The sequence below is a fragment of the Chenopodium album genome, chromosome 1 (assembly GCF_948465745.1).
Source record: "Chenopodium album chromosome 1, dcCheAlbu1.1, whole genome shotgun sequence".
NCBI lineage: Eukaryota > Viridiplantae > Streptophyta > Magnoliopsida > Caryophyllales > Amaranthaceae > Chenopodium > Chenopodium album.
Window position 1 is genome coordinate 57,787,253 of NC_137834.1, and position 72,089 is coordinate 57,859,341.

A 72,089-nucleotide genomic window follows, 5' to 3' on the forward strand; every position below is an offset into this window, starting at 1 on the left:
ATGTTTTAAAAAGCTATACTAGCTAAGCCTGCTAGAACATATATTAGTAGATTTTTGGGGTTTGGTTGGGGTAAAAACTCACGGATGATTAGTCATAGACTATTTAAAATGTTTGAGACTTTCTCTTGCCATTTTCTAACATTACTACTCTGTTGAGAATGTGCTTCTTATTTAGTATTATATCTATGAAGTCCATAAACATTCTAAGCTTGCACCTTTGACATCAATGATGTTGGAGAAGTTTGAGAATTATTGGGTGAGATATTATTTAATTCTTTCGATTGTTGCTGTTCTTAACCCTTGTTATAAGAAGATTCAACATGTGAGGTATTGTACAACTTGTTATATGTTGGAGAGGCCATTGAAGTAAAGGGAAAAAAGGTAAAGGATGCGCTTACTGATATGTATTCTTTCTATTATATTATGCTCAACCTTCCACTTCTAGCTAAGGGAGTACACCTATAATGAATTTGATGATGGTGGTGACAACGAGGTTGGTTTCTTGCATTGTTAGCTGCATATAAGGTGAATATTTGTGTTAATTAGTTAATCAATGATTTTGCTTGTCTTATCTGTTACTTCCTCGATTTTTTTTAATTGCACCATTTTCCCTTTTGGGAAGTTGCATAATTGCATCATTTCCTTATTTGGTATGTTTTATTCACTCTTTGCTTGTGTTGACACACAAAATACCCCAATTACCATTGGTCACATGTTATAATAACAATTATTATCCCACCTTTTCAATCTCTTACTTGTTTTTAATTGGGCACATATGTCATTCTTTACAAATTTCCTTTAATCTCGTGCCCCATACCAATTGGTGCAATAAAAACAAATGGAGGAAGTATAAATTTATTAAAGTATGTGTTTTTACCCCCTTTTTTATTATTATTTTAGAAGTGTGGTGCCACTAATGATGACGATAATTATTCAATAAGGAGTCTAACTTGTGATCTTGAAGCTTACTTGGCTCTACCTCGAACAAAAGTATTAATGGGAAAAATTGATATTCTCCATTTTTGAAAAGTTATATCCTACATTATGTCGTGTTGCTAGAGATGTTTGGCCATCCCTATATCATCTGTTGCATCTAAATCTTCATTTAGCATGGGTGGTCATAATTTGATGAAATATAGGGGTGCTCTTCTTCTCAAAAATGTTGAGATGTTAGTAATAACCTAAAATTGGTGTCTTGGTTATGATACTTTGGTATTGATTAAGATGTTCTTGTAATTTGGCAATGAAGTGTTAACTGAAAGTGCAACATCAAATGTTGAGATGTTAGTAATAACCTAAAATTGAGGGGTGGGCAGTTGCATATCTAAACATTTCATAGATAAATGGATTAACTTTTTTATACTAGGTTTTTAATTTGTTTTTGGATAAACACATCTATTTTCACACTTGTCAATGCATGACTTCAACCATTAATAACTTTGATTATCATTTTATCAATTAGTAAAATTATAAATATCCTATATTTTAAAATGTACAGTGAGATTTATTTAACAAGACCTCACATGATTATGCTTTTCTTAAGTATAATTCACCTAAAATAAAGAGAGTAGCATATGAATAGCGTCAAAGATTCATCTTAAAAAAAAAAAAAAAAAAGAGGTAAGTATAACTTTTACAGTAATCTAGAATCCCCTCCCTCAAATGGTACCACCATCTGTACTTTGTTAGTTTGTTTCCTAAATATCAATATTTGGGGCAACATCTAGAAAGGTTGATGTATAGTGATTTGTCAGAAAACAGTTTTGATTGCTTTTTTTGTTGATAGCTGTTAAAATCTTGCTTTTACGTACTTTACAATGTACGGTATATCCAACTGGTCAGCAGAATGTTACAATAATGTGACTTGGAATTTCAGGGGTAGGTCAAAACAGGCTAATATTCTTGTTCTGTATGTTAAACTTTACACCATTCTTGTTGATGGTGGTTTACTGCTTGTTGAAGGTAAGGTGTAAGGGGAAATCAGAACTGGAAACATCCAAGCAACTCTGTTTTAGTCGAAGAGATGCGATGATTTGTTTGACCACTTTGTCAGCGAGTGGGATTGGACTATCATCATCACCTGAAATTGCTGAAGCACGCATTACAAAGAAAGAAAAGCGTCGGAAAATCAAAGAAAAGCTTGAAATGTTGAGAGAAAAGGCTGGCCTTTCAAAGCAAAAAGATAACAAGGAAACACCACCCTCCACAGAGGATATCCTTCCACTAGTTCCATCTCCTTTTCCACTCCCAAATCCTCCTATGGGATTGGATAAATCGCTAGTAGAAACAACTTTGCTATAATTACTATTTGAAATTGAATTGTAAAATTTCATTTCAAATATGCATGCCTTTTGCTAGTTTAGCAGGCTTCTTCAGCTGTTTACTAGAGTTTCTCTTTATGGGTACTGATGGTTACTTGGTTAGTTCCCTTCTGTAGTGACAATCTAAGTCGCTAAAATCTTTAGTTCTTTACATAAAAATCCCATTGCAAAATTAGGGAACTTTCTGTGTAAATATGGACCTTTAGAATGTCCCTTTATGGGAACTGATGGTTAGTTCCCTTCTGTAGTGACAGCTTTACTGTAACGGTGTAACCTCAATCGCTAAAATCTTTAGTTCTTTACATAAAAATGCCATTGCAAATTAGGGAACTTTCTGTGTAGGTATTAACTGTTAGGATGTGGGTGATATGCACGCTTTTGGTGATAGATTAGAAGTTGTATGCTGTTATGATTCATCCATTTTCATATCTTGGCTTCCGTAGCTTCTGTCGTGCTTTGAAAAATTGCTCTCTGTTGGCTTGCTCCAAAGCTGATCAATTTATCAAGGTATTTTGAGTTAAATTTTGCTAATCAGGTGTTGGCTATTCAGGTAAGCCTTTGTATCAGGCTATCAGCTTTGGTAAAGCATAGTGCGTGATTGTTCAGTTAGACGCAAATCGTTTCATTTAACATGGAGTTGTAATTCTGTCAATTATCGCCAGGTTGATTATCAATAGATGTTTTAGTTAGGAGGGCTTGTGTTTGCAGCATACTCCACTAAATGATAAATTTCCATGTACAAAGTTCTTATGATTTTGTCAATCAAACAACATTTAGTATACGTAGTTCATGTGAAGGCCTTAATTCAACTACTAGAATAATTATGTTATTGATTTGAATGTCGCAGTGTCATATATCTCATAAACAGAGTTAAGCTCACGGTGAGAACAATTGCGAACTCACCAGCATTTGAGGTCGTACTGTGCAGAGGATTCTGAATCTCTAATTCTGTATCGGTTTTTATCAAGAAGGATACTGTTAATCTGTAAGTTATACTTGTGAAAAATCATAACTCATTGCCCAATGTATCATATAAGATTATATAAACTACCTACTTAAAAGCAGCCATATGATAACAATGGAAAGAATTACAAACTCAGATGAAATTGACATACACTAGTTAAAATGTTAAATACAATATACATCTCTTCAAATTCACAACAAACTCCTTAAAACTGAATAAAAACAGCTAGTAAGTATTTATTAAAACACATAATCATTAAACTGGCCAATGATATGCCATCTGCACTGCCTCTTCTCTAGCCAAAGAAAGCAACCAAAGCAAGTGGCAAACCAATAATCAAAGGAGCCACACTTGAAAGCCCCGCGGCACCATTGCTACCAGCTGGGGTAGACGAAGATGGAGTAGTTGTTCCAGAGGGCGTAGGTGTTGATGATGGGGTAGTTGATCCTCCGGACGCTTTGGCGGTTACTTGTAGCTTCATGCCTCCAGAGCAATGTCCAGGGGTGCCACAAATAAAGTATGCTGGACCCTCCTTTAAAGTAATGGTGGTTTTTCCACCGGTGTGTGTTTCAAGGGCATTGCTAGAAGAACAACTGTCGTAGGCACTTTTGCTTACTTCCTCCACATTGTGTGTGCCATCGTAGGTAAAGGCTGGTATAATCACAACAAATTCGATTAAGCAATTGGTTACGTTGTTTATATGACTATATGAGTATGCAACTTATGCATGAATGTTTTAAGTAAATATGCAAAGCTATTAGTTTCAATGATCATGCCGATGTTTCATCAAAATTCTCGTCTAATCCTTTTTAATGACAAAAAGGTGATGCTAGTGAATAATCATTTGGTCTAGGTTAGTTGTTACATTGGCCTAATCTGCCGTCATTAATTCAAGGGTATACTGTAATAATATTGTAAAATAATACTTTGTAGCTTTATATACGACCCCATAATTATCCATCTATTTTTATTTTTATTATTGTAGACGGAAATACATGGAATGATTAGATCCGTATTCTCAAACATTAATTATAGATATGATTATTGAAGGAGTATTGCTCACTTTATTAAAACAGGCTAGGAGACACACACGTTGCGTGTGCAATATAAGAATCTAGATGACTCGATTTATTTAAATTTTTTTCCCCCTAAAATATTATTTACCTTATTTGGGTTTGAAAATTGATGAAATAGTAAGATATAACTTTCCTATTTTTTTTTAAAAAAAAGGGTTTTTTTTTTTTTTTTTGATAAAGTATAGGTAACTTTAAATTTTTGACTAAAAGGTGGTAGTTTTTTAATTTTGTTATTTTGTTTTGTGAAAGAAATTTTTTTATAATTTTCAAAAGATGGTAGGTTTTTTATTTTTATTTTTTATTTTTAAATTTTAGAAAGAAAATAAAAGATCAAAGGGGTATTTAGGAAAAGTAAAATTTATCACCCAAAATCCTCTCTCACTTTATATATTAGTATAGATAACTGAAACACTAGTTTTATTTTTTGTTGGACCACCATTATCTTCCATTATTAATGTTTGATACAAACAAAAAAGTATGATTATCTTTCATTTTCAGTAACAATAAGATTAGGACGACATGATAAATATAACTTAGAACTTACGACATAAAAAAAAGACAACTACTTTAAAGTCAACTAGCATATAATAGATTCAATGACCAGTGGGGTGATAATATTAATTAATAAGCTACATATTAGACTAATGAAAAATGACACGTCATCCCTTATCTTTATCTTGTCAAATGTCAATTAGTTCTATTAAACATACATCCGCTTAATTAAAAAAAAAATGAGCTAGTTGTAAATTAACACTTTTTTTTATTTTGAAGCAATTAAACATATACTCTATTTGATAATAATCACAATGATTTCCTCACTTCAGAATTCAGATTTATAACATTTGCAACACTTTCTAATTTGATAAAGACTCATTATTCCGTATTATTTTATTAATTTTCTATTTAACTAACCCATTTTTTTTTTACAAATATTTTATTACATCACTCTCTTACCATCACCAATCCATTTGAAGTACTTTTTATTTTTTAAATGCACCACTTGAATTTATACATTATTTACTGATACATAAATTTATCCATCAATATTTTTTATCAAATATTAGTAAATATTATAATATATTTAAATTATAAAAGTAGACATTTTAACTAATTTAACAACATATTATAGCTCTTGTCAAAAAAAAAAAAAAAAAAAAAAAAAAAAAAAAACCATATTATATGTTAGTTGAAAAATTAAGTCAAAAGTAATGTATAAAAAATAGTGTAAAATTTAGAGTGATGCATTTAATGAAAACCGAAGAAAGTATATCCTCTTTAAGTCTCCACCTTATAATTTTACTAATACTTTAACATACCCTATGTAGCGATAATTACCCAATGGAGGGTGTACTTTGAACCATTGCCTTTTGTCATGCTTCACAAATAATTGTATAGCTTTAATAAGTTTAGGTTTAACTAATACAGATGACAATATTGAACTGTTGATAATCATCTTTACCCCTTTAGTTGTGTAGTTATTTTGATTGAACCAATTAAATAGAACGGTTTGTCTAAAATGTATCCATATGCACATATAAAAAGTTGTGAGAGAATTGCATAATCACATGTCATAACTATTATATATATTTCACTATTATAAGGCTCAATTAATTCTATGTGTATCTCATGAGTAATTGTGTAGGAAATCTTGTAGATTTCTAATAATAAACCAAAAGGGAGAGAACACTTACTAAGCGTATCACCAGCATTTAGCGATTTGGTGGTCCATGACGAGTAGTCAGTGCCTAAGCTCCATGTAACGGGGTAGTCCGTGGCAAAGGCCGCTGGTGCGGCCATCAGGATCACAAGAAACACCGCTGCGAACGCCATCTCTCTTGCTATTGTTCTCGACTTAGATGATGCAAATGGTACAAGTCTAGAAGAGAAGCTATAAATAAGTGTACTATATGTTTTATCTTCAATGGGGCTGCATGTAACATTATATAGGAAAAGTGGTCTTAAAATGACAGCGAAAACAAGGATTTGAACATGATTATTTATTAGTTGGCTATAATGATGTTTATCCAACTAATACTATTAATTAATTACAACATCATTGTATAAACCAATTGAAACACGACTTTCACATAATTCTAAAGACATTCAACTTTTGGTTGGTAGCTGTTATTCCTTTACCTAATATGCACGTTTGAGTAATGATTCTAGACTCTACTAACTTTGTACCAACTACTATGCATATTAGTATAATTTACTAACTTCTCAAAATTTTAATCCTTTTGACTTAAAAATAGGTAACCTCCATGATGTAACAGGGTGTGCACGTCTAAACGTCTTAAGGCGTCGTCCTATGAAAAATTTTCAAAGTATTATTCAAAATATTTTTTTAACAACTATTATTCTATTATTCAAAGAATCAAAGTAGCTAGAGTTGCTAGACTCCTTTATTTTGTATTATAATTCTTACCAATTGTTCCTATTATATGATGATGTTATACGATAAGAATTTTCTTTGTAATTGCTTTTCAATTCATGGTATTCGAAATAAATCTTATAGCATTATTATCTTTATTTAAATATATCAAAAAGTATCTGTTTACTTCACTTTAAAAAAAATATTAAGTAAAAATAATTTCAATTCAGTAAAATTAATTTTAATTAGTTAAATCAAGTTCAGTTCATGAAAAATAATTTTAGTTCATTAAAAATAATTTCAATTCAGTATAAATCAATAAATTTAAAAAAGAAATATAATAGAAAATTTGTAAAAATAATTTCAGTTCAAAAAAAAAAAAAAATAATTCATTCAAATTAATTTCAGTTCAGTAAAAATAATTTAAGTTTAGCAAAAATAATTTAGCTTAGTAAAAATAATATCAGTTTAATAAAAATAATTTCAATTCACCAAAAATAAGGTGAAGTGAACAGGGCACAAGTATATATATATCTCTCCAACTCGCTTTTCTTAATTACTTTCTTTGCCCTAGAGTAATTGACATGTATGTCAATACACTAACTTTAAATACTACGTACTACCTCCGTTCTCGAAATTCGACTCACTTACTATTCAAGTGGTCAAAATAAAATAATTTTGACCACAATTCATGATTTATACAATCAAAATAGATTAACAAGTTTGATCTTATTAGATTCCCCTTAAGAGAAAGTTTCAATTATCAACTTTATAAAAATTTTATTTATACACAGCCGAAATTATTAATGGTCAAAGTTGTTTATTGGAGGCCGTGTAAATGCCAAGTAAGTCCAACTTTCAGGATCAGGGGGAGTATATAATTAAGAATCAATTAAAGAATTTATATTATGATTCTCTATGTTGATATCTATTTAACAACATATTTCATGATCATTTTTATTTTATTATGTTACCACGACGCACTCTATCCCTAATTAACATTTTTTTTTTTTTTGCAAGCCGGGAATAGTTAGGTTAGATAAATGACAAATAGAGTTCAGCAATACAAAGCAATTAGGGAGGTCTATCCTCCATAATTATAGTAGCTAAAAAGTCTGGATAGTTGTCCAAAATAATTAGATTACAATCAATGCTAGCATTCGTTCTACAATGCTTAGCCAAAAAATCTGTTGCCCTGTTGCTTCCTTCCTCTTGTTCATGGTGTTATGAAATAAAACCTTTTTTGGGACTTTGAATTTGATTGAGGAACAATGCAAAGCTAAATGAGAAAGCAATTAAAAATGAACAAAATAAAACACACAAGATTTATAGTGGTTCACTCAAAATGAGCTACATCCACTTTTGGGGAGATTGGAGCTTGTATTACTCTTCAATGGAGGAAGAATTACAATGGAGAAAGATGGTGTTCTTGGTGAGCTAATTTAAGGTCTAAGTCTCACTTGTGTTTCTCTCTCATACTCTCTACAATGAAAAACAAGAGTATATATAGTGCAAGATGAATCAACGGTTAAGATTACATCCCGAGCAAAATAAGAAGAAATCGCAGCGCTGGAACAGGGGCTCGAAGGTTCGACCGAACCTACCCATAGTTCGGTCGAACTTAGTGTGGTTCGGTCACACCACCATAGGTTCGACCGAACCTACTCTAGAAATGAAAAGAGCATCAATTCTGCCAAAAGGTTCGACCGAACCTATTAAATGGTTCGGTCGAACTCCACCTGCGCGGACAACACTTCTTTAAACAGTCATAACTCCCTCGATTCTTAACCAAATCAAGCTTATGACCAGTCGTTGGAAAGCTCTTTAGAATAGCTATCACCTCCAACTTGAATCATCTCAATATCACTTCTAGATCTTGAGATATGCTCATTTTAAGTCAGCCCTTTCCATGCTTCTTTGCTTAAAGCTCCAAACACCATAATACTAAAGCATATATCAACATGGAGCATTCGAGGCACACATATAACAATTCTCCACCTTGACTCGCAATCCTCCACACTTCCTCTTAACTAGTAATCATCAACAATGAAGCTCCATCCCCAAACAAGCCCTTTAAGGGCTTACATCGAACATAAAGAGAGACCAACTAAGTCCACGCACAAAGTGAACTTAGTTGTAGGCAAAGATTTTGTCAACATGTCCGCGGGATTCTCCTCGGTACCAATCTTTTTCAAGAGTAACTCTTTCTTTGCAATCACATCTCGAACGAAGTTGTACTTAACATCAATGTGCTTGGTTCGTTTATAAAATGTGTTTTGGTTCTTGGCTAAGTGAATTGCACTTTGGCTATCACCAAAAACGGACACCAAGCTTGAATATGAACTAAACTCACCCACTAGACCCTTAAGCCACTTTGCTTCCTTGAATGCCTCGGTAATGGCCATGAACTCGGCTTCCGTAGTTGAAAGAGCTACAACATCTTGTAGCGAAGATTGCCAACTCACGGCCGTACCACCCAAAGTAAAAACATAACCGGATGTAGATTTCCGATCATCCAAGTCTCCTCCATAATCCGAATCACAATAGCCAAAAAGTCCGTTTGCATCCCTTCCAAATTCAAGGCAAACGTTTGAGGTTCCTTTCAAGTACCTCAACAACCACTTCACGGCTTCCCAATGGACCTTTCCCGGTCTTGACATATACCGGCTCACCATGCTCACCGCATGAGCTATATCCGGTCTTGAACATACCATGGCATACATCACACTTCCAACCGCACTTGTGTACGGAATGTGAGCCATATCTTTCTCTTCTTCTTTGGATTGAGGACAAAGCTCTTTTGAGAGCTTAAAGTGAGAACCCCATGGAGTGGACACAGGTTTTGCATGCATCATGGAGAAACGCTCAAGCACCTTCTCTATGTATCTTCTTTGACTAAGATACAATACATCCGCACTCCTATCACGAATGATCTCCATACCAAGAATCTTCTTGGCTTCACCGAGATCTTTCATATCAAACTCACTACTCAACAACCTTTTCAAGTTGTTAACCTCAATCATATTCTTGCAAGCCACCAACATATCATCTACATATAAGAGTAAGTAGATAAAGGAACCACCTTCAAGTTCTTTGAAGTAAACACAACTATCAAATGAACTCCTTGTGAACTCATGTGCCAACATGAACGAATCAAATCGTTTGTACCATTGCCTTGGAGATTGCTTCAAACCATACAAGGACTTCACAAGACGGCATACATGATCTTCCTTTCCAACCACCTCAAACTCTTCCGGTTGTCTCATGTAGATCTCTTCCTCCAATTCACCATAGAGAAATGCGGTCTTCACATCAAGTTGGTGTAGCTCCAAGTCTTCAATAGCTACCAAGGCAAGCAACACCCTTATGGATGAGTGTTTCACAACTGGTGAGAAAACTTCATGAAAGTCAATGCCTTCAATTTGCGTGAAACCCTTTGCAACAACTCTTGCCTTGTAGATAGGACCGCCCGATTCCGGTGTACCTTCTTTCTTCTTATACACCCACTTGCACCCAACAATTCTCTTGCCTTTTGGTGCACAACATAGCTCCCAAGTATTGTTCTTACTCAAAGATTCCATCTCTTGCTTCATGGCTATTAACCACTTACCGGCATCGGATTGAGACATTGCTTCTTTAAAGGAGCATGGATCATCATTGTTGGTCTCAACTTGACTTGCAACGGTGAGAGCATATTGGACATAATCACACTCCTCGATGTATCTACTTGGAGGCTTGATTTGTCTTTTTGCTCTCTCTTCGGCAATGGACTTCTTTTGGGTTTGGGGTGTTGCTTCACGAGGTCTCCTTGGAGAGGGACCATCTTCATGATGTGGATGCTCATCATCAAGCTCCACCTCCTCCTCGGTATCATGGTGTGTACCTACATCATCATTACATATAGAAATCTCCTTTTCGGGAGCAATCATACATGTTTCATCAAAGACTACATCTCTAGAAGTTATAACTCTTCTAGATTGGGTACACCATACTCTATAACCCTTAACACCTAAACCATAGCCTATAAAAATACATTTTTTTAGCTCTAGGTTCAAGTTTACCATCATTTACATGAATAAAAGCCGGACAACCAAATACTTTCAAAGTAGAATAATCAACGGGTTTTCCGTACCATACCTCTTGTGGTGACTTGAAGTTAAGGGCCGAGTGAGGAGAGCGATTCACCAAGTAACAAGCCGTTGACACGGCTTCTGCCCAAAAAGATTTCCCCATATTTGCTTGTGAGAGCATACACCTTGCTCTCTCTAGGAGAGTTCTATTCATCCTCTCCGCAACCCCATTTTGTTGAGGTCTACCCACACAAGTTCGATGCCGCACAATGCCATTCTTGGAACAATACTTTGTGAACTTCTTTTCAACAAACTCTAGACCATTATCGGTCCTCAAGGTCTTGATTCTTTTCTTGGTCTTCTTCTCAATCATGGTCTTCCAATCAAGGAAAACATCAAATACATCATCTTTATGCTTGATGAAGAATGACCAAACTTTCCTAGAAAAATCATCAACCATAGTGAGCAAATAATTGCAACCACCAATAGAAGGGACTTTAGAAGGACCCCACAAATCCGAATGGATGTAGTCAAGAATCCCTTTGGTGTTGTGAATTGCGGGTTTGAAGCTAACCCGCTTATGTTTACCATACACACAATGCTCACAAAATCCAAGGTTCCCAAGCTTCAAGCTTCCAAAACGACCTTGCTTACAAAGCTCCGACATACCGTGTTCCCCCATATGGCCAAGTCTCGAATGCCATAACTTGGTCTCACTATCACTCATAGTACCCGTGGAAACATTTGCCGAGCCAACCATGGTGGATCCTTGTAATGTATACAAGCTACCCACTTTTGAACCTTTCATCAACACAAGAGCACCTTTGACAATCTTCAAAACTCCACCTTCCGCTATGTACTTGCACCCATTAGTGTCAAGGGTGCCAAGAGATATCAAATTCTTCTTGAGCTCCGGAACATGACGAACTTTAGTTAAGGTTCTCACAACACCGTCAAACATTTTGATGGCGACCGTCCCAATTCCAATCACTTTGCAAGTAGCATTGTTTCCCATTGTGACATTACCTCCATTATACTCCTCATAAGAGCTAAAGAGATCCTTGTTGGGGGTCATATGAAAAGAGAAACCCGAATCTAAAATCCATTCATCCTTTCCCTTGAATTTCCCATGAGTGGCAACCAATGCACCACTATCACTATCGGTGTCAACATAACTAGCCTCGGCGGTAGTTTGAGAGTCTTTGCCCTTTGTGTTCTTAGCATCACCATTTCCCAATTGTTTCTTTTGCCACTTCCAACATTCCGTTTTAATGTGGCCCTTAATGCGACAATAATTGCAAGTCTTGTTACGATTAGGATTCGGTTTCTTTGACTTAGACCGACCCTTATTCTTCCCCCCATTACCATTACTAGTAGAACCCTTTTCAAAGGTTCTACCTCTCACAAATAAACCATCATTGGAGTTATTAGATGATTTAGAAATTAATTGATTATCAATTAAGTCCCTTTGGGTCAAAGCATCTCTAACATCATCTATACTCAAGTCATCTCTACCATACAAGATAGTTTCACGAAAATGCTTGTAAGAAGGTGGTAATGAACATAACAAGTAAATTGCAAGATCTTCATCATCCAATGTCACATCAATATTTTGAAGATCCATGACAATCAAGAAAAATTCATCTAAATGAGACTTAAGTGAATTACCTTCCTCAAGGCGGAGATCATAGAGTCTACTCTTGAGTAGTAGACGGTTGGTGACACTCTTTGCCATGTAAAGAGACTCCAACTTTGTCCATAGCTCCTCCGCGGTAGTTTCATTGGCAACTTCCCTCAATACTTCGTTCGAGAGACAAAGTTGTATAGCCGACAAAGCCTTCAAGTCAATCTCTTCCCACTTTTCTTCCGTCATGGTTAACGGTTTTTCTTCTTTCCCATCAAGGGCCTTGTGCACACCATTTTGTATCAAAATAGCTTTCATCTTTAATTTCCAAAGGCCAAAATTAATTGACCTATCAAACTTCTCAATGTCTAGCTTCATTGTTGGCATGAGTACTCAATACTCAAAACAAGAAATCAAACAATCAACCCCAAAAACAACCTAAGCTCTTGATACCAATTGTTATGAAATAGAACCTTTTTTGGGACTTTGAATTTGATTGAGGAACAATGCAAAGCTAAATGAGAAAGCAATTAAAAATGAACAAAATAAAACACACAAGATTTATAGTGGTTCACTCAAAATGAGCTACATCCACTTTTGGGGAGATTGGAGCTTGTATTACTCTTCAATGGAGGAAGAATTACAATGGAGAAAGATGGTGTTCTTGGTGAGCTAATTTAAGGTCTAAGTCTCACTTGTGTTTCTCTCTCATACTCTCTACAATGAAAAACAAGAGTATATATAGTGCAAGATGAATCAACGGTTAAGATTACATCCCGAGCAAAATAAGAAGAAATCGCAGCGCTGGAACAGGGGCTCGAAGGTTCGACCGAACCTACCCATAGTTCGGTCGAACTTAGTGTGGTTCGGTCACACCACCATAGGTTCGACCAAACCTACTCTAGAAATGAAAAGAGCATCAGTTCTGCCAAAAGGTTCGACCGAACCTATTAAATGGTTCGGTCGAACTCCCCCTGCGCGGACAGCACTTCTTTAAACAGTCATAACTCCCTCGATTCTTAACCAAATCAAGCTTATGACCAGTCGTTGGAAAGCTCTTTAGAATAGCTATCACCTCCAACTTGAATCATCTCAATATCACTTCTAGATCTTGAGATATGCTCATTTTAATTCAGCCCTTTCCATGCTTCTTTGCTTAAAGCTCCAAACACCATAATACTAAAGCATATATCAACATGGAGCATTCGAGGCACACATATAACACATGGTTAAGCTCGACACTAGGCATCCTCTCTAAAAGGTCCTTGCATTGTTTTACAATAAGCATGTTATCATTTTTGTCCGGATCCTCTTGTTGCACTCTTTCAATTTACATTTTAAATCTGAACAAATCTGAGTATTTGACCATCCTTGCTTACCAATGATAGACAATCCTGTATGAATTGCCTTTAGTTCTCCCCAAATGACATAAGGAACTTGTATTTTATGTTTGAATCTAATGATCCAATCACTATTTATATCTTTGATAGTCCCTGCTATACCTGCTGCATTTAAAGGTGAATTGAAGAAAAAGAGACGTCACAATTGATGAGCTTCCACCAATGTTGTCTTGGTGGTGACCAGGAAGGAAGGGTGCAGCGGGAAGGTTGGTGGTTGAGGATGACAAGTTACTATCTCTTGAAATGTGAAATTCCTAGGCTAAAACTTGGGATTCAAGGATAATGTTGTGGTTTTTGGGAGCGAAAGAAAACTCCTTCAAATATGTGAAGCTTGAGCTTCAATATAATAAAGGAAAAGAGAGTTCGCCATGGGAGTGATATTAGACAATCATATATGGAGGGGGCATTTTGAGGTTCTTGGTAAGCCAAAGCTCAACGGGGTGAGAGAAGAATCCTGGGTATTAGGCCCGTATTATCACAAGACCCATTACATCTAGGGCATCAATCCAAGACCAATAAGTCAGCAAGAATATGCAAAACGGCTTGATTGAAGTAAACAAGGAAAGCAGCATCGTGCATATCAATCAAGGAGATACTTGCCAAAGATACACCTACAGAACAGGGAAGAAGATAAATCAAGAAGATCTTCCCCATTTCAAATATATTCTGAAGATATTTGTAAACCCTAGAGATCCCTAAGTATAAATAAGCATAATTAGACAATTTTAGCATTCATGTACACACGCATACACTTAAATATAACAAAATTACTCTACTTTAATTTTATCTACGGAACTGCGTCTCTACTGAACAAGGAGGCCTGTCCTTACTCAGTATTGTATCTCTAAACTCATCTTCTTTATATAATCGAATATTTACTGCCTACTTATTGATTACTTGTTGATTCATTATCGTTCCTAGTTATTTCATATGTTATTGGTAGAATGATTGTTATTACCCCTCAAACCTAGCAAATTCTTAAATGTCCTTATTGAGATTTGCCTAAACAATTTGGCGCCCACCGTGGGGCTGATAATCAATTAACCTACCAATCCGCCAAAAACCAAGACAAACACCATGACTGGACACCAAGTACCCTTTACCATGGCTGAAATCAATGAGGGAATGAATGCATTCCGTCAAACCCTAGACCAGCAAAAAAGCCAGATTGAAACACTGTTGGCCCAAAAGATTCAAACCGAAGCCAAACTCACCAGTCTCACCAAACAAAATGAAGCCCTTCGTAGCCAAATACAATCAGTTGCTTCTAAAACCGTTAACACCAGAAAGAACACTGAAAGTATAGCCATGCAGCTTGATATGTCAGGAACTTTTCACACCCCTAACGGGGAAAAAGGATCTAACACTCGGGAAACAGCCCTGGATCTAGACTCTTTGGATGCAGGAACTCACAGGAAGAGCAACCAGGAAGGACCCGAGGAAGGAAAGATAGAGAAGGTGGTCAAAGAGTACCTCAAACAATTGAGGCCAAGATCGCCAAGATTCCTAGAATGCCAAAGCCCATGGAGGAAGAGGCGTCAGATGGCTATATAGAGTCTCCTTTCTCAGAAGAGATCGCCATGGTAGAGGTGCCAAAAAGGTTCAGCACACCCAACATGGCTATGTACGATGGAACAACAGACCCAGATGAGCACGTGTCCCTCTACAAGCAGAAGATGATGACAAGCTCAATCCCTAGAGACATCAGAGAGGCTATCATGTGCAAAGGCTTTGGGGCCACATTATCAGGTCCAGCTCTAACTTGGTTCATTAATTTAGATAATGGGACAATCCGATCTTTTGCAGGAATGGTGAATCTATTCAAGATCCAGTTCGCCAGCAGCAGGAAAATAGAGAAGCAGTCTTCAGATCTATACCGTGTTGTGCAGAGACACGGTGAATCCTTGAGGGATTACCTCAACAGGTTCAACAGGGAAAAGATTGGGATACACAAGTGTGATGCTCCCACAACAATTGAAGCATTCAGAAGAGGGTTGCTAGACCATAGTGAGCTCTACAAGGAATTGACCAAGTATCCCTGTACAACCTTTGAAGATGTGTAAGCTAAGGCTATGGCTCAAGTCAGATTTGAGGAAGACGCGTATGCAAGAAAGACTCCAGAGCTCAGAAAGGATGAAGACCGTCAGCCAAGAAGGAGCAACAATTTTCCTAGAAAAGATCATCGATTCAAGCCGCATCAGCGTTCACGCTTCGATGAGGGATCAGTCAATGCTGTCGAAGGAGAATTTTCTGACTGGAGGGAAGATCCTGAACTCCCACCTAAGCTACATGAGTACTGCTTCAATGTTAATCCTGCAGGAGTAATAAGGACCCTGAATAAGATGGGAGATACTGTGCAATGGCCCAGAAGGAGTGATAGGCCTGGAGAGAAGAAAGATCCATCCAGATGGTGTGATTTCCATTCAGATATCGCTCACACTACTGATGAATGTGTCGCACTCAGAAAGGAAATCGCATACTTGCTGAAGAAAGGCTACCTCAAAGAGCTCCTGTCAGATAGATCTAAAGCTTCAGGGAAGGAGAGAGATTCTAAGCAAGGAGGTCCTCCTCCTCCGCCTCCAATTGTCAAAACCATCTGCTTCATATCAGGAGGGTCAGAAGTATGCGGTTTAACATATTCAGCAGCAAAGCGACATGCAAAGGAAAGTAACAAGGATCAACCAGACAAGAGGGAGAAATCCAAGATAGACATCCCCATCATGTTTGAAGAAAGCGATGCAGTAGAAGGCCATCATGACGGTCTGGTAATTTCACTCCCAGTGGGAAACTGCATGATCAAACGAATCCTAGTTGACAATGGAAGCTCTGCAAATATCATCATGCTTGACACCTTGAAACATATGAACATAGATGAGAAGAACATCGTCAACAAGTCAACAATGTTAGTGGGATTCAGTGGGGAAACCAAAAAGACAAGTGGAGAGATTACATTGGCAACATACGCAAAATGGATCAACCTACAGGTCAAGTTCCTAATGATTGATACTCTGTCTTCGTACAATATGATTTTAGGCAGACCTTGGATACATGAGATGAAAGCCATCCCTTCTACGTACCATCAAGTCATTAAGTTCCCTACTAGGTGGGGTATTCAAGAAATCAGAGGAGATCCTAGGGAAGCTAAAGAGTGTTACAAGATAGCACTGAAAGCAACGTCTGCAGAAAAGAGTTCAGCATAGCAATCAGAGGGTCAGCTGGGCCAAGAAAAGTTAAGCATAGCAGAAGAACAAGAAGCTACAGAAGTCCAGTTGAACCCCAAACATCCAGATCAAAAAGTCAGAATAGGATCGGAGTTGAAGGCAGAACTCAGACAACAAGTTTACGACTTTCTAGACAAAGAGAAAGACGTATTCGCTTGGACCCATGAAGACATGAAAGGCATCTCTGATCTCCAGACGTAATTACTCACAAGTTGAACGTGGATCCAATGCATACACCAGTAAAACAGAAGAGAAGGAAATTTGCGCCAGAAAGGAACAAGATTATCAATGAGGAAATTCAAAACCTACTGAAGACTGGGAAGATCAGAGAGGTAAAGTACCCAGAATGGCTCGCCAACGTAGTGGTAGTCAGGAAGAAGAACGGAAAATGGCGAATCTGCATAGACTTTACAGACATAACAAGGCGTGCCCAAAAGATCCGTTCCCTTTACCTCATATTGATGCCATGGTAGACGCCACAACAGGGCACAAGCTGCTATCCTTCATGGACGCCTACAGTGGTTACAACCAGATCCTCATGCACAAGGATGACCAGGAGAAAACCGCTTTCATTACCAGTCAAGGAATATACTGCTATAAGGTAATGCCTTTTGGATTGAAGAACGCAGGAGCAACATACCAGAGGTTGGTGAATGTTAATTGAGATGAACACTACAAGAGGGGGGGGGGTGAATTGTAGATGGGTTCCTAAATAATAATTTTGCAAATATAAAACAGAACAAAATAGGAACTTGCGATGCACACAGATTTTACGAGGAAACCTTCTAGTGCCCAACTAGAAGTAAAACCTCGACCCTACCTTAGGGATTTCAAACACAAATACTTCCACTATAATAGGGCAAACACCAAGTTACAACCTATTATAAATCATCCTCTACTCACAAGTTTCCACTCGAACTTGCTACAGAACAGATCACTGTTCTTCCCAGTTTGAGTCACACACTCAAACTCTCTCGTACTCCCTAAGTACAAATCTTCCCCCTTCTCACCAGAAGCTCTCTCTGTATGCAATGATAAAAATACTCTCACCCTAATAAACCCGAAACCAAATACAAGAATTAACACCTAGTATGATAGGTAAGCTATGCATGAAACTCGAAACTAATATGACAGTATGATAAGCTTGGCAAACTTACACAACTATAGCTCTGTAAATTCTTCACGCATAAAACTCACAAAAAACCTAGGCTCATGTTATTCTCTACTATTTATACGAGTATTACCTGTATAAACAGTAGGTTTACATAAAGATAAATAAGTAAAACTTAACTTATCTTAAAACACGGTATTTTTAATTAAATCCTTTGAAGAAAATCTTTTCAGAAAATAAGATAGAAATATTGAATTAAAAAGCATAATATCTTTTTAACAAACTGATTTTAAGAGATAAATATTTAAAGAAAATCTTTTTCCGATTTCTATCTTTTATCTTTCCCGATTTTAATTTAATTGCCAAGCTAACTGTCACGCTTCTAATAAGTTTCATGCATATCCTACTTAACATATTTAACAATGAATCTAGAAGATAAAATCTTAACTAAAACATTGCTGCGCTGTACTCTTGTTCTGGTAGGTTTACTTGGACTCCACGCTTACTAAGTTCCTCCAAAGATCTTAGTCAGCAATCTTCAAGTTCCTGTGAAGGAACGTTCCTGTGAGGGAACTCAGTTCCTGTTAGGGAACTCTTCTTTTATATTGAATAACTTTCTTGATAAAGAACTCCTTCAAGTCTTCTCAGCATTAGTTACTTCTTCCATCTCCAAGATCAATTTCACCTAGGCTGCACAAACACTTGAAAAGTCTTTATGAGATGAGTTTGCTGTAACTTAAGTTCCTCATCATCAAAACCTTTAAACATCAACAATTTCCCCCTTTTTGATGATGACAAACTTAAGCAAACTCTTGAGAAAGTTAAAACAAAATAAAAGGTCGTATTTTTGTATTTTTATTTTATTGACAGAAAATAAAAACACAACAGAAATAAAACAAAAACAAAAAGTAAGCTAAGTAAACTAAAAGTAAACTAAACTGAGAAAGTTATGATACTTTCTCAACTGGAACCCAGAACAACTTCAGCCTCCATGTTTGCTTCTTCTTTTCCCCCTTTTGGCATTATAAAAAAGTCCTGTATTTTCAAGGTTATGAAACATCCACCAACAGCCCCACAAGCAATTCATCGAGTGTGGGAAACTAAAGGCAGCGCTGCTAAACAACCTCAAGTAAGATCTACTCTTCAGCATAAGTGTTCGAAATATACACAACACACAAGTATAAGCAAGAGTTCCAACTTTTCATTAAAAATATTTAACATACAGATGAACAATTTTAAAAATTTACAATCAAAATCAATTGTTCAAATACTTAAAAACGAAAATTAAATATGTTCATAACTAAGACAGTGAAAGAAAAAGCTAGGCTGATTTGGAGATGGGGTAGGCTGATTTTGAGATGGGGTAGGCTAGGTTTCAAGAAACTCCAGAATCTTGTTGAAGTCCTCCTTTGTTTGCTTTGCAGAGGCCTCCAACTTTTTTTCAACCCCCTTGAGCTTCACTAGGAACTCCTCCTTCTGTTCCTGTAGAGCCTTGTGAAGTTCTTTCTCCTGGAACTCCTTCTGTTCTTGAAGGTCCTTGGTCTGTTTGAGCATCATTCTCTTGAGTTCCTTCAACTCCTTCCCCTGCTCCTGGACCAATTTTTCAAGTGTCAGCACATGAAGTTTTCCAGCAGAGTCCTTTATTTGACTCTCTACCCTCTCCATTCTGTCAGCCAACTCAGCAACTTGCCCTTCAAGGATATTCTCCTCGACATCCAATTCCAGTGGTTGTTCCATGCTAGTTTGAGGAACACCACTGGCAGAAATCCTCCTACTCTTCCTTACAGGCTGCTCTGACATAGCCTTTTCCTTCCTCTTCCCTGTCACTTTTTCTTTCTTTTTCTCTCCTTTTTCTAACTTCTGAATTTTTCCTTTTACAACGTCCAAACTTAACCCAGCAAGGGTTTCCTCATTGATCACATTTTCTGGCTTCTCATTCAAAGCCCCATATTTTCCTTTTAAAATCACTCCTGCATTTTCAAAAACAGTAGACAAAATGGCTCCATACCCCACTTTTGTCCTACTTGGAACACAATGAGCTAAATGCTGATACATCAAAGAAGGAAAGTTCACCTTAATCTTCTTTGAAATGCAGAAGATTACAGCCATATCCATTAAACATGCCTCCCCCTTCTTAGCAGTCCTAGGCAGAATAATCTTTTTCACCAAATTAAACAACAGCTTATTTAGAGGGCTTAGATCATTATGACTCATGACCTTGTTACCCCTCTGACCCCCTAATTCTTCAACTATATCCCCAGCCATGAAATTTCCTACATTGATACTACCTTTTCCCTTCAAGTAAGTATCATAACCTTCAGTAGGAGCTTTTAGAATTTTACCTAGGGTTTCTAGGTCCAATTCAATCTTTACATCATTTACAATGCTCGTTATTATTCCCAATTTTGCCTGAAAATTCTGGCAAAATTCATTCATAGCAGCAGGATACAAGTAATTTGATGAAACCCTAGTCAACAGAAATTCCCAACCTTGAAATTTAATTAGATCAAGAAACTCTAAAAATCTTGCTTTCCTACACCACACAGCGTCAAGACGATGACCTACTACATACCTTCCTGCCATTGATTCAAGTTCCTCTTGATCAGTTACCTCCTCTTCTTCATCTTCCTTTTCCAATTCTTCCTTTTCTGAGTTGTTCTCCTCTTCTTTTTCTTCCTCTTCTCCCTCGCTTATTTCTTCTTCTTCTCTATTCTCCTCTGTTGTCTCTTCCGGGTTTTTCTCTTTCTCAAATTCATCAACTTCCTCAATGTGCTCTTCCAGAGACTTTACACTTTGTTTTCTTTCCTCCCACTCCTTTAATTTTTGAAGAACATTCGAGACAGAGGAATCCCCTTGATCGATTTTACTCTCTACTTCTTTTGGTTTTGGAGGAGATTTCTTAGGGTTTTCAGAAGGTGTTTGAGAGGTAGAAGATGCTTTGTAGTTTACCATGGCTAAAGGAGATGGTTCTTCCTGAATTGAGTTTTCTGGACTTTGGGATTCTTCAGAGGAAACAAACTCAGCAATGATCACCATTGAAGCTTAAGGAAGGGTTTTAAAGGGGTTTTCAAAGTTTTACTGAGAGGGAGTAAATTCGATGTGAAAGTGAGGTGAAAGAAGTGGGTGAAAATTTGCTTTTATAATAAATGAAGCGGTGTGAGAGAATTTAGGAAGTTTTCACTGTTTAGTTATTAATTGAACAAATTCAATTAATTTTTCAAAATTTAAACACTGGATGAATCTTTTAAAAATTTTAAATTTCCAAATTCAATTAATCTTGAATGAAGTTTCTATAAAACACAATTGGAACACGCTTTCAACATGTATGCAATGTACAAATTTAATAACTTAAGCCGTTGAGCAATTTAATGAACTTACCTTTGGCAGTTAACAACGGTGACACTTTAGCTATGTTTATCACACCAAGTTTGTGGTAGAAATTCTTTTTGCTCTATTTACAATATTTTTGACTTTGCCATATCTTGGAACTTCAGAGGCTAGTACTTCAGCTTGATCATTCCAAGTTCCAGTCTCAATTTCTCAAATCTTTCTCTGTTCAAGGGCTTGGTTAGAATATCAGCAATTTGATTTTCAGTTTGGCAAAATTCTAACTTAATATTCCCTTGCTCCACATTATCTTTAAGAAAGTGATGCCTAATGTAGATATGTTTTACCTTTGAGTGTTGAACTGGATCTTTAGAAATACATATAGCACTTGTATTATCACAATAAATAGGCACACAATAAAAAATAATACCAAAATCTCTGACCTGTTGTTTTATCTATAAGACTTGTGAGCAACATGCTGCTGCAGCTACATACTCAGCTTCTGCTGTAGATAAAGCAACTGTGTTTTGCTTCTTGGAACCCCAAGAAACTAAACAAGGTCCTAAAAACTGTACCATACCTGAAGTGCTTTTCCTGTTTACCAAGTCACCTGCATAGTCAGCATTTGTAAAACTATTCAAATTAAACCACTTCTAGGATAGAAGAGACTCAAATCGTCAGTTCCTTTCAGGTATCTAAGGATTCTTTTTACTGCTGTCAAGTGAGACTCCTTTGGATTTGCTTGGAACCTGGCACACAGACCTACACTAAAAGATATGTCAGGTCTACTAGCTGTTAGATAAAGTAGTGAGCCTATCATACCTCGATACATAGATTAATCAATGCAAGTTCCAGATGGATCTTCATCCAATCTAGTAGCAATTCCCATAGGAGTATTGTTGGTTTTGGCATTTTCCAACTTGTATTTCTTGATCAGTTCCTTAATATATTTTTGCTGATGAATCATAATTCCCTCTTCAGTTTGCTTAATTTGCAAACTAAGAAAGAAATTTAATTCTCCAATCATGCTCATTTCAAATTCTCCACTCATAAGGTCAGCAAAATACTTGCACAGAGATTCGTTAGTTGCACCAAATAAAATATCATCAACATAAATTTGTACAACTAAGATATCAGTTCCATTTGACTTTAAAAACAATGTTTTATCAATTTTGCCACGTTTAAAACCATTAGCCAAAAGGAACTTAGATAATCTTTCATACCATGCTCTAGGAGCTTGCTTTAACCCATAAAGAGCCTTGTCAAGCTTATAGACATGGTTTGGGAACTCTGGATTTTCAAATCCAGGAGGCTGTTCCACATAGACTTCCTCATTTAAGTATCCATTTAAGAATGCACATTTGACATCCATCTGGTACAGCCTAAAACCCATATAAGCAGCAAAAGCAATAAGTAAACGAATAGCTTCTAACCTGGCTACAGGTGCAAATGTTTCTTCATAGTCAATTCCTTCTTGCTGGTTGAAACCTTGTACAACTAGTCTAGCTTTGTTCCTGACAATAATACCATGCTCATCTAGTTTATTTCTGAATACCCATTTTAGTCTAATGGACTTCTTGTCTTTAGGTCTAGGTTCCAGAAGCCAAACTTTATTTCTTTCAAATTCATTTAGTTCAGCTTGCATAGCATTAATCCAGTCTGCGTCAGTTAAAGCCTCAACATAATTTTTAGGTTCCATGGAAGAAAGGAATGCATTGAATGCACAAAAGTTCCTAAGCTGAGATCTGGTTTGAGTTCCTTTTGTGATGTCACTCATGATTGTGTCAACTGGATGAGATTTCTGATATTTCCAGGGCCTTGGAGTGAAATCTTTGATTGGATACATCCTCTCTTCATTATTGTTGACTAGTCCTTCTGTAGAAACTTGATTCTGGAACTCAGGTTGAACTTCTTCAGGAGTTTCCACATTTTGGCCTTCATTAAGATTTTCAGTCTGTTCTTGAAGTGGGGTTCCTGGTGCATTCTCCAACTCTGGTTCAGCATTTGTTTCATTATTCGTTACTTCTGCAACTACACCATGCTGCTTCTGCAGTGATGCTAGTTCCTCATCTGGATTTTGCTTACGCACAAGTCCAATTTCGAAATCATCATCACAATCCTGTACATCAACCAAATTTTCAGTCTCATCAAATATAATATGTACAGACTCCTCAACACACATTGTTCTTTTATTATAAACTCTATAAGATTTACTATTTGAGGCATATCCTAGGAAAACTGCCTCATCACTACGTTCATCAAACTTTCCCAAGTTCCTTTTACCATTATTATGAACAAAACATTTGCAACTAAAAGATCTAAAGTAAGAAATATTAGGTTTTCTTCCTTTCATAAGTTCATAAGGAGTTTTGTTGGTGATGTCCCTAACAGATACTCTGTTGAGTATATAACATGCAGTGTTCACTGCCTCAGCCCAGAAGTTCCTGGGCAGCTTGCTTGATATCAGCATTGGCCTTGCCATGTCTTCAAGACTCCTATTCTTGCGTTCCACTACTCCATTTTGTTGTGGAGTTCTTGGGGCAGAGAAATTGTGATCCATACCATACTCAGCACAAAATTCATCAAATTTTGAATTCTCAAATTCTGTTCCATGGTCAGATCTAAGATGTATCAACTGATTACCTGTTCTTCTCTGTTCTTTCTTAACAAAAGCCACAAACTCATCAAACGTTTCATCCTTGCTTACAAGAAAGAAAACCCAAGTGAACCTTGAAAAATCATCAACAATAACCATTACATATTTCTTACCACTTCTGCTTTGGATTCTCATTGGACCACAAAGATCCATATGAATGAGTTCCAAAGCTCTTTTGGTACTTACCATCTTTTTGGACTTGAAAGAAATTCGGGTCTGTTTACCTTTAGCACAAGCTTCACACACTTTATCATACAGGAACTTAATGCAAGGAAGTCCTTCCACTAAGTTCTTAGATCTTAGTTTATCAAGTAAAGAAAAGCTTGCATGGCCAAATATTTTGTGCCATAAAAGAGGATCATCCTCAATAACAATAAGACATGTTAAACTACTGTTAGGAACCACGTTAAGATCCACAACATATGTGTTCCCTTTTCGAGTTCCTTCTAAAATAATGTTCCCAGTGTCATTGTGGATGATTCTACACTTATTTGAAGTAAAGCTAACAGAGTTACCTTTGTCACAAAACTGAGAAATACTTAACAAATTGTGCTTGAGGCCCTCGACCAAAAATACATTATCAATAGCATGGGAACGTGACCTTCCTATCTTGCCAATAGCAATTATATCACCTTTCATATTATCACCAAAGGTCATAGTTCCACCATAGTAGGCATCCAGTGAGAGAAATCTAGTTTTATCTCCAGTCATGTGCTAATTAGAACAACCACTGTCGAGGTACTAAGTGTTGTTCCCCCTCACTGGAACCTGCGAGAAGAATTTAAACGTTAGAGTAAGGAACCCAGGTTTCCTTGGGTTCCTGTGTAACATGGGTTGATTCATTTTTCTTTACCCAGATTTGTTTTACATGTTTGATATTCTTCTGAGTGCTTTGTTCCTTCTTAGGGCACTTAGCTTGCTTATGCCCTGTATTGCCGCAGAAATAACAAACAATGCTACTGGGCAAGTTGACATACTTCTTTTCTTTCTGGAACTTCTTTTTAAAACCTAAACCTTCAGTATTCTTAGTTTGTGCCTTAGTAATCCAATCAGGAACTCTATACTCTATTGGTTGTTTACCTTTCCTAGCCCTCTCAAGTTCCCCCTCAAGACGTGCCTTATCCATTTTTAACTTTTCCAAATCATGTTTCAATTTTTCAAAATTCGGATAATCAGTCGGTGGAAGAACTTCAGAGTTAGGAGTATCAACACTCAGTTTTAACAGAGACAATTCCACATTCAAGAGTATGTTATCTTGTTTTAAGTTCTCTAGAGTCTCTTTTAGAATTTTATTGTCATCAAACAGACTGAAGAACCTGTATTGAATGTCAAACTTCATGTTATCAACCCATTCACTGTTCAATTTGTAAGTTATCAAAGCTTTATCACTTAGATGTTTGGATCTATGCAATTCTTTTAGATCTTCTTGAATTTCCAAAACAGTATCTATTAGATTCTCTTTAGACAGACTTTTTAATTGATTGTAAGAGAACCATACCTCAGACTCAAGCTCCTTTAGTTTGGCAGCTTCATCAGTTTTTGCCATTAGACATAAATGAGCAGTTTCTTCTGATGGTTGATCCTCCTCTTCTTCTTCTGAATCTGTATCTCCCCAAGCAGCAAGCATGGCTTTCTTAACGTTGTCCTTGGTGAAGTAAGGCTTGTAGACTCTTAACTCCTTGGATTGCTCCTTGCCTTTAGTCTTTCCTTTCTCTCCATCCTGAACAGGACAATCTCTGATAAAATGATCCTTTGATCCACACTTGAAACACGCTGTGTTTCTGGAACTTGTATACTTCTTGTTCCTGTCAAACTTCCTATTGTTCATCATCTTCTTAAATTTCCTTACTAGCATAGCCATCTCTTCTTCATCAACATCTGATCCTTCTGAGTCTTCAGCCTTGAGTGCCAAACCTTTATTTCTGGAACTTTCAGTGTTGGAACTCAGATGAAGTTCATGAGTCATTAATGATCCAGCTAGTTGTTCCATATTGAACTTAGTAAAGTCCTTAGCTTCCTGCATGGCAGTAACCTTGGATCTCCAGCGTTCATCTTGTGGTAGGCTTCTTAGGATTTTTCTTGCCTGTTCGTCAATAGGAATTTGCCTGCCAAGGGAGTTCAATTCATTAATAATATCATTGAATCTAGTAAACATCTCTTCTATGGTTTCTTTGGATTGCATTTCAAACCTTTCATACCTAGACATCAATAAATCTATTTTAGAACGTTTTACCTCGTTAGTACCTTCATGAGTTACCTGTAACAAATCCCAAATCTGTTTGCCAGACTTGCATCCCATGATACGATTATGTTCATGGGGTCCAAGTCCACAGTGCAGATACTTTATAGCTAAAGCGTTCATTTCAAGTTTCTGATAATCTTCTTTATCATAATCAGAAATAGATTTAGAAACTACCTCATGCTTGTCATTGGTTTGAGTTATTTCAAAATCACCAGTTTCAATTACACGCCAAACCTGGTAATTTTCGGCCTTGATGAATATCTCCATCCTGTTCTTCCAGTAGGCATAAAACTTACCGTTGAACATAGGTGGACGTTGGGTAGAGTACCCTTCTTCAAGTTTCTCCTTGTAATTCATCTCTCCAGGAACTTACTCAGCAAAATTATCTGCTTGCACGTGAGAACCGTGCTCTGATACCAATTGTTAATTGAGATGAACACTACAAGAGGGGGGGGGGAATTGTAGATGAGTTCCTAAATAATAATTTTGCAAATATAAAACAAAACAAAATAGGAACTTGCGATGCACACAGATTTTACGAGGAAACCTTATAGTGCCCAACTAGAAGTAAAACCTCGACCCTACCTTAGGGATTTCAAACAAAAATACTTCCACTATAATAGGGCAAACACCAAGTTACAACCTATTATAAATCAGCCTCTACTCACAAGTTTCCAATCGAACTTGCTACAGAACAGATCATTGTTCTTCCCAGTCTGAGTCACACACTCAAACTCTCTCGTACTCCCTAAGTACAAATCTTCCCCCTTCTCACCAGAAGCTCTCTCTGTATGCAATGATAAAAATACTCTCACCCTAATAAACCGGAAACCAAATACAAGAATTAACACCTAGTATATGATAGGTAAGCTATGCATGAAACTCGAAACTAATATGATAGTATGATAAGCTTGGCAAACTTACACAACTATAGCTCTGTAAATTCTTCACGCATAAAACTCACCAAAAACCTAGGCTCATGTTATTCTCTACTATTTATACGAGTATTACCTGTATAAACAGTAGGTTTACATAAAGATAAATAAGTAAAACTTAACTTATCTTAAAACACGGTTTTTTTAATTAAATCCTTTGAAGAAAATCTTTTCAGAAAATAAGATAGAAATATTGAATTAAAAAGCATAATATCTTTTTAACAAACTGATTTTAAGAGATAAATATTTAAAGAAAATCTTTTTCCGATTTCTATCTTTTATATTTCCCGATTTTAATTTAATTGCCAAGCTAACTGTCACGCTTCTAATAAGTTTCATGCATATCCTACTTAACATATTTAACAATGAATCTAGAAGATAAAATCTTAACTAAAACATTGCTGCGCTGTACTCTTGTTCTGGTAGGTTTACTTGGACTCCACGCTTACTAAGTTCCTCCAAAGATCTTAGTCAGCAATCTTCAAGTTCCTGTGAAGGAACGTTCCTGTGAGGGAACTCAGTTCCTGTTAGGGAACTCTTCTTTTATATTAAATAACTTTCTTGATAAAGAACTCCTTCAAGTCTTCTCAGCTTTAGTTACTTCTTCCATCTCCAAGATCAATTTCACCTAGGCTGCACAAACACTTGAAAAGTCTTTATGAGATGAGTTTGCTGTAACTTAAGTTCCTCATCATCAAAACCTTTAAACATCAACAGTGAACAAGATGTTTGAAGAGCAGATTGGGAACACAATGGAAGTCTACATTGATGACATGGTAGTTAAGTCCAAAAAGGCAGAAGATCACGTCAAAGACCTTAGAGAAGCATTTGCCATCTTAAAGCAATACGGCATGAAGTTAAACCCCACAAAATGCACATTTGGAGTACAGTCAGGAAAGTTCCTAGGATACATGGTCACACAAAGAGGAATAGAAGCCAACCCAGACCAAGTCAAAGCCATCCTAGACCTAGAGCGACCAAAATCCAAGAAGGATGTACAAAGCTTAACAGGGAAAATTGCAGCATTGAACAGGTTCATCTCGAAATCTTCAGACAAGAATAGAGCCTTTTACGAAGTACTGAAGAAGAATAAGGAATTCAAGTGGGAACAAGAGCACGACGAAGCATTCCAGAAGCTGAAAGAATATTTAGCCAACCCGTTGATTCTCTCCAAACCCAAAGAAGGGGAGTCGCTTCAGTTGTACCTCGCAGTGTCTGAAGGGACAGTTAGCGCAGTTCTCACAAGAGAGGAAGACAAAGAACAGTTCCCAATCTACTACGTTAGCAAAACCCTACTCAGTGCAGAAACGAGGTACACATCATTAGAGAAAATCATTTTAGCCTTATTCATTGCTTCAGTGAAACTACGCCCATACTTTGAAAGCCACTCCATACGAGTACGTACCAACTATCCCATCAAAACTATCATGAGAAAGCCAGAGATGTCAGGAAGGATGGAGAAATGGGCCTTACACTTGAGCAGATACGATATACAATACGAACCCAGGACGGCAGTCAAATCACAAGCCATGGCAGACTTCGTAGCAGACTTCAGCCCTATCCTTGAAGAAGAAGCACAGAAGGAAGTACTGGCGCTACAAGAACCAAAAGCTACACAAAAATGGATACTCCACACAGATGGCGCAGCAAACATACGTGGAGTGGGCTTGGGAGTAGTACTGACGTCACCCCAAGGAGATAAGATAGCACAGGCAATAAGGTGAAACTTCAAAGCAACCAATAATGAAGCTGAATATGAAGCACTAATCACAGGATTAACCGTTGCAAAGGACATGAAGATACAACATCTAGAGGTAATTTCAGACTTCTTGCTCATGGTAAACCAAATCACAGAGAGTATGCAGCAAAGGACGCCAGAATGATAGCTTACCTGGAAGTCGCAAAGAAGCTCATTAAAGAGTTCAAGGAATTCAAAATAGAACAAGTACCAAGAAACTTGAACACTGAAGCAGGCGCCCTGGCAAACTTGGGATCAAACATCAACCTAGAGGAATTTGGAACTATCCCTCTAGTGCACGTACTCTTTCCAGCCATAGAGAAAGAATTAACAATGAGTGTTTACGAAGTTCAAACAAACCTTACAGAAGAGGAAGACAACAGATGGACAACACCATTGAAAGAATACCTCTTGGGCAAGACAAAACCAACAGGGAAAGTAGCAGCTCAAGCGTTTGCTAAGAAAGCCTCCAAGTACTGTCTGATCAGCAATGTACTCTTCAAGAAATCTGCAGCAGGACCTTTCTTACGATGCCTAGAAGAAAAAGAAGCTCGGCAAGTCCTACAATCCTTACACAGCGGAGAATGTGGAAACCATTCCGGAGGAAGGAACCTAGCCAACAAAGTACACAGAATGGGATACTACTGGCCCAGCATAAGAAAGGACGCAGCAGAGTTCGCCAAGAAATTCCTAGCATGCCAAAAGCACACACCCTTGACACACAAGCCATCAGAAGAGTTACATCCAACATTGACGCCTTGGCTATTTATGAAGTAGGGAATGGATATAGTAAAGCTACCTCCATCATGAGGACAGAGAATATACTTCTTAGCAATGACAGACTACTTTTCGAAATGGATCGAAGCAGAAGCATACAAGGAAATCAAGGATAAGCATGTCATCTCGTTTATAAAAAGAAACATTCTAAGTAGATTCGGAGTACCAGCAGAGATCATTACAGACAATGGATCCCAATTCATCAGCAATAAGACCACCTAATTCTGTAAGGAATGGAACATCTCCCTCATCACATCTACACCTAGGTACCCACAAGCAAATGGACAGGCAGAATCAAGCAACAAAGTCCTTATAGGCAACATGAAGAAAAGGCTAGAAGGAGCCAAAGGGAAATGGGCAGACGAACTACCCAACATACTGTGGGCAGATAGAACAACTCCAAAAGGCGCTACAGGCCACACTCCATTCTCATTGGTGTACGGATGTGAAGCAGTGATCCCAGCAGAGGTAGAATTCCCCACAGCAAGGTATGGGTTAATGACAGAAGAAAGGAACCAAGCAGAATTAATCCACAACCTAGATACAGTAGAAGAACTTAGAGAAGATGCACAAATGAGGATGGCAGCATACCAGCAAGAAGTAGCAAGATCTTTTAATAAGAATGTCAGAACAAAAGTCTTCAAACTAGGAGATTGGGTTCTCAGAAAGGTATACGAAAACACCAAGGAAGTAAACGCAGGGAAGCTAGCACCCAACTGGGAAGGACCCCACGAGATCATTAAGGTAGTAGGTAATAGAGCTTACAGACTCAGAAATGCAGAAGGAAAAGAAGTACAGCGAAGCTGGAATGCAACACACTTAAAGCTATATCATTTCTGAAGAAGCTGGAAATGTGCTGAGGGAGCACACGGAACCCTAAAATGATAAAAACCCTAAAAATGCATCCCGTGACACGGTCATACTGTACCGTGACACGGTTAGACTGTACCGTCAGACGGTACAAGTTCCCGTGACACGGTCAGTTTTGGAGTGTCGCGGGAAATTTTTAGAAAACGGAACGGAAAACGCGTTAAGGGTTTACGCGAAAAGGACACGGAACTTCCCGTGTCACGGCAGACCTCCCGTGTCACGGGAAGTCCTACCGTCAGACGGGAAGAGTTCCCGTGACACGGTCAAGCTTGACCGTGACACGGTCAGTTCCAGTCCACTTTTCCGTCTAAATTCACTTTTAACCCTAATTTCTTTCGGCTTTTTTAAGTGCCGATTGATAATTTCGGGCTTTTTTCTGACTTTTATTATTCGGGCTAAAAATAAGAAAATAACAAAAATAAATAAAATATTTGGGCCAAAAATAATAAAATAAAAAGGTTTGGGCTTAAAATTAATTAACAAATTAAAACTATGCCTTTACCAAACACCAAGACTGATCCATAGACCTTTCAAAAACAAGAATTTAATAAGATACGATTTTTTAAGCACTCTCGGGATTAAATACTAAACCCGACCAATAGTGGCGGTGAAAGGTTATTTATCATCGGGTTTGGTTTTGGGGAGACATTTTTAGGTGTCTACAGAAGCCCCCACTTTGACTGAGTTTGTAGAAACGTCAGTTTCGAAAACGATAGTCAAAGTAGTCGATAAGGACGGAGAATGATTTAAGACGTTCTGCGATCCTAAATCACTCTGTATACGCCGATACCTGCAAAAAATGTTAATTCCACAGATAAAAGAGTATAGGGATAGAACACTTATCTGACACCAGTGTGTCGATGACAAACGAGTTTGGTATTTTCCTATGCTTGAAGGAATCTACCGAGTGACATTGGTTGAAATGCTTTCCATGCTTGAGGAAAGCCGACTGATGAGTTTGGTAGCTTTCTAAGCCTGAAGAAAGCTACCGGATAATACTTTCCATGCCTGAGGAAAGTCGACGAATGAATTTGGTGTCATTCTATGCTTGAAGAATTCCACCGATAATGCTTTCCATACTTGAGGAAAGCCGACAAAGGGATTTTGTGGTTTTCTATACTTGAAGAAAAATCCACGGATGATGCCTTCCATGCCTGAGGAAAGCCGACTCGGCGGTTTTCTATACTTGAAGAAAAATCCACCGATAACGCTTTCCAAGCCTGAGGAAAGCCGACTTGGCGGTTTTCTATACTTGAAGAAAAATCCACCGATAACGCTTTCCAAGCCTGAGGAAAGCCGACTTGGCGGTTTTCTATACTTGAAGAAAAATCCACCGATAACGCTTTCCAAGCCTGAGGAAAGCCGACGAAAAAAAAATTGATAAGTATATGGTGGTTCGATTATCCCCGAACGTGGGCTGTAAATGATTCACAATTTTAAGCCGATTATCCGACCATATTAAATGTTTAAAATGCCGCAAAATAGGCTTTGACGCTTGCCAGGGGTAAAATGGTAATTTTAGTCCCCCTTAAACATCAGTTGGGATTTTCCGCGTAACTGTAGCGAAAAAATAATCACCCAATAAACTCGAAAAGTCAGCCAAACTGGTCAAAAAGCTAAGAATATTCCCTGACCAGGCTCGGATTTGCCGCGCCACGTCAGAAGGTTCCCGTGACACGGTCAGGGATTCCCGTCTGACGGGACTAGTATCCCGTGTCACGGGACACATATTTTCCTTTTTTCTTTTCTTTTTTTTTTTTTCACTGTTTGAATCAGTCAACAACGACTCTTTTTTGTCCTTTTCTGCCTTTAAATCCGCGTGCACCATTTTTTCATTTCACATTTCTTCTTGCTTTCACATTTGCTTTCACCATTCACCAATTTAGCTTCTCTCTTTCCAAAAGCTGCCGCGCCACGCCTGGCGTTAACCGCCGGCCGTTCAAAGCTCGCCGTGACACGGTAACGGCGACCGTGACACGGTTAGCCTCTCTCTTTTTTTTTTTTTGTCCTTTTTTTCTTCACCTTTTTTGCTTTGCTGCGGCTGTTTGGCTACTGCGCTACTGCTGTTTCGTTGCTAGTTCTGTTTCTGTTCCTGTGCTGCCGTCCAGTTCACCGGAGTTCCGTCAGCCTTGAAGGTTTGCCGTGACACGGTTGCTGTTGACCGTGACACGGTTAGTCTTGTCCGTGTCGCGGCAGCTGTGCTGGTGGCCGGAACACATTTTCGAGTTTTGGAGTTCGAATTCCATCAATTTCGTTGTAATTTCTCGATCTTATTTTTGACCTTTTACAAACATTCATGTAAGTCCCTTTGATTTTTGCTTTGAATTTGCTTCACATTAACAATTTCATGACAAACCCTAGAAAATCAATTTGGGGTTTTTGATTTTGAAGTTTTATGTTGAAATTCTTGCCATGATTTTATTTGTACATGTATACATGTGTGTTTGTGAGAAATTTGAGACAAAAATTGCATGATTTGATGGAGAATTGAACAAATCACCATTTTTGGGTGCTACTTTGTGAAATAATGTTCATGCTTTGAAATGGTGAATTTTTGTGAAATGATGTGTTGATTCATATTTTGCATATGTACTATACTGTCATGGAGAACATAGTATCATGCGGCTAGGAGAACTGTAGTATTAGTTTGTCGTGGAGAAACTAAATACCATAATTTTGCCAAATTTTAGCCTTGAGGTAAAAATTTAGCATATAATTCAATAACCAACTAAATAACTCAGGAAATGATGCTAAGTTTTTAGATTGCAATTTTAAAATATTTAGGAAATGATGCTAAACATTTATAATTCAATAAAGAACTAAATAACTTAGGAAATGATGCTAAGTATTTAGATTTTTATTTATAAATATGCAACTCGAATTGAATGTTTAGGAAATGATGCTAAACATTTAGATTTTGACAATAGCATGCCTAGACGACGAGACTGCGACCTTTCCACCCGCGGCCGGCGTCGGGCTTTTCGGGAGGACACTCCCACGGTCCCTGAGGACATGGACGACGACGTCTTGGAGTCCGAGCCTCGGACATCTACGAGTAGGAATAGGTGGGTTCCACCTTCATGGACCCCGGACCAGCTGGTTTTCTATCGTGAAAACCACGTCTCTCACCGCGCACTCTCTGGCATAGTCGATGGTACACTACGCCAGCACGGTTCCGGAGCCGGTGATTTGATCCCTCGGCTTCACCAGGTTATTACGAGGGACCCTGCTACGCGCGCTTTATGGGAGTCGTCCGGCTTGGTCGATTTTTACTCGGCAGTTGTAGGGTTTCGCAGCCCCCGGGGTTGCGGTGCGACGGTCGTTCGCGCATTGTTGGAGTATTTCTGGGATACTACCAACACGTTTCACCTTGCTTGGGGGGAGATGACGGTGACCCCCTTAGACTTCAGCATGATCAGCGGGATGCGCTTTACTGATCGGGCAGTAGGCCAGATGTCCGATCTATCTTGGGCATCGGCTGAGGTAGCTGATTTGTTGGGTCCGATTGTTCAGCACATCAGGACTCGACCAGTATCTCGAGGTGGTCCTAGGAGTGGACGATCGGAGTCGGCTTCAGTTCTTTCCCGTGGCTTTGATATGGAGGATACGACGGCCGAGCAGCGGGTGCGGATCTTCATCTTGATCCTGATCTCTATGACTCTTTCTCCTGATAGGAGTTCACGCGTGCTCCTCTGCTACCTCCCCTCTTTGGCCAGGATTCCCGAGATAGGATCCTACAGCTGGGCCAGTCTTGGGTACGCGGATCTTCTTCTATCCCTACGTCATGGCTGCCGTCAGCTGAATGATGAGTCTCCTATCACCGTTTACGGCCTGTGGAGAGTCGTAGAGGTGATGATCTTTTCCCTTCTTGTTTCATTTCGGCTTGTTCGGTTCGTGTACTAAGTATCACTTTGTTGCAGATATGGTTCTACGAGTACTTCCCAGGCTTGGCTCCTCGCCGGCGTCGAGGAGCGGTCCACGACTTTCCTGTCGGGGCCAGCTGGCGCGACCGAGGAGAGTCGCGGGTGGAGTCTGTTCTAGCACTTCGCAGGCTACTACGCCGTGGCACCTCTTCTGTTGGCGTAAGGATTAGTTTTGTCACATTCTTTCTTCTGACATTGTTTCCGTCGTTCACGCCTAACTCTTCATGATTTTCAGGTCCCCATCGATGTCCAGTACCGTCCTTGGGCCGGGATGACTGACCTGCCCGAGGCCCTACGTCTTTCAGCGTACCGTACCATCTTGGTTGGTACTGGGCGCTTCGTCTGGTATTTGGGGGAGCGAGTCGTCCGTCAGCATAACGGCGATCGCTTTGTGGTGCCTTCTTCTCCGCCAGAGTCGATGCTGGACTCCCGCTTGATCAGAGGGTTGATTAACAGGGGAGAGCGCTACACTATTCCGTGGCAGGAGCTCGTTCGCATGGAGAGCGACTACGCGCGGGATTTGCTTCCCTCTCTGGCTCCTCCGCCCCGTCTTCCGGAGGTATGATTTCTTTCGAGAATCTTCTTTGCTAGTCTCTGTTTCAAATAGTCAAATAACTTGATTATTTGATCATATTTTCAGACGACCATTCACCCTGTGGGGAGGATTCAGATTCCTCCTCAGTCTGTCCGCTACCCTGGGCCGATCGGTATCACGGAGGATCATATTGCCGACGCGCCGGAGGGTTATAGACAGGCGCAGGAGTCAGTGCCCGAGGTTTTTGAGCCAGTGAGTTTTCTTTGACGCATTATCCACTCCTTTAATGCTGCTTATTACTGATTTTTCTTTGTTTTTATCCTCAGCCTAACCGCCCAGAGGTGATGGGAATCATGAAGCTGGTGGACGCGCTGAAGTATTGCATTATCAAGCTTCGGCGTGGTGCGAGTTGTCGGAGCTCTAGCGACGTCCTTGAGGTATCACTTATTATTATTTCTACCGTTTGTTTTATTTTGTATCATTGACATCTTTTGATTTTGTGTTTTTTCAGGAGCGACGGAGGTCCCGCTCGCGCTCGAGGCCCAGAGGCTCGGACGAGGAGGAGCTTGGTCGTGGTAGACGATCTCCCGAGGCTCGCCGGCGTTCTCAGCGAGAGCCACAGACTACTCAGCCGTTCCAGGAGGCTCAGTGGCAGCAGGGTCAGTCTTCTCAGCGTCCGTCATTTTCACAGCCTCCAGTTCCTGAGTTTGGGTCTCCTTTGGATCCTGGTTCATTCTCGGCCCCATTATCCGAGATTCCTCCACCAGTGTCGGGTTTGTTCTCGGTTCCGCTGTATGGGACGATGCCTTCGCCGACGATTCCAGTATCTTTGGGCCAGTCTACTCCGTTCTCCGGCTGGACAGGTCCTGCTTTGAGCTTGACTATTACTGGGCCTACGGGGACTAGTAGGGACGCTACTCCCCGTACTCGGATGGTCGAGGGACTCTTTGGTTCGCCGTTCCCATATACCCAGGGCGAACCACCTGCCCAGGGTGGAGACGCGACTGATTCTGATTCTAGAGATTTTTGACCGAGGGTTTTTGTATTATGACTCTTTGTACATGCTATGATGACACTTGACATATTGTATTACAACTCTTTATACATTATTTACAGTTTATACATCTATTATTACGTGTGTTAGTGTGTGTTTGAGACTCTTTGTGTGTGATTGTGTACTTATTAATGACGCGACGAAGAATATAAGTGGAGTAAAGGAGGGTACCGACCTTCCCCAAAAGAAATAAATAAAGAAAATACTTAAAATAAAATTTCCCCGAAAGAAAAGAAAAGAAATAAAATAAAATGATGAGTAAATAAATATATATGTAAAAAAATCTTCGTGAAAACAAAACAAATAAAACAAAAATAAAAAGGTGAGAATATTATTAGAAATAAAACTCTCAGAGAAGACTATAAGATAAAAATAAAAAAGGTGAGAATTTTATTAGAAATAAAACTCTCAGAAAAGACTAAAAAAAATAAATGTTAAAGATAAGAAAGTATTAAAAAAAAAATCCGGATAGATACGGAAAAGATGAAAAAATCAGGCGCGTAAAGTGCCGTGACACGGCACTGTTTACCGTGTCACGGCAAAACCTGCCGTGTCACGGCAAAGGTTCCCGTGACACGGTGGAATTTCCCGTGTCACGGGAAGCGTATCATTCAGCGATTTGTTTCACGCGTGCGAAAAGATAAGTTCTGGGCAGTTCCGAGCGCTTTTGCTATAAAATAAGACCAGATTATTCATGATGTGCATAATTACGAAACACAAAATAATTTAGAATTTCATATTTCAATAATCATGTCTCAGAATTTTGATAATACATTGCGCGACTGGTCTTATTCTTTGACCAATGCTGAAAAAAGAGAGTTAGAATTATTTCATGTCAGGGGTTTGCTAGCCCTGCGACATGTAGCTATTGAACATGATTTTCTTAGAGCAGCATTAGACTATTGGAGTCCAGAAACGCATTGTTTCAAATTTGATTATGATGAAATATGTCCTCTACCGGAGGAATTTGGTGCAATCTTTGGATTTCCTGCTAGGAATCTTATAGCCATGCCTACCTTACGTGAATATTATTACCAAGACTTTGAACGCCATCTGAATCTAACAGATCCAGATTTAAATAGAATTGTTTGTGGTAATGAAGTAGACTTAGAAAAACTTGCTAACTTATATTTTAATCGCCCTATCTCTAAATCTTATCATGTATATCGTAGAAGGGCATATATTTTTTGCATGTTTAGCAAGCTACTATTTGCAAACGGTGGGGTAGGACATGCTTGTCTAGCGTCTGTACTTGAGCATGTAGAATTCTGAAGATCTCCTATGCCGACGTGCCTTGGAGAAACATTTCGCGGCCTTGACGAGGCAAAATCTGACCGGAAAGCCATCAGGAAGGGTTCTCTGGTACTATTACAGGTAAAAATACGCTCTGAACTGCCCCCGTGACACAAAACAGTCACCGTGTCACGGTTAGGGTCTGCCGTGACACGGTCAAAACTGCCGTGTCACGGGAATCTGCAGTCTTTTTTTTTTTTTTTTTTTTTTTTTTTTTTTTTTTTATATATATATATATATATATTCTTGTTGTTTTCTTGTTTTGCAGATTTGGTTGATGGAGCGTTTGGAATTATTTGAAGCCCCCGACGACATTGAAAAATATGGCCCTAACGACTTAGTCCGTAGGAAGAAGAATTATTCTGCGAACATGTCGTATGAAGATTGGAAAAATTTCTTTGCAAAGAGAGAATTTTCCATTCGTTAGGTGGTGCCTTGGTGGAGGCTTACTAGGATGGTTGGCACGAATGAAACTCCATATTGCCGTGTTCCTAGTATCTCCAAACTGACTTTTTACTGTCCTTCTCGACTAATGCGGCAGTATGGACTGGAACAAGTAATTCCACGCTATAACGATAGTCCTCGTGAAGTATCGTTGCATGAAAGTAACGTTCACAAGTACGAGGCTTATTGGATTGGAAGGCCTTTGTGGACCGTTTCTGCAAGTGACCAAGCTCCTCCTCCATTATCTAGTGCATACAAGGCGTGGTTGAATCCTAGAAGTAGGAGGGAACGATTCGGATCACGCAAGTCTGATGTAAAGAGTCGTCTTGGAGAGAAGAAAGCTCCTCTTAAAGACCGCCTAGGTCCGAGAACACAAGGAATTGAGTTTAAGACTCCTAAGATGCCAAGAAAGAAGACCTATGTGAAAGGAAAGGGTAAAGAAAAGATGGTGTATAGGGAGAAGCAACCGAAAAAGTTCAAGAAAGGTGAAAGGGGCGAAAGTTCGACTAGGGGTGTGACGGTTCGGGCTACAAAAGACACACTAATGGTGAAGGCCGACCTAATTGAACAAGAGAAGGATGTTCCTAAAGAGAAGAAAGATTAGATCAATAGTGCTTTGCATTTTATTATTTATTTTTATTTAAAATAAGGCGTATGATGCCAATATTATAGTCGCATATATTTTAATAATAATAATAGCGCATTTATTTCTTAAATAAAAAAAAACAATGACTTTTATTTATTATCCGAGTCAAGGAGTCGGACGCAATGGAAGAACGAAAACAAAACTCGAACAGGAAATTCGCAACGAATGCGCCAATAAATAAAATGGTAAACTGAAAATCTGCCGTGTCACGGTCAAAGAGTCTCGTGACACGGTTAAAGTTCCCGCGTCACGGCGAAACTTTTTTTTTTTTTTTTTTTTTTTTTTTTTTGGGCAGAGAGGGTGACGTGGCACGGAATAATTCTCCGTCAGACGGGAACAAATCCCGTGTCACGGGAGGTACTCTGTTCTTTTTTGCCGTTCAGAGTTTGCCGTGACACGGGATTTTTTCCCGTCAAACGGGAATTCTTCCCGTGTCGCGGCATATTTACCCTTTTTTTTTTTTTTTTTTTTTTTGTTGTGACGCAATGTTGAACCGGGCACGTATTAAAGCAATAGAGGGAGGATTTTTTTTTATTTTAAAGTGGCCGGGCCCCCTTGAGGGGTTGCCTACGTATCCTAAAAAGGAATCAGGCCAGACGTAGCTCTATTGGGTCATGAACCCATGCGACTAGGTGTAGAATTTTTTGAGTTGATCCAAGTTGGTTAAATTATGGAAGCCGTTGCCGTCCATGTCTACCAATTGTGCCGCTCCGCCAGACAGGATGGCTTTAACAATGTACGGGCCTGACCAGTTCGGTCTGAATTTTCCTCTTGGATCTAACACATTTTTGCGAAGTGCTTTAAGCACTAGGTCACCCTCTTTGATATTCCTGGTTTTGACTTTTTTATTAAAATGTCGTGCCATACGCTGTTGGTAGGTTTGGACATGATGCAAAGCTGCCAAGCGTTTTTCATCAAGCAAGACCAGTTCGTCGTATCTTACTCTAATCCAGTCGACTTCATCTAGTTGGCTTTCCAATGCGATTCGGAGAGAAGGTATCTCGAGCTCGATTGGTTGTACAGCTTCGACGCCATAGACCAAGGAGAAGGGGGTAGCCCCTGTCGATGTACGAACAGAGGTTCGATAACCCCAAAGGGCAAAATGTAGCTTACTTGGCCAATCTTTATAATTTCCGTCATCTTTTCGATGATGGTCTTCACGTTTTTGTTGGCCGATTCGACTGCTCCGTTTGTTTGTGGTCTGTAAGGTGATGATTGATGATGTTTTATATGATATTTCTGTAACAATTCCGCACATTCGGCTTGGAAATGTGTTCCATTGTCACTGATCATCTCATGTGGTACCCCATAGCGGCATATAATATTTTTCTCAATGAATTGAGCTACGTGTTTTGCCGTCAGCTTGGCATATGAGGCTGCCTCGACCCATTTGGTGAAGTAGTCGATTGCTACGAGAATGAATTCATGCCCTCCTTGTCCTGGTGGTGATATTTTGCCAATGATGTCAATGCCCCAAGTGGAGAAAGGCCATGGAGAAGTATATGTGTAGAGAAGTGAAGGTGGAACATGCTGTAAGTTTGCATAGATTTGACACTTCATACATTTTTTGACGTACTCGTGACAATCTCGCTCCATAGTAGTCCAATAGTAACCTTGTCGTTGAATTTTTTGGACTAACATCTTTGCATTCATGTGAGTTCCACATATACCAGCATGAAGGTTTTCCATGGTTTTATGTGCTTCTTTCTTGGTTATACATAAGAGATTCCTTCCTGTTGCGGTTCTCTTATGGAGTTTTCCCCCGATGAGCACATACTGTGAGGCCAGGAGCCTCAAAGCACGGCGTGCCCTTTTATCAGTATTAGGAGGATACTCTGCTCTTGTCACATAATTAAGGATGTCTGTATACCATGGTTCTTCGTCTTCCTCCTGTGATTCTTGTTCATCATCAAGTGCATGAACATAAGCTGGTTCATACCTTCTCTCTATGGTCAATGGCATTCTGATCGTGTCAACTGGAATTCGCACCATTGATGCTAACTTAGCTAGTGCGTCAGCGAACTGGTTTTCTTCTCTTGGCAGATACGTATACTCCACTTTATCTAGTTGCTCCGTGAGAGTTTCCAGGTGAGCTTGATATGTAGCGAGACTTTCACTCCTCACTTTCCATCTCTTAGAGATTTGGTTAATGATTAGTGAAGAGTCACCGTAGATTATGAGTTTCTTGATTCCCAAGGCGACAGCTGTTTCTAATCCCAAAATGCATGCTTCATATTCTGCGGCATTGTTGGTGACATCAAAGTCGAGCTTCATGGAAATTGGGATGTGTTCTTCATTGGGTGATACGAGCAAGACTCCCACACCACATCCCTTTTGGTTTGAAGCTCCATCAAAATAGAGCGTCCAACTATCGTCTTCGGTCATGAGTAAATCTTCGTCAGGGAAATCATACTCATCTTCTTCTTTCTCAGCTTCTTCTAGCGGAAAGTCTGCTAAGAAGTCAGAAACTACAGAACCTTTGATGGCCTTTTGTGGCATGAATCTCAAGTCAAATTGAGCTAGATTGACTATCCACCTTGATAATCTGCCGTTGAGTGTTGCTTTCTCGAACAGATATTTGAGAGGATCTATCTTAGACACGACGTGCACTGTATGAGTGAGCATGTAATGTCTCAGTTTTTGTGCGGCCCATACAAGTGCGAGACACAATTTCTCGAGTGGCGTGTATCGCGTCTCATATCCTTGGAGTTTCTTGCTCAGGTAATAGATTGCATTCTCCTTGCTTTCGATCTCTTGTGCTAGCATCGCCCCCATCGTTTCTCTTGTGACCGTAAGGTAGAGTCGAAGAGGAAAGTCAGGTATTGTCGGCGCTAGCACGGGTGGGTTTGCCAAATACTCTTTGATTTTGTCGAAAGCCTTTTGGCAGTCATTATCCCATGTGACTGGGACGTTCTTCTTAAGCTTCTTGAATATAGGTTCGCATATCGCTGTGAGCTTTGATATGAACCTACTTATGTACTGCAATCTTCCAATGAAGCCTCGAATTTCCTTCTCATTTTTGGGTGGTGGCATGGCCATGATCGCTTCCGTGATCGCTTTTACTTTTGAAGGATCTATTTCAATCCCTCGAGAACTGATCACATATCCAAGTAATTTGCCTGACGTGACTCCGAATACACATTTTGCTGGATTTAATCTCATGTTGTACTTACGGAGTCTTGCAAAAAATTTACGAAGTGCGACAATATGGCCTGGGCGATCTTTAGACTTGACAATCATATCGTCGACATAGACCTCCACCTCTTTATGCATCATGTCATGTAAGAGTGCTGTAGCTGCTCTTTGGTAGGTGGCACCCGCGTTTTTCAACCCGAATGGCATTACCGTATAGCAATATGTACCCCACTGTGTGATGAATGTGGTTTTCTCCATGTCTTCTTCGGCCATCAATACCTGGTTATATCCGGCATAACCATCCATGAATGACAGGAGTGTATGATTTGCTGTATTATCGACCAGAATGTCAATATGAGGTAGAGGGAACCCATCTTTTGGGCTTGCTTTATTGAGATCCCTGTAATCAACACACATTCTGACTCTTCCGTCCTTCTTTGGAACTGGGACCACATTTTCTATCCATTCCGGATACTTGGATACTCTGATGAAACCTGCGGCCAATTGCTTCCTGATTTCTTCTTTGATTTTGAGAGCCACATCTGGTTTCATTCGGCGCAGCTTTTGTTTGACAGGCTTCATACCTGGAATGAGTGGTATCGTATGCTGAGCTATATCCCTGTCAATTCCTGGCATATCTTGGTATGACCAAGAAAATACATCAACAAATTCACTAAGCAAGTTAATTAGCTCTTTGCGTTCATCTTGACTTAGCGTTAATCCAATTTTTACTTCTTTAACAGTCGTATCATTGGAAATATTAACTGTTTCTGTATCTTCAATAACTGCTGTTTTATTTTCGTGTTCTTCCATTGCTTTTATTATTTCTTTGTCATTTTTATCATTAGCAAAGCAATATTGATCAGGGCTAGGGAAATGGCACACATCGTAAGCAAAGGTATTCATTTTATTGAATTCACTGGCTAAAACATCAAGAGAGGCAAGGTCAACTGCGACCTTACCAGAATTATTAGGACTAGAAAGATAAGGCTCAACAAGAGACTCAGGGCTGAACTCTATAGCAGAAAGAGGGTCGGCCTCAAACTCTAAGGACTCATCTACAGACTTAGACTCAGACTCGGACTCGGACCCAGATGATTCAGGCTCATCAAACATAGGACCCTCGCCAGCGGTTATTTCCAACTTCTCTCCACTTGGCGTAGTGATCCTCAATGTCTTGCGCCATCCCCTTGAAATGTTGTCAGCTTGGACGATTAACTCGGAGGGATCAAACTCCTTGTTTGCTATGACCGCTTGAACGAGCTCAGAGTTATCATTACAGACCGGCTTGGATTCATTTTTCTCCATTCCAAAAAGAAGATTAATTCCCAGATCATCAGAGTTCAAGCTGGCTGACTTCTCGACTGTGGAGAGTTCTTCATCGAGGAAGTCACAATCGAGGAATACCTTGAATCCTGGTTCGCGGATCCCATCATGGACAAATGGCTCGGGAAATTCATAGCATGGGAAGTCTTCCCCTTCTTTGATGTACTGGCCGTTGAGAGTGAACGGATATGGATCCATGGCCATTTCTGTCTTCGTGATTCGAGCATTGTTGCGAGCCTTCAATTTCAAGGCGGCCCGTTTCAAGTCTTCCTTTGTCGGTTCGAATCCTAAGCCGAAAGTGTCCTTCTTGATTGCACCAGGATGGCCCCAAGATTTAGCCATTTTCTTCTTGAGCCCAAGGGTCATTCCAGGAAAGTGACCTTGCTTCTTCAGAATGGCGTTGATACTGGTGTTTGAATAAGGATCGAAGTCGAGATGACACTTTTCCTCTTCTTCGATCGTAAGAACATCATCTAAAGAAAAACCCCACAGATCTTCATCTTCCTCGTCGTGTTCAACATGGACGATAGGGGTATCAATAACTTGAATGCGCATAGGAGAAGCATTGATAGTAATCGGAATCCCTCCCACTATGGCTTTCACTTTCTGGTGAAGCGACGACGGAATCGCCTTTAGCTCATGAAGCCAAGGGCGTCCTAACAACAGATTGAAAGAGGCTTTAATGTCCACCACCTGAAACTTGGTGCTATGTTCAATAGCCCCAGTAGTTATATTCAGTACGATGGTACCCACAGCTTGACGGCGAGTATTATCGTAAGCTCGAATCCCTTGAGTGGAGGGAGTCAATTCTTCGTTCTTTATACCCAACTTCCTTGCAGTACGGAGTGGGCACACATTGATTGCAGAGCCATTATCAACCAGGCTCATAGGAACATTCATCTGCCTACACACTACAGTGAGGTGTAAGGCCTTATTATGTTGGTCCCCTTCCGGGGGTAGATCCTTATCAGAAAAGGAGATCAGATTGCTGGTACTCGGCAACTCAGTAGTGAGAAAGTTGACCAATCCTTGAGGAGTCATGTCGTCATCAACTCCTATCTTCACCAGAGCATTCATTACAGCCTTTCGATGCTCATGGGAGGTGGCCAAAAGCTTCCATATATTCATCTCCACCTTGGTCTTTTGCAGCTGTTTGACCACATCGCTATTCACAGAGTCGATGGGATCAAGTATCGGATTTGATTGTGGTGGAGGTGGGTTAGGTTGTTGCAACCGTCCACTTCTGGTGAGAACCTTGACCTCAAGGTCCCCCCAAACATCTTCACTGGTGCCGAGAGATGAACAGGCTATGTCTTTGAGATAGACGTCTTCATCATCACTATCCCAAATCCCATTCACTTCTTCAGTGTTTGAGATAAATACAACTTCCGGCAGAGGTTTATTCACAGGTTGAATGAGTATTAACGGATCAAAGGAGACTTCATCTCCCATGATAGCCAAAGCATCAGAAAGAGGACCTGTTTGAATGTTAGGCTTCTTGCCCCCTGGAGGGACAGGAAGTTGGTTAGCATCTATCAGGTCTTGGATTGCGTCTTTCAGCCTCCAACACTTCTCAGTGCTATGACCCTTGCCTTGATGATACTTGCAATAAGCATTGGGGTCATAGTTGGCGGTTCTATTCTCAGGTCGAGGTTCTGGAAATGGTCCAATTGGCATAATCAGTCCCTGACCATGTAGACGGTCATAAGCCGCATCATACGTCATTCCCAAAGGCGTATAAATCCTCCTTTGCCTTTGGAATCTTTGAGTAGAGGCATTAAGGGCCAGCACATCATTGATGTTGATATTGTTAGCAGCATTATTGGGCTTAGAAGACGAAGAAGAAGGACTGTCGTTCTTCTTGTTTTTCCAAGTGCTGTTGTTATTGCTGCTACCAACAGACTTCATCAGTTCGTCTTCGATATTGATTCCAATATCATATACAGCATCAAAGGTACTTAGAGGCAGAAACCTCAGGTGTTGCTTGTATTTATGCGTCAGATTGGCAACGAACAAGCGAACCATCTCCTTCTCCTTGGGAGGATCCACCAAGAGCGCAGCTGTTTCTCTCCACCTGCTTAGGTAAGTGGTGAAGCCTTCATTCTCTTTCTGTTTGAGAATGGAGAGTTCACGTTCAGAAGTCTTGGCCTGGATGTTACACTTGTACCGATTCATAAAGCTTTCAGTAACATCCTCCCAGGTCGTGACATGCTTGGACTCCAGAGAATAGAACCACTGTTGACAGGCATGTTCTAAGGAAAGAGGAAACACCGTAGGGAAGAGTGTCACATCTACTCCCTTAAGAGCCATAGTTGCAGAAAAAGCCTTCAAATGGAAAAGTGGATTATCAGTAGGCTTGAACTTGGGAATATCAGCAGTGGAAAACTTCTCAGGGAGCTTCTCTCTTATAGACGATGAGGTGATAGGCTGTTCCACATAAGTGAACTCTTCGGAAATCTTGCTCATTTTTTCCTTGATCTTGTCCATCGCAGCAGTAGTGACACTGTTTTGCTTGTCTTGCTCTACAGTGCTGACTCTAGTAGTGAGTATCTGCATCATGTCAGACAATCTTTCGATTGTCCTGTTGAGGCTCTCGATGTCTTCCTTAGTGGCCATTGGTTGAAAGTAGACTGGAGACGGATCTTGTGGAGATGACTGAGGTGGTTTCCTTGTACGCCTCTTTGGTACAAGAGGTTGTTGAGGTATGAACTCGAACCGTAACAATCTACCCTTGCTTCTTGCCCAAGTGCTGTGACACCGAGACAAACACACCTTTAATGACCAAACTTGACCTTAACCTATCCGGATTAAGGTTTAAACATGGGAGGATACCATCCGACTTACTCCAAAAAAAAAACGACACAAACGAAATTTACCTAAAATACGGTCAAAAGTGGTGCATGACTAAAAAAAGTGCGGACATAATATGCGAGTGATTAGGTGAGGTTATAGGCACGTGTTTTGACCGTATAACTAGACACGACTCAATACTGGACACAAAAATCGAGAAAAAAAGACTGACGGGACACTTTCCTGGGCACCGTGTCACGGTACAGACTGGCGTGACACGGTTAAGGCTTACCGTCAGACGGTAGCCTTTACCGTGTCACGGCACTGTTCACCGTGACACGGCAAAAAATGCCGTGACACGGTGCGCAGTTCCAGGTCAGTTTTGTGATTTTTTCAGATTTTAATCGATTTTAAGTCCGTACTAATTACTATGTGAAAATAAAAAACCCTCGGTCATGGGTCAAACAAAAAAGCAAACACATTAGGGTTAGCACCGAACAAACACATAGCATTTAGGCACGATGATGTAAAAAAGTTCGCAACCTAAAGTCAAGGTCTATGTTCAACTATTGGTCAAGCTTTGGGTGTCAAAAGGGTACCATGGTTAAGAGTTTGGACGCGTTAGCAAGGCAGCCTCCCTTGAGGGTGTATGCCAACGGGCGGCTCCACGAGTTCGTGATGAAATCGAACTCGACTCCATGGTTTGGGTAGATTTAATGACTCGGATGAACCCTTATTGCCATGAGCGTTTTTGGGTTGATAGAGCTTAAATCCCCCGGGGCTAAGACGCATGTAGAACACATACGTTTTTTCAGAAAAAACGAAGGAAGTCGACTGTGGGAAAAGAAAATAGGTCACCGGACAGATTTTAGGACTGCCGTGACACGGCAGAAATTCCCGTGTCACGGTACAGTCTACCGTCAGACGGTACACTGTACCGTGACACGGCAGACTCTGCCGTGACACGGCAGTCAGAAAATCTGACTGGTGCCCTGTTTGCTTTTGCGCGCAACCGAGTTATCCAATTTTTCCTACGGGACAGACCAGAATGTGACGTTAAAACGTCTATGCAGATGCAAAAATGCCAAATTAATCACATGAATATTTTTTCAAGAATCTTTCAAGTCTCATCCACTCATCTTAATTAAATACCGATCACTCAAATCGATAAATAATTAAGAATCCTCCCCAATGGAGTCGCCAAATTGTAGGCGTCGTTCGAAGTGCGCCTACGCTAAAAGCATGTTGTGAATATGCTTGGCACTCATAGGAAGTGGGAATTGACATTACGATTAGGGACAACGATTAGGGACAAATAAAGTAGGGAGCCGCCAACAAGTTTTTAAGGAACTTGTAAACCGTTCACGGATCATAAAAAGGCAACCACGATAAGGGACAACGATAGGCAACAACGATTGACCCGTGAAGGTTACACCCCATTCATAATCCATGAGATTACTAACTCCATATGGTTCGGAACCACGAAAGGAGGATCGGGGATGATGGTACGAAGTGAGTCATGGAGTCACATTCGCCCGTATTGGCCTCTACTCGATTCTTATATTGAAAAGCATTCTTGTGATCTCAAAGGCATACAATAAAATATCCAATTTGCTCCAAACTATTATTAGGCTAAATTGGTTGAATATTAATGCAACATATAATTCTAAAATATTTGTGATCACTTGATTAAATAACAAGATTAAAAAGGAACCTAAACCGGTTGTCCAAATTATCTTATTAGGCGTGATTTTCAATTACATATTCCCTTTAACATGCAATATGGTGATCATAAATATATAATAGAATCAATATCAACATAAAAACCAAATTAATCATAATTCCAACAACATAAAAATCGTTAGAAAAACCAATAATAATAAAAAGAGCATGATCCTTACTTTGAATCTGTTTGTTTGCAACTACAAAATAATAAACGAGTTAGTAACTTCAAGGAAATAATAAAACAACAATTAAATTAAATAAAAACAAGGTTAATTTTGGGGCCAAACCCTCAAACGATTCTACCTTTCACGCCTTGGTTTAAGGACAGAACCTCGAGTAAAATATGGACTCCTTTGAGTGCTTGAAGAAGGAATTTTGAAGTGAAAAGGGTAGGCTAGTGTTTAGGTTAATAGCATAAAAGAGAGAAAAATAAGAATAATCGAATTCTGGTCCCCCGTTCATCAGAAATGAGGGGGTATTTATAGGGAAATGTGCTGAGGGAGCACACGGAACCCTAAAATGATAAAAACCCTAAAAATGCATCCCGTGACACGGTCAGACTGTACCGTGACACGGTTAGACTGTACCGTCAGACGGTACAAGTTCCCGTGACACGGTCAGTTTTGGAGTGTCGCGGGAAATTTTTAGAAAACGGAACGGAAAACGCGTTAAGTGTTTACGCGAAAAGGACACGGAACTTCCCGTGTCACGGCAGACCTCCCGTGTCACGGGAAGTCCTACCGTCAGACGGGAAGAGTTCCCGTGACACGGTCAAGCTTGACCGTGACACGGTCAGTTCCAGTCCACTTTTCCGTCTAAATTCACTTTTAACCCTAATTTCTTTCGGCTTTTTTAAGTGCCGATTAATAATTTCGGGCTTTTTTCTGAATTTTATTATTCGGGCTAAAAATAAGAAAATAACAAAAATAAATAAAATATTTGGGCCAAAAATAATAAAATAATAAAATAAAAAGGTTTGGGCTTAAAATTAATTAACAAATTAAAACTATGCCTTTACCAAACACCAAGACTGATCCATAGACCTTTCAAAAACAAGAATTTAATAAGATACGATTTTTTAAGCACTCTCGGGTTAAATACTAAACCCGACCAATAGTGGCGGTGAAAGGTTATTTATCATCGGGTTTGGTTTTGGGGAGACATTTTTAGGTGTCTACAGATAGACATCCTTAGTAGGGAAGACGTTCTGCGCCACCAAGTTAGGCTTTTTCACACCCTCATCCACCCTAGCAAACACCACTTTCACATGACCACCCATCGCAAAACAAAAAGAAAAACAACGAAGTAAAGAAACAGAGGAAACAGAGAAAGAAGAGAAAATACCTGGTGAAAACCGAAATTGGGGCAAAGCAATGAAGTGATTAGACAAGAGCCTGCACACCCAATAAATACCAAAAAAAGAAATAAACCGCCACGAACGATTATAGAGGAAGTTGCCTTAAAACTGCCATCACGTTTCCTATTTTGCTAACCGTTGAAGTAATTTCTGAAAAATTCAAAATCCTCCCAACGGCTTTTTAAGTAATTTTCACTTCCAAATACTTGAAAATAAAAATTAGGGGCAATTGTTGGGCCCGTATTATCACACGACCCATTACATCTAGGGCATCAATCCAAGACCAATAAGTCAGCAAGAATATGCAAAACGGCTTGATTGAAGTAAACAAGGAAAGCAGCATCGTGCATATCAATCAAGGAGATACTTGCCAAAAATACACCTACAGAACAGGGAAGAAGATAAATCAAGAATATCTTCCCCATTTCAAATATATTCTGAAGATATTTGTAAACCCTAGAGATCCCTAGGTATAAATAAGCATAATTAGACAATTTTAGCATTCATGTACACACACATACACTTAAATATAACAAAATTACTCTACTTTTATCTACGGAACTGCGTCTCTACTGAATAAGGAGGTCTGTCCTTACTCAGTATTGTATCTCTAAACTCATCTTCTTTATATAATCGAATATTTACTGCCTACTTATTGATTACTTGTTGATTCATTATCGTTCTTAGTTATTTCATATGCTATTTGTAGAATGATTGTTATTACCCCTCAAACCTAGCAAATTCTTAAATGTCCTTATTGAGATTTGCCTAAACACTGGGTTGGCATGGAACTTTCACCAAATTTCCCTTGCTAATGTACAATCCCTGGATAGAATTATCAAGGGAATTGTGGGAGCAAGCACAATTGTTATCTGAAATAATATTTCTTCGATATAGAGTACCCATGTGTGGTAGCCTATCCAGAAAAGCAAGCCAAATAAAATAAAATTAAAAAATCTAACCTTAGGAAGAGTTGCAATTTTCCAAATCCAAGCTAATTTCACCAAGAAAACTTTTGATGGCATTCAAAGTTTTTTTGAAATCAAATTTTTTATTTGAAGGTTTGAGAAAACGAAATCATCCAAAGGAGGATTACAGCATGAATAGGAATACTAGTGCATAGATTTAAAATCTGCTCCGAGATTACAAAAGAAAGATAATCAAAATTCCATTGATTAACTCAATACATTGATTAAGCACAATCTCCTCTCCCCCCTTATTTAATGGCCCCTAAATCATTTATCTAAGAAAAGAATTACCAGTCCAATTATCATGCCAAAGAAGGATGTCTCTCCCTTCCTAAACCCCACTCCCTATTGAATATTCTGTTTTAAGGTCTCCCATACTTTCCCCATGTTTTTCTAGAGATGTGTGCCATAATTAAAAGAACTGAAAAGAATCAAAAGATTATTACTTTTTGTGTACTTATCTTTTAACACTCTCACAACAAGATTGTTATTCTAATTTAGCATTCTCCACCAAAGTTTCAACATGTGAGCTCTATTTAGAGTACTAGCACACCTAATCCCTAAACCTCCTTCCTCTTAGATCTATCAATTTTTTCTCACCCCACAAGATGAATACCTTTGCTAGAGTCACCTTTCCCCTAAGAAAGTTGCTTATTTTTTATTGAAGGATTTGAGAGTGTGTTCATGAATAAGCATGCACTACATTTAATAATTTGGGAGAGTGTTGAGAACAGAATTCACAAGTCAAAGTTTGCCAGCCCTAGATAGAAACTTGGACTTCCAGAAGGCTAGCTTTGAAAGAATTTTTTGAGATATGAGTTCCACTTTTACTTTAGAGGGTCTAGTGCTAGAGATTGGAAATCCTAAGTAAGGACTCAGGTCTTTAGTTTCTTTGATGATGATAGAATTAGAAAAGAGTTTTCTATCTTTAGGAGAAGTATTTTTTTTTAGAAGAAGACCTTACTATTTGCAATGCTTATTGATTGGAAAGACACATCACAAAATTGATCTAGCACTTCTTTTAGCATTGTGATATTTTCAATTGAGGTCTCCCCAAAAATAAAAATATCATCGAAAAAATAAGGAAAATCGGAGTGGTCTTTTTTCTCATATAGAATGGAGTCTATAGCTTTTATTAATAGCTTCATGCATCAACTTGGAAAGTATTTCCATATCAATGATAAAAAGATATGAAGACATGGGATCTCCTTAATGAATACCACTTGATGGGGAGAAGCTATCAACAAGAATGTCGTAAACAAGCAACACTACAAGAAATAAGCTATTTTGTGACAGCCAAAATTTGTTGCAAAAATAGCAAAAACTGTCGCAATAGGTTTGTTACAGTCAACTCTGTCACATAATTTCATTTTTACGATAGTTTAGCTGTCGTAAAGATTTTTTACGACGGTTTTACTAATTTCAATGACAATTTTGTATTTTGTCATTGTAATTAATCTATGACAGAAATAAATTGTCGCTAGTTACGGCAGAAAAAAATTGTCGTAAAAAAGGTTATAGCGACGACCAATCGTTGCAAAAAATAAAAAAATATTTAAAAAAAACGCCCTTCCCCTGCTCCTCCTTACATAGGGCTCCCTGCTTCCCTGCCTCTACCCCTACCCACTACAACCTTTTTCACCATCGCCACGCACCAACTCGCCCTTCCCACCACAACCGATAACCCCCTTACCTTATATTAAAAAAAAAAAATTCAGATCTAAAAATAAACCAAACAAAAAAGAAAATCTAACAAAAAAACCCAACTTACTAAACAAAGATAAATACAAACATCAAACAAGAAATACAAAATATACATTCTATATAATCAACCCCCCCCCCCCCCAAAAAAAAAAAGAACAAATAGATTGTATTGAAAATAGTACAAAAGTTGACCAAAAAAGCCACAAAAAATCAAACGAAAAAAAAAACCCACAAATTATTCATGAAAAATCGAACAAAAGTAAAAGAAATTAAACACATTAACAGTAACAACTTTAAATAAAGGACATTCACCCCTAAAAATCAAAGTTAACTTAAAATTAATGAAAATAAACACAAATAACCAAGATAAAACAATAAAAATCATCAAATAAAAAAATAAAACGGAAATCTTTAGACACAAAAAATCAGAAAATAAACAAAAATCACAATAATAAAAACGAAAATAAAAAAAATAACATACCTTTGAAAATTTCCTTATCTTGGGTTTCAATGGTGAAAGTCGACCATAAAAAACTCCAGATCTGGATTTTTTATAGTCGAATTTGACCAAATGAACTCCAACATCACGAAATTGGCCCTCAAAAATCCAACCACCTCGACCAAGAAATTCAACCATGAAGAAAGAGGAGTGAATAACACAGAGAGTAGAGGTAAAAGAAATTGAGAGAAGAGGAGAGAGAAATAAAGAAACTAAGAGAAGAGGAAAGAGAAATAGAGAAACTCAGAAAGAGGAGGAGAAGAGAGAGAAAACCGAGAAAGAGGAAGAGAAGAGGAGAAAGAAATTGAGAAACCAAGAGAGAGGAGAGAAACAGCGGAAATAGATTAGGGTTTTTGGGCGTGTTGGGTACTCCGTGTTAAATACCTCTAATTTTAAAAAAAAAAAACAACAACTTTGCGATAGCCATAAACTGTTGCAAATTACAACATTTTTGAAAATCGTGGTAATTTGCGACAGTTTATAGCTGTCGTAAATAATTTAATTTTTTATAATTATTTTTAATGTCTATTACGACGGTATTATTGCCAAAAACTGTCGTAAATCACGACAATTTATAAAAACCGTCGTAATATTACGGCAGCCACTAAAAACATGGTAGAATTAATAAATTACAACAGTTTTGATAGCTGTTGTAGAAAATTGTTGTTATTTGCCCAGATTTTAGTAGTGCACGAAAGAAGACACAAAAGAGATACAACTCAAAATAAGCTTGATGGAAGGGGGGGGGGGGTCAAGACCAAAATTAGTAAGAGAATCACGAATAAAATGTCACTCCAATTTATCATAGGCTTTTTCAAGGTCTAAATTAAGAATAAACCATCTCTTTCTACCTTTTCTATTCTTCATGGAATGAAAAATTTCATTGACAATAATGACATTTGTCTTCGTACTCCTACCCAAAAGAAAGTTGTTTTGGTTTGGAGAGATTCTACTAGGTAGAAAAGCCCTCAACCTATTAGCCAATATTTTAGCCACAATTTTATAGATGATATTGCAAAGACTAATTGGGCAGAAATAAGATATGCAAGAGGAGTCATTTTTTTAGGAATGATTGCAATGTGAGTTTTATTGATGTCAGCATGAATCACTCTCTTAGCCAAACTTTTTTGAACAAATAAAATCAAGTCATATTTTATATGGTGCTCTAATTTTTTTTAATTATTTTTTATTTTATTTTTTTTATAAAAATAAGTATAGTATTTATCAGACCCAGGGCCTTGAAGGATCCCATTTTAGGAATAACATCTCAAATTTCACACGCATTAAGGATATGAACCAAAGAGAACACGTTCTCAGCAGGTTCATTGATCAAGGCATCAAACTTAAGGGATGAGTCATAAGAAGAGGAGAACAAAGTAGAAAAATAGTTCATGATGTGATTTTTCAGAAGCACAGTGTCAAAAATTTCTTTTCCTACAGAATTAGTCAAGGAAATGATTCTATTTTTCTTTCCCCTTACAAGAATAGAGTTATGAAAGTAAGAAGTATTTTTATCTCCTTCCATAATCTAGTTATCCCTCGATTTATTTTTTCCAGAAAATCACTTCTTGATTTAAAATAGATGTAAGCTCTTCCTAAAGGTTTTTTTCCAATTCAAAAAGAAATTCTGAAAATCCAGTAGTGCCCTAAAATTTCTAAACTCCCTTAATATGAGTTATGGTTCTTGATTTATTTTTGAAAATATTTCCCAAAAACATTTTTGTTTCAGTAGTGGTTAAAGTAGGGGACATATATATTTTCCAGTTTCTCATAAAACTCAAGATTGCTTTTATCCCATTCTAGATTCATTAAATTTATAAACGAGGGATCCATATACCACATGGGTTTAAATTTAAAAGGTTTTGGGCTTTGAAAGGAGTTTGATATTGAAAAATTAAGCAAAATGGGGCAATTAATGGTCGGTACACATGCTAGTGCAAAAGTTTGACCATAAATACTACATAGTGACACATGTATGTGGTGCACCGTACCCCACTAACGAATTCTTTGATGGAATCCGTTAATTGGTGGTGAAATCCAATTTTTGTATTTTTTTGTTGTAAAAAAAAAGAAAAAAAAAAGAGAGAGAGAGTAGGTGTTAAAAATCAAAATTTTACTTTTAAATATGTTAGTAAAAATATTGTAGTCAAAGTCAATATTACCTTCGTTTTAAGTGTTACTCCTACTACGTAAACCAAGGAAAAGTGAATATGGGACCATATATATATGTGACTATTTTTGTATTAAAGAGGTAAGAAATAGAGAGTAAGATATTTACTAAATAAATTTTGGCCCCATAAAGTGGGGTAATAGATAATAAAAAATGAGCATAATTGTCATAAAGGAAATAAAGTAAAAGTTAGTGAACTTAGAAAAATAGATATAAATGAAAAGTGAGTAAATATTAAGAAAACGAAAGTAGTATATGTATGGGAGTACAGTAATATAGATTCAACAATTGTTATGCATTTACAATAAAGAAAATCTAATATCATATCACTAATAATAATGTCCGTTTTGCAGCAAATTCACGAGATAGTGACACTTGACACTCTAGTTTTTCACCAAGTGTCACGCCACGTAGGCAATAAATAGGCATTATTGTGACACATATATGATCCTAGGTAAGCGGGGTTTGGATAGACCTTTAAAGATAAAAATGTTATAGAGTTTTATTGATGTACTTCAAATATATATATATCTTACAACTCGATACTATTTTTATCCTAAAATTCATTTTAAAAAGTTCTTTAAATTAAGACACATTTATAATATTTTTAATTTAATTATTTACAAAAATAATAAGGATTAAGTGAAAATAAGTTTTAGTTAGGAAAATAGGATTAAAATTTCTTAGCGAGCCATGTAGGATTATAAATTTTACTTGTAGCCAATTAAATAAGAAATTTGTGATTTCTTTTAGAATTAAATAATTTAAATGCCATATAAGCAAAATTGGTAAATGACATTTAAAGTTTAAATTAATTAAATATAAATATTATCCTTTGAGATTAGGAATTTTATCTAAATATAAAACAAATTGCATCAAATAGATACAAAAAATATTTTTTTTAAAAAAACATACATACAGACTATGCATCGCAAAAGTTTCATCTAATTTTTACCTAATTTGTAAGTTTGTCATGTTGATAATTATTCTAATTTTGTATGGATCATTTTAATATAAATTAATAAAAAGGTAAATATTAAAAAGAAAACACAAATATTTGTATCGGTTAGTTTTTATAGGGTTACTCGGTCAGTGGTACATGGGTTACTTCGTCAGCGTTATGGGGGTTACTTAGTAAGTATTATAGGGATTACTCAGACAATATTAGAAGGATTACTTTATTATTTTACAAGCAGTCACACGGTATGATCAGCTGCACACAAGACGTTCTGAAAAAAAAAAGAGTTTATGAATCTAAGACCTAAATAAATAAATTTGTTTCTTAAAACAGTAACATGTGTCGCTTTTAAGGCTAAGGAATATATATAATTATTTAATTCATTTCATTTTTATTTATATTAACTAGCCTTCTGGCCCGCTCAATGCATGAGTTGTTTATAAAAAATTGCATAGAAAGTTGAGTGAGTAAACATCAGTAAGTCACTACAGGTATAATTTGTAATCGAAAACATGATTAAAGAAATTAAATTTTTGGAACTTTAATAAAAAAAATGAGGCTTAATTAAAGGAGGTGGCTGGGCTAAAGAAGAGAAAAGGAAAAGGTTGAATAGAAGAGGGGTGAAGATGAAATAGGGGTGAAGATGAAGTAGGCATAGAAGATGAAGTATAAGTTTAATGAAAAAATTAAAGAATAACTTAAAAAAAATTAATAATGTAAGAAGACATGTGGCACTTGGATTAGAAAATAAGATAGAGAAGTGTAATAGGATCTTAAAATACATGATAAAATCATTAAACCAACGATACATCATCTGCACTGCCACTTCTCTAGCCAAGGAAAGCAACCAAAGCAAGTGGCAAACCAATCACCAAAGGAGCCACACTCGAAAGCCTTACAACTCCATTGCTACCAACTAGAGTAGATGTTGACGCGGTTGATTCGAAAGCTTTAGAAATTACTTTTAGCTTGGTGCCTTCAATTCATCATAATGTCCAGGGGTGCCACAACTGAAGTACACTAGACCTTCTTCTAGAGTGATGGTGGTATTTCCACCAGTGTGTGTTTCAGTGCAATGCTAGAAACACAATTTAAAATTAGATAAAGAGGAAGAATAGAGTTAAGAATCGAGGGAAAAAGAGAGATATAATTGGTAGTAGGACCCTATGTGACGTCATATAGAGGAGTTGGGCAAAAGTGGTGAGAGTTTTTTTTGGTTTTTGAGAGAACTAGTTGGTAATATAAAATAAAATAAAAATTTGAGGTGCTATTGTGTAAAATGTAAACAATATATGGTGGTATTTTTCAAAATTTCATAATTTTTATTAAAAAGTTTAATATGTGAAGTAATTAGACGAGTTATAAACTAATCCGATCTTTAAAAACTCTATTTAAATTTTGATTCGTTTGAAATTATTATTTAATATGATGACTCAACTTTTACAAAAACCTAACCTAACATGTCCTGACCCGGGCTCAAAAAACCCAACCTAGGTACTCGAATTCACATCTCTAGAAGTGATACATATTTGTTCAATCCGATACCCGTGTGTGTGATCTCATAGGATCCATTCTATTGGGCTTTGAACTATTTTTATAGCATAAAGGTCATTTATTATATCTAGCAATAGACAGCGACGTCCCAAAAAATGAACTAATTATCACTATAGTAGTGATCACTTTGTTTAGCTTACAAAAATTCCCAAAATTAACTCAACTTTCCTAAGTAAGACATGGAGAATTCAGACTTAAGAAGAGAAATAATATCACACTTAAGTTTTTTTTTTAAGGAAGCTGTAAGAAGAATGTCATCAACATAAAGCAAGAAATATGCAACATTAGCACCATATCGCAAAATAAAGAGGGAATTATCACTTTTGTTGCATACAAAACCAATCTGTAAGAGATAATTGGTAAGCCGTTGATACCAAGCCCAAGGGGCCGCTTATTTAAGACCATAGAGATATTTGTGGAGCCAACAAACATAGGTAGGAGCATTAGGATTTACAAATCCCGGAGGTTGATGCATAAACACGGTTTCTTTGAGGTCACCATGAAGGAACACATTTTTTACATCTAACTCGTAAATAGATAAATCTTTACGGATATCAATACTCAAAATTGTATGAATAGTCTCCAGTTTCACTACGGGACTAAAAATCTCATCATACTCAACACCAACCTGTTGTGTAACACTCTGATCCGAAACAAATTAGGGAGGGGCCTATTGTCACAAAATATGCTCAAGAGCCAACAATTGTCCCCACACACCAACAAAAATTCTTCCGGCGCATTTTGTCCTTACTCATGCGCACCTCGGGAAAACTTCCCATGAGGTCAGTCATCCTAAGACTACTCCCAGCCAAGCACGCTTAACTGTGGAGTATCTTAGCATATAAGTTCCCTAAAAGGAAGACGCATATTGTTGATATGAGTACGTAGTATATCAAATCCTTTTAAAGAAATAATGAGGGGTATTACATACACCCCCACTTGAGAACGATAAAGCCCTCGTTTTGCCTGGAAAGCTAGGGACTCCAGTATTACGCCTAATGGTAACTAAGTAGCCAAAGTGTTGAATCTAGTATGAATATGGCCAAATATCCCTAGAATTCTCCCATGCTAGGCGAGTGATATAGGATTAATTATCCACGATCAGCACGAGGTTGCAGGGTTGCTCTGAAACCTTTTGTAACACCCCAACCCAAAACAAATTAGGTAGAGGCATATTGTCACGAAATGCGCGCATCAAGGGCCAACAACTGTCCCCACAAACCAACACAAGTCCTTCCCGCATTTTATCCTCACTCATGCGCACCTTGGGAAAACATCCCAGGAGGTCACCCATTGTAGGCGTCGCTCGAAGTGCGCCTACGTTAAAAGCATGTTGTGAATATGCTTGGCACTCATAGGAAGTGGGAATTGACATTACGATTAGGGACAACGATTAGGGACAAATAAAGTAGGGAGCCGCCAACAAGTTTTTAAAGGAACTTGTAAACCGTCCACGGATCATAAAAAGGCAACCACGATAAGGGACAACGATAGGCAACAACAATTGACCCGTGAAGGTTACACCCCATTCATAATCCATGAGATTACTAACTCCGTATGGTTCGGAACCACGAAAGGAGGATCGGGGATGATGGTACGAAGTGAGTCATGGAGTCACATTCGCCCGTATTGGCCTCTACTCGATTCTTATAATGAAAAGTGATTCCTGCGATCTCAAAGGCATACAAACAAAATATTCAATTTGCTCCAAACTATTATTTAACTAAATTGGTTGAATATTAATGCAACATATAATTCTAAAATATTGTGATCACTTGATTAAACAACAAGATTAAAAAGGAACCTAAACCGGTTGTCCAAATTATCTTATTAGTCGTGATTTTCAATTACATATTCCCTTTAACATGCAATATTGTGATCAATAAATATAATAGAATCAATATAAACATAAAAAGAATCAATTTAATCATAATTCTAACAACATAAAAATCGTTAGAAAAATAACAATAATAAAAAGAGCATGATCCTTACTTTGAATCTGTTTGCTTGCAACTACAAAAATAATAAACGAGTTAGTAACTTCAAGAAAATAATAAAACAACAATTAAATTAAATTAAATAAAAACAAAGTTAATTTTGGGGGCCAAACCCTCAAACGATTCTACCTTTCACGCCTTGGTTTAAGGACAGAACCTCGAGTAAAATATGGACTCCTTTGAGTGCTTGAAGAGGGAATTTTGAAGTGAAAAGGGTAGACTAGTGTTTAGGTTAAGAGCATAGAAGAGAGAAAAAATAAGAATAATAGAATTCTCGTTGCCCCGCTCATCAGAAATGAGGGGGTATTTATAGGGAAATGTGCTGAGGGAGCACACGGAACCCTAAAATGATAAAAACCCTAAAAAACTATCCCGTGACACGGTCAGACCCTACCGTGACACGGTTAGACTGTACCGTCAGACGGTACAAGTTCCCGTGACACGGTCAGTCTTTGGAGTGTCGCGGGAGATTTTCAGAAAACGGAACGGAAAACGCGTTAAGGGTTTACGCGGAAAGGACACGGAACTCCCCGTGTCACGGCAGACCTCCCGTGTCACGGGAAGTCCCACCGTCAGACGGGAAGAGTTCCCGTGACACGGTCAAGCCTGACCGTGACACGGTCAACTCCAGTCCACTTTTCCGTCTAAATTCATTTTTAACCCTAATTTCTTTCGGCTTTTTGAGTGCCGATTGATAATTACGGGCTTTTTTTCTGACTTTTAATATTCGGGCTAAAATAATAAATAATAAATAAAATTAAATAAAATATTTGGGCCAAAAATAATAATAAAATAAAAAAGGTTTGGGCTTAAATTAAAACTATGCTTTTACCAAACACCAAGACTGATCCATGGACCTTTTAAAAATATGAATTTAATAAAATACAATTTTTTAAGCACTCTCGGGATTAAATACTAAACCCGACCAACAGTGGCGGTGAAAGGTTATTTATCATCGGGCTTTGTTTTGGGGAGACATTTTTAGGTGTCTACAGAAGCCCCCACTTTGACTGAGTTTGTAGAAACGTCAGTTTCGAAAACGATAGTCAAAGTAGACGATAGGGACGGAGAATGATTTAAGACGTTCTGCGATCCTAAATCACTCTGTATACGCCGATACCTGCAGAAAAATGTTAGTTCTACAGATAAAAGAGCAAAGGGATAGAATGCGTATCTGACACCAGTGTATCGGTGACAAATGAATTTGGTAGCTTCCTATGCTTGAAGGAATCCACCGAGTGACATTGGCTGAAACGCTTTCCATGCTTGAGGAAAGCCGACTGAAGAGTTTGGTACCTTTCTAAGCCTAAAGAAAGCTACCGGATAATACTTTCCATGCCTGAGGAAAGTCGACAAACGAATTTGGTGTCATTCTATGCTTGAAGAATTCCACCGATAATGCCTTCCATACTTGAGGAAAGCCGACAAAGGAATTTCGTGGTTTTCTATACTTGAAGAAAAATCCACGGATGATGCTTTCCATGCCTGAGGAAAGCCGACTTGGCGGTTTTCTATACTTGAAGAAAAATCCACCGATAACGCTTTCCAAGCCTGAGGAAAGCCGACTTGGCGGTTTTCTATACTTGAAGAAAAATCCACCGATAACGCTTTCCAAGCCTGAGGAAAACCGACGGTTGCTGAAAATTGATAAATGTATGGTGGTTTGATTATCCCCGAACATGGGCTATAAGTGATTCACAATTTGAAACCGATTATCCGACCATATTAAATGTTTAAAATGCCGCAAAATAGGCTTTGACGCTTGCCAGGGGTAAAATGGTAATTTTAGTCCCCTTTAAACATCAGTTGGGATTTTCCGCGTAACTGTAGCGAAAAAAATAATCTCCCAATAAACCCGGAAAGTCAGCCAAATTGGTCAAAAAGCAAGGAATATTCCCTGACCAGACTCGGATTTGCCGCGCCACGTCAGAAGGTTCCCGTGACACGGTCAGGGATTCCCGTCTGACGGGACTAGTATCCCGTGTCACGGGACACATGTTTTCCCCTTTTTTTTTCTTTTTTTTTCATTTGCGCTGTTTGAATCAGTCAACAACGGCTCTTTTCTTTTTGTCCTTTTCTGCCTTTTAATTCGCATACTTGCTTTCACACTTCACCATTTCACACCTCCTCTTCATTTCTCCATTTTTGCTCCTTGCTTACCAAAATTGCCGAGCCACGTTTAAGGTGAACCGCCGGCCGTCAAAGCTTACCGTGACACGGTAAATGGCAACCGTGACACGGTTGTTCTGATTTTTGTTTTCCCTTTTTTTTTATTTTCTTTTGTCGCGTTTTGCTGCTGCCTCGCTGCTGTTGTTTGCTTCTGTTGCTGCTGTGTCCGCCGGAACTGCCGCCTAAATCATCGGAGCTCCGTCGGCTTTGGAGCTCGCCGTGACACGGAACTGCTTCGCCGTGTCACGGTTGTTGTCGACCGTGTCGCGGCAGTCGTGCTGGTGGCCGGAAATTTTTTTTTTTGAATTTTGGAGTTCGATCTACCAATTTGCTGTAATTCTTCGATCTTCTCCTCATTTTCGACTTTTTACACACATCCATGTAAGTTCCCTTTGATTTTTGCTTTGAATTTGCTTCACATTAACAATTTCATGACAAACCCTAAAAAAAATCAATTTGGGGGTTTTTGATTTTGAAGCTTTATGTTGAAATTCTTGCCATGATTTTATTTGTATATGTGTACATGTGTGTTTGTGAGAAATTCGAGATAAAAATTGCATGATTAGATGGAGAGTTGAGCAAATCACCATTTTTGGGTGCTACTTTGTGAGATAATGTTCATGCTTTGAAATGGTGAAAAAATAGTGATGAATCTTGTGAAATGATGTGTTGATGTATATGTACTATATTGTCATGGAGAACATAGTATCATGCGGCTAGGAGCACTGTAGTATTAGTTTGTCATGGAGAAACTAAATACTATAATTTTTGCCAATTTTTAGCCTTGAGGTAAAAATTTAGCGTATAATTCAATAAACAATTAAATAACTCAGGAAATGATGCCGAGTATTTAGATTATTATTTTGCAATTTAAAATGTTTAGGAAATGATGCTAAACATTTAGATTTTGACAAAATTTAGCATTTAATTCAATAAACAACTAAATAGCTTAGGAAATGATGCTAAGTATTTAGATTATTATTTTGCAATTTAAAATGTTTAGGAAATGATGCTAAACATTTTAGATTTTGATAAAATTTGGCATATAATTCAATAAACAACTAAATAGCTTAGGAAATGATGCTAAGTATTTAGATTTTATTATAAATATGCAATTTGAATTAAATGTTTAGGAAATGATGCTAAACATTTAGATTTTGATAATAGCATGCCTAGACGACGAGATTGCGACATTTCTACCCGCGGTCGGCGTCGGGCTTTTCGGGAGGACACTCCCACTGTCCCTGAGGGCGTGGACGACGACGTTTTGGAGTCCGAGCCTCGGACTTCTACGAGTAGGGGTAGGTGGGTTCCACCTCCCTGGACTCCAGACCAGTTGGTTTTCTGCCGTGAAAACCACGTTTCTCATCGTGCACTCTCCGGCATAGTCGATGGCACACTTCGCCAACATGGTTCCGGGGCCGGTGATTTGATCCCTCGACTTCACCAGGTCATTACGGAGGATCCTGCTACGAGCGCCCTATGGGAGTCGTCTGGCTTGGTCGATTTCTATGCGGCGATTGTAGGGTTTCGCAGCCCCCGGGGTTGCGGTGCGACGGTTGTTCGTGCGTTGTTGGAGTATTTTTGGGATACTACCAACACGTTTCACTTCGCCTGGGGGGAGATGACGGTGACCCCTTTAGACTTCAGCATGATCAGCGGGCTGCGCTTTACCGACCGGGCAGTAGGCCAGATGTCTGATCTATCCTGGACATCGGCTGAGGTAGCTGATTTGTTAGGTCCGATCGTTCAGCACATCAGGACTCGTCCGGTGTCACGAGGTGGTCCTAGGAGTGGACGATCGGAGTCGGCTTCAGTTCTTGCTCGCGGCTTCGATATGGAGGACACGACGGCCGAGCAGCGGGTGCGGATCTTCATCTTGATCCTGATCTCTATGACCCTCTCTCCTGACAGGAGTTCACGCGTGCTCCTCTGTTACCTCCCTTCTTTGGCCAGGATTCCCGAGATAGGATCCTACAGCTGGGCCAGTCTTGGATACGCGGATCTTCTTCTATCTCTACGTCATGGCTGCCGTCAGCTGAATGACGAGTCCCCTGTCACTGTTTACGGCCTGTGGAGAGTCGTAGAGGTGATGATCTTTTCCCTTTCTTGTTCCATTTCGGCCTTTCGATTCGTATGCTGAATGTTATTTTGTTGCAGTTATGGTTCTATGAGTACTTCCCAGGCTTGGCTCCTCGCCGGCGTCGGGGAGTGGTCCATGACTTCCCCGTCGGGGCCAGCTGGCGTGACCGAGGAGAGTCACGGGTGGAGTCTTTTCCGGCGCTTCGTGGGGTACTACGCCGAGGCACCTCTTCCGTTGGCGTAAGGATTAGCTTTGTTGCGTTTTTTCCTTCTGATGTTGTTTCTGTCGTTTCACGCCTAACATTTTATGGTTTTCAGGTTCCCATTGATGTTCAGTATCGTCCTTGGGCCGGGATGACTGATCTGCCCGAGGCCCTACGTCTTTCAGTGTACCGTACCATTTTGGTTGGTACTGGGCGCTTCGTCTGGTATTTGGGGGAGCGAGTCGTCCGTCAGCATAGCGGCGATCGCTTTGTGGTGCCTTCTTCCCCGCCAGAGTCGATGCTGGACTCCCGCTTGATCAGAGGGTTGATCAACAGGGGAGAGCGTTACACTTTTCCGTGGCAGGAGCTTGTTCACATGGAGAGTGACTACGCGCGGGATTTGCTTCCCTCTCTAGCTCCTCCACCCCGTCTTCCCGAGGTATGATTTTGGGAATCTTCTTTACTAGTCTCTGTTTTAAATAGTCGAATAACTTGATTATTCGATCATATTTTCAGACGACCATTCACCCTGTGGGGAGGATTCAGATTCCTCCTCAGTCTGTCCGCTACCCTGGGCCGATCGGTATCACGGAGGACCATATTGCTGTTGAGCCGGTGAGTTTTCTTCGACGTATTATCCACTCTTTTAATGCTGCTTATTAATGATTTTTCTTTGTTTTGTCCTCAGCCTAACCGCCCGGAGGTGATGGGCATTATGAAGCTGGTGGACGCGCTGAAGTATTACATCATCAAGCTTCGGCGTGGTGCGAGTTGTCGGAGCTCTAGCGACGTCCTTGAGGTATCACTTATTACTTTTTCATTTCCACCATTTGTTTTGTTTTGCATCATTGACGCCTTTTGATTTTGTGTTTTTTCAGGAGCGACGGAGGTCCCGCTCGCGCTCGAGGCCCAGAGGCTCGGTCGAGGAGGAGCTTGGTTGTAGTAGACGATCTCCTGAGGCTCACCGACGTTCTCAACGAGAGCCGCGGACTACTCAGCCGTTCCAGGAGGCTCAGCAGGGGCAGTCTTCTCAGCGTCCGTCATTTTCACAGCCTCCAGTTCCTGAGTTTGGGTCTCCTTTGGATCCTGGTTCATTCTCGGCCCCATTATCCGGGGTTCCTCCACCACTTTCGGGCCTATTCTCAGTTCCGCTATATGGGACGATGCCTTCGCCAACGATTCCAGTATCTTTGGCCCAGTCTACTCCGCTTTCCGGCTGGACGGGTCCTGCTTTGAGCTTGACTACTACTGGGCCTGCGGGGACTAGTAGGGACGCTACTCCCCGTACTCGGATGGTCGAGGGACTCTTTGGTTCGTCGTTTCCATACACACAGGGAGGTCCACATGCACAGGGACAAGATGAGACTGATTCTGATTCTAGAGATTTTTGACCGAGGGTTTATGTGCATACTGTGATAACACCTGATACATTTATGTATTACGACTCTTTGTACATTATTTACAGTTTATATATCTACTATTGTGTGTGTTAGTGTGTGTTTGAGACTCTTTGTGTGTGATTGTGTACTTAGTGATGACACGATGAAAGAAGACATAAGTGGAGTAATGGAGGGTACCGACCTTCCCCAAAAGAAAAGAAATAAAATTACCTTCCCCAAAGAGAAAAATAAAAAAATAAGATAAAATAAAAAAAATAAAAACCATCGTAAAATAAAGATAAAAATAAAAAATAAAAAGCATCGGAAAATAAAAATAAAATAGAAAGGTGAGAATTTTATTAGGAATAGAACTCTCAGAAAAGACTAAAAAAAACAAATGTTAAAGATAAGAAAATACCAAAAAAAAAAATCCGGATAGATACGGAAAAGATGAAACAAACGCAGGCGCGTAAGGTGCCGTGACACGGCACTGTTCACCGTGTCACGGCAAAACCTGCCGTGTCACGGCAAAGGTTCCCGTGACACGGTGGAATTTCCCGTGTCACGGGAAGCTTATTATTCAGCAGATTGTTTCACGCGTGCGAAAAGATAAATTCTGGGCAGTTTCGAGCGCTTTTACTATAAAATAAGACCAGGTTATTCATGATATGCATAATTACGAAACACAAAATAATTTAGAGTTTCATATTTCAATAATCATGTCTCAGAATTTTGATAATACATTGCGCGACTGGTCTTATTCTTTGACCAATGCTGAAAAAAGAGAGTTAGAATTGTTTCATGTCAGGGGTTTGCTAGCCCTGCGACATGTAGCTATTGAACATGATTTTCTTAGGGCAGCATTAGATTATTGGAGTCCAGAAACGCACTGTTTCAAATTTGATTATGATGAAATTTGTCCTCTGCCAGAGGAATTTGGCGCAATTTTTGGATTTCCTGCTAGGAATCTTATAGCCATGCCTACCTTACGTGAATACTATTACCAAGACTTTGAACGCCATCTGAATCTAACAGATCCAGATTTAAATAGAATTGTTTGTGGTAATGAAGTAGACATAGAAAAACTTGCGAACTTATATTTTAATCGCCCTGTCTCTGAGTCTTATCATGTGTATCGTAGAAGGGCATATATTTTTTGCATGTTTAGCAAGCTACTTTTTGCAAACGGTAGGGTAGGACATGCTTGTCTAGCGTCTGTGCTTGAGCATGTAGAATCCGGAAGATCTCCTATGCCGACGTGTCTCGGAGAAACATTTCGCGGTTTAGACGAGGCAAAATCTGACCAGAAAGCCATCAGGAAGGGCTCTCTGGTACTATTACAGGTAAAAATACGCTCTGAATAGCCCCCGTGACACAAAACAGTCACCGTGTCACGGTCAGGTTCTGCTGTGACACGGTCAAAACTGCCGTGTCACGGGAATCTGCATTTTTTTTTTTTTTTTTTTTTTTTTTTTTTTTTTTGTTTGACGATCAATGGTCTTTTTTGTTTTCTTGTTTTGCAGATTTGGTTGATGGAGCGTTTGGAATTATTTGAAGCCCCCGATGACATTGAAAAATATGGCCCTAACGACTTAGTCCGTAGGAAGAAGAATTATTCTGCGAACATGTCGTATGAAGATTGGAAAAATTTCTTTGCAAAGAGAGAATTTTCCATTCGTTGGGTGGTGCCTTGGTGGAGGCTTACTAGGATGGTTGGCACGAATGAAACACCATATTGCCGTGTTCCTAGTATCTCCAAATTGACCTTTTACTGTCCCTCTCGACTGATGCGGCAGTATGGACTTGAACAAGTAATTCCACGCTATAACGATAGTCCTCGTGAAGTATCGTTGCATGAAAGTAACGTTCACAAGTACGAGACTTATTGGATTGGAAGACCTTTGTGGACCGTTTCTGCAAGTGACCAAGCTCCTCCTCCCTTATCTAGGGCATACAAGGCATGGTTGAACCCTAGAAGCAAGAGGGAACGATTCGGATCACGCAAGTCTGATGTGAAGAGTCGTCTTGGAGATAAGAAAGCTCCTCTTAAAGATCGCCTAGGTCCGAGAACACAAGGAATTGAGTTTAAGACTCCTAAGATGCCAAGGAAGAAGACCTATGTGAAAGGAAAGGGTAAAGAAAAGATGGTGTATAGGGAAAAACAACCAAAAAAGTTCAAGAAAGGTGAAAGGGGCGAAAGCTCGACTAGGGGTGTGACGGTTCGGGCTACAAAAGACACACTAATGGTGAGGGCCGACCTAATTGAGCAAGAGAAGGAAGTTCCTAAAGAGAAGAGAGATTAGATCAATAGTGCTTTGCATTTTATTATTTAATTTTTATTTAAAATAAGGCGTATGATGCCAATATTGTAGTCGCATTTATTTTAATAATAATAGCGCATTTATTTCTTAAATAAAAATTACAATGACTTTTATATATTATCCGAGTCAAGGAGTCGGACGCAATGGAAGAACAAAGCTAGTACCGGAAATTCGCAACGAATGCGCCAATAAATAAAACGGGAAACTAAAAAAACTGCCGTGTCACGGTCAAAAGGTCCCGTGACACGGTTAAAGTTCCCGCGTCACGGCAAAACCCCCTTTTTTTTTTTTGTTTTTTTTTTTTGTTTTTTTTTTTTTTTTTTTTTCAGATTTTGCCGTGACACGGGGTTTTCTCCCGTCAGACGGGAATTCTTCCCGTGTCGCGGCATATGTACACCTTTTTTTTTTTTTTTTTTTTTTTGGCCGTGACACAATGTTGAACCGGGCACATATTAAATCAATGGAGGGAGTATTTTTTTATTTTAGTGTGGCCGGGCCCCCTTGAGGGGTTGCCTACGTATCCTAAAAAGGAATCAGGCCAGACGTAGCTCTATTGGGTCATGAACCCATACGACTAGGCGTAGAACTTTTTGAGTTGATCCAAGTTGGTTAAATTATGGAAGCCGTTACCATCCATGTCTACCAATTGTGCCGCTCCGCCGGACAGAATGGCTTTAACGATGTACGGTCCTGACCAGTTTGGTCTGAATTTTCCTCTTGGATCTAACACATTTTTGCGGAGGGCCTTAAGCACTAGGTCACCCTCCTTGATGTTCCTGGTCTTGACTTTTTTATTAAAATGTCGTGACATACGCTGTTGGTAGGTTTGGACATGATGCAAAGCTGCCAAGCGTTTTTCATCAAGCAAGACCAGTTCGTCGTATCTTGCTCTAATCCAGTCGACTTCATCTAGTTGGCTTTCCAATGCAATTCGGAGAGAAGGTATCTCGAGCTCGATTGGTTGTACCGCTTCGACGCCATAGACCAAGGAAAAGGGGGTAGCCCCTGTCGATGTACGGACGGAGGTTCGATAACCCCAAAGGGCGAAATGTAGCTTACTTGGCCAATCTTTATAATTTTCCGTCATCTTTTCGATGATGGTTTTCACGTTTTTGTTGGCCGATTCGACTGCTCCATTTGTTTGTGGTCTGTAAGGTGATGATCGATGATGTTTGATGTGATATTTCTGCAACAATTCCGCGCATTCGGCTTGGAAATGTGTTCCATTGTCACTGATCATCTCATGTGGTACCCCATAGCGGCATATAATATTTTTCTCAATGAATTGAGCTACATGTTTTGCCGTTAGCTTGGCATATGAGGCTGCCTCAACCCATTTGGTGAAATAATCGATTGCTACGAGAATGAATTCATGCCCCCCTTGTCCTGGTGGTGTGATTTTTCCAATGATGTCGATGCCCCAAGTGGAGAAAGGCCATGGAGAAGTATACGTGTAGAGAAGTGAAGGTGGAACATGCTGTAAGTTTGCATAGATTTGGCACTTCATACATTTCTTGACGTACTCGTGACAATCTCGCTCCATAGTAGTCCAATAGTAACCTTGTCGTTGAATCTTTTGGACTAACATCTTTGCATTCATGTGAGTTCCACATATACCAGCATGAAGGTTTTCCATGGTTTTGTGTGCTTCATTTTTAGTTACACATAAGAGATTCCTTCCTGTTGCGGTTCTCTTATGGAGTTCTCCCCTGATGAGCACATACTGTGAGGCCAGGAGCCTCAAAGCACGGCGTGCCCTTTTATCAGTATTAGGAGGATACTCTGCTCTTGTCACATAATTGAGGATGTCTATATACCATGGTTCTTCATCTTCTTCTTGTTCATCATCAAGTGCATGAACATAAGCTGGTTCATATCTTCTCTCTATGGTAAGTGGCATTCTGATCGTGTCAGCTGGAATTCGCACCATTGATGCTAACTTAGCTAGTGCGTCGGCGAACTGGTTTTCTTCTCTTGGCAAATACGTATATTCCACTTCATCTAGTTGCTCCGTGAGAGTTTCCAGATGAGCTTGATACGTAGCGAGACTTTCACTCCTCACTTTCCATCTCTTAGAGATTTGGTTAATGATTAGTGAGGAGTCACCATAGATTCTGAGTTTCTTGATTCCCAAGGCGACAGCTGTTTCTAATCCCAAAATGCATGCTTCATATTCTGCGGCATTATTGGTGACATCAAAGTCGAGCTTCATGGAAATTGGGATGTGTTCTTCATTGGGCGATACAAGCAAGACTCCCACACCACATCCCTTTTGGTTTGAGGCTCCATCGAAATAGAGTGTCCAACTATCGTCTTCGGTCATGAGTAAATCTTCGTCAGGGAAATCGTACTCATCTTCTTCTTTTTCAGCTCCTTCTAGCGGAAAGTCTGCTAAGAAGTCAGAAACTGCAGAACCTTTGATGGCCTTTTGTGGTACGAATCTCAAGTCAAATTGAGCTAGATTGACTATCCACCTTGATAATCTGCCGTTGAGTATTGCTTTCTCGAACAGATATTTGAGAGGATCCATCTTAGATACGACATGCACTGTATGAGTGAGCATGTAATGTCTCAGTTTTTGTGCGGCCCATACAAGTGCGAGACACAATTTCTCGAGTGGCGTGTATCGCGTCTCATATTCTTGGAGTTTCTTGCTCAGGTAATAGATTGCATTCTCCTTGCTTTCGATCTCTTGTGCTAGCATCGCCCCCATCGTTTCTCTTGTGACCGTAAGGTAGAGTCGAAGAGGAAAGTCAGGTATTGCCGGCGCTAGCACGGGTGGGTTTGCCAAATACTCTTTGATTTTGTCGAAAGCCTTTTGGCAGTCATTATCCCATGTGACTGGGACATTCTTCTTAAGCTTCTTGAATATAGGTTCGCATATCGCTGTGAGCTTTGATATGAACCTACTTATGTACTGCAACCTTCCAATGAAGCCTCGAATCTCCTTCTCATTTTTGGGTGGTGGCATGGCCATGATCGCTTTTACTTTTGAAGGATCTATTTCAATCCCTCGAGAACTGATCACATATCCAAGTAATTTGCCTGACGTGACTCCGAATGCACATTTTGCTGGATTTAATCTCATGTTGTACTTACGGAGTCTTGCAAAAAATTTGCGAAGTGCGACAATATGACCTGGGCGATCTTTAGACTTGACAATCATATCATCGACATAAACCTCCACCTCTTTATGCATCATATCATGTAAGAGTGCTGTAGCTGCTCTTTGGTAGGTGGCACCCGCGTTTTTCAACCCGAATGGCATTACCGTATAGCAATATGTACCCCACTGTGTGATGAATGTGGTTTTCTCCATGTCTTCTTCGGCCATCAGTACTTGATTATATCCGGCGTAACCATCCATGAATGACAGGAGTGCATGATTTGCTGTATTATCGACCAGAATGTCAATATGAGGTAGAGGGAACCCATCTTTTGGGCTTGCTTTATTGAGATCCCTGTAATCAACACACATTCTGACTCTTCCGTCCTTCTTTGGAACTGGGACCACATTTGCTATCCATTCCGGATACTTGGATACTCTGATGAAACCTGCGGCCAATTGCTTCCTGATTTCTTCTTTGATTTTGAGAGCCACATCTGGTTTCATACGGCGCAGCTTTTGTTTGACAGGCTTCATACCTGGGATGAGTGGTATCGTGTGCTGAGCTATATCCCTGTCAATTCCTGGCATATCTTGGTATGACCAAGCAAATACATCAACAAATTCACTAAGCAAGTTAATTAGCTCTTTGCGTTCATCTTGACTTAGCGTTAATCCAATTTTTACTTCTTTAACAGTCGTATCATTGGAAATATTAACTGTTTATGTATCTTCAATAACTGGTGTTTTATTTTCGTGTTCTTCCATTGCTTTTATTATTTCTTTGTCATTTTTATCATTAGCAAAGCAATATTGATCAGGGCTAGGGAAATGGCACACATCGTAAGCAAAGGTATTCATTTTATTGAATTCACTGGCTAAAACATCAAGAGAGGCAAGGTCAGCTGCGACCTCACCAGAATTATTAGGAATAGAAAGATAAGGCTCAACAAGAGACTCAGGGCTGAACTCTATAGCAGAAAGAGGGTCGGCCTCAAACTCTAAGGACTCATCTACAGACTTAGACTCAGACTCGGACTCGGACCCAGATGATTCAGACTCATTAAACATAGGACCCTCGCCAGCGGTTATTTCCAACTTCTCTCCACTTGGCGTAGTGATCCTCAATGTCTTGCGCCATCCCCTTGAAATGTTGTCAGCTTGGACGATTAACTCGGAGGGATCAAACTCCTTGTTTGCTATGACCGCTTGAACGAGCTTAGAGCTATCATTGCAGACCGGCTTGGATTCATCTCTCTCCATTCCAAAAAGAAGATTAATTCCCAGATCATCAGAGTTCAGGTTGGCTGACTTCTCGACTGTGGAGAGTTCTTCATCGAGGAAGTCACAATCGAGGAATACTTCGAATCCTGGTTCACGGATCCCATCATGGACAAATGGCTCGGGGAATTCATAGCATGGGAATTCTTCCCCTTCTTTGATGTACTGGCCGTTGAGAGTGAACGGATATGGATCCATGGCCATTTCTGTCTTCGTGATTCGAGCATTGTTGCGAGCCTTCAATTTCAAGGCGGCCCGTTTCAAGTCTTCCTTTGTTGGTTCGAATCCTAAGCCGAAAGTGTCTTTCTTGATTGCACCAGGATGGCCCCAAGATTTAGCCATTTTCTTCTTGAGCCCAAGGGTCATTCCAGGAAAGTGACCTTGCTTCTTCAGAATGGCATTGATACTAGTGTTTGAATAGGGATCGAAGTCGAGATGAAACTTTTCCTCTTCTTCGATCGCAAGAACATCATCTAAAGAAAAACCCCACAGATCTTCATCTTCCTCGTCGTGTTCAACATGGACGATAGGGGTATCAATAACTTGAATGCGCATAGGAGAAGCATCGATAGTAATCGGAATCCCTCCTACTATGGCTTTCACTTTCTGGTGGAGTGATGACGGAATCGCCTTTAGCTCATGAAGCCAAGGGCGTCCTAACAGCAGATTGAAAGAGGCCTTGATATCCACCACCTGAAACTTGGTGCGACGCTCAACGGTCCCAGTGGTTATATTCAGTATGATAGTACCCACGGCTTGACGGCGAG

At 39.2% G+C, this 72,089-nt stretch overlaps 2 protein-coding genes and 1 long non-coding RNA gene across 3 annotated transcripts; 2 read left to right on the plus strand and 1 right to left on the minus strand.

Annotated features, from left to right (window-relative positions):
* Positions 1–3,347: 3,347 nt before the first annotated feature.
* Positions 3,348–6,364, minus strand: LOC145590602 (uncharacterized). Its single transcript, XR_014102117.1, has 2 exons — positions 6,053–6,364; positions 3,348–3,936 (listed from the first exon to the last, which is right to left on the minus strand). It is a non-coding gene; the product is annotated as an uncharacterized LOC145590602 (long non-coding RNA).
* Positions 6,365–15,898: 9,534 nt separating this feature from the next.
* Positions 15,899–17,026, plus strand: LOC145633192 (uncharacterized). The gene has a single exon (XM_081685471.1). It carries the CDS (start codon positions 15,899–15,901, stop codon positions 17,024–17,026), a length of 1,128 nt encoding a protein of 375 aa, XP_081541597.1.
* An 11,017-nt stretch (positions 17,027–28,043) lies between these two features.
* On the plus strand, positions 28,044–30,673 carry LOC145633199 (uncharacterized). Its single transcript, XM_081685475.1, has 3 exons — positions 28,044–29,038; positions 29,092–29,529; positions 30,100–30,673. The coding sequence occupies exons 1-3, from the start codon at positions 28,044–28,046 to the stop codon at positions 30,671–30,673; spliced, it is 2,007 nt and encodes a 668-aa protein (XP_081541601.1).
* The last annotated feature ends 41,416 nt before the right edge of the window (positions 30,674–72,089 follow it).

Bases quoted from the DNA above. Each gene is read 5' to 3' on its own strand.
- LOC145633192 (XM_081685471.1), top strand. From the start codon at position 15,899: ATGGCTCAAGTCAGATTTGAGGAAGACGCGTATGCAAGAAAGACTCCA.
- LOC145633199 (XM_081685475.1), top strand. From the start codon at position 28,044: ATGTTTGAAGAGCAGATTGGGAACACAATGGAAGTCTACATTGATGAC. The intron at 29,039-29,091 runs GTGAAACTTCAA...CACTAATCACAG, and splicing joins AAGATAGCACAGGCAATAAG to GATTAACCGTTGCAAAGGAC. The intron at 29,530-30,099 runs GTACTGTCTGAT...ATCTACACCTAG, and splicing joins TTTGCTAAGAAAGCCTCCAA to GTACCCACAAGCAAATGGAC.